Here is a 72,089-nt window from a genome sequence, read left to right on the forward strand (position 1 = left end):
AAAAGTTACAAAAGAGATTTTCTAGATACTCTCTTCTAAAATATATCAGTGTTATTCTCTCTTCACATATACACACTCATATGTACACACGCATATTTATTATTCGGAACCATTCAGAACTAAGTTGCAAGCATATCCCCAAATACTTCAGTGTGCATCTCTGCTGTTGTTTGAATGTGCCTCCCACCCCCCAATTCATATGTTGAAATTTAGTTGCCGTTGTGATGGTATTAAGAGGGTAGGAAATCCAATTAAAATTCATATGTTGATTGGAAGTGGAGTCTAGGTAATTAGGATTAGATAAAGTCATCAGGGCTGGGCCCCCTTGATGGGACTGGTAGCTTTATAAAGACAGGAAGACAGACTTGTGCTGACACGCATGTACTTGCCTCCATGCCATGTGATGCCCCGCACCACTTCTGGACTCTGCAGAGAGTCCCCACCAGCAAGAAGGCCCTCACCACATGTGGTCCCTACACCTTGAAATTCCCAACCTCCAGGACTATGAGAAATACATTTCTTTTCTTTATGAATTACCCAGTCTCTGGCATTCAGTAACAGCAACTGAAAATGGACTGAGACAATCTCCTAAGAACAAGAACACTCTCTTACATAGCCTCAATACACTTGGCCAAAATCAGTACCTTAATGTTTACACAACACACTTCTCTAATCTACAGCCTCCACTCAACTTTTGCTGATTATCCAAATAATATATTTTATAGAAATACAACGAGAAGGCTGGGCTCAGTGGTTCACGCCTGTAATCCCAGCACTTTGGGAGGCTGAGGTGGGGGGATCACCTGAGGCCAGGAGTTCGAGACCAGCCTAGCCAACATGGTGAAACCCCTGTATACTAAAAATACAAAAATTAGCCGGGCATGGTGGTGCATGCCTGTAGTCCCAGCTACTTGGGAAATTGAGGCAGGAGAATCACTGGAACCTTGGAGGTGGAGGTGGCAGTGAGCTAAATTCACACCACTGCACTCCAGCCTGGGTGACAGAGCAAGACTCTGTCTCTCTATAGAGAAAAGAAAGAAAGAAAGAAAGAACAACAACAATGCCATCTTTTCTTTACCCCCTTTCCTTTCTGGTTTGGGATGCAATACACAACCACACACTGCATTCACTTGTTATGTCTCCTGTCTTGGTCCTGAGACTGGGCTCTTCACATATATCTGGCAGGAAAGCCACGGAAGCAGTGCCATGTCCTCGGTGCATCCTATCGGGTGGCACACACTGCCCACTTGACCCAAGCGGTGCTGTTAGCTTCTGTCACTAGGTGAAGATGGTTTTTGCCAGGTTTCTCCTAAAGTTAATAAATATTTTGTCAGTAATTAGTAAGAATTGTACAGGGATACACTGTGAGGCCATATAAATATTCTGACCCTCATTAAACTTTCACTCATTTGTTCCAGCATCCATTGATGATTTTTAGCTGAATCCATGATTACTACGATGGTGACCAAATGGTGATTTTCTAACCTTATTATTTTTTTCTACACCTATTAGATGGATTTCTACTATAAAAGAGAACTTTCCCTTCTCCTCAGCTTATTTACTTATTTATATAAACATAGACTCATGAATTGCTGTTCTATTCAATAGGTTGTAATAAATCAGTAACATTTTTTATTTTGATGCCCAAATTGATACAGGTTTGACCACAGACAATCCCTTCAAGCTGGCTCGGATTTTTGACTTTTAAAAGAGGCCAATTTTTTATTCAAATATGTCTCCACATAGTAGGAGTAAGGTCTTGGGAGAAAATGAAGTGGAAAGTTTCGGCAGCGCGCCTGGTGATGGTGAGCAAAGTGGCCTTTACCATGTCAGCGCTCCCTCAACTGTTCCAGCCTCTCGCAGCTTCTTCCTCCTTCCCTGTCCTAAAATGGAATTAAATGCTGGATCTTGGAGGCACCTTAGAGATTATCAGGTCCCCGATTCCCAAACACTGATTGCCAAGGGCTGTGTGACTGCAACCCCTGGAGAGGTAGTTTCTCAGAATAGGTGCCCCTACCTTCACCCCAAAGATTCGGATTCAAAAGCCCGACCTGGTGGGATGAACCCTTTTTGTGTATATGAAGCCACCCAGATGACTCCCATGCTTAGCCAACACCCACCCTACTCCCATAGACACACACACCCTGCTTTCTTTTGCAGGTGAGAAACCAGTGACTCAGAGAGGGGAATCCGCGTGCTCAGGTCATGCTGTGAATGCCAGAACTGGAAGTTTCTTGCTCCATTAACACTGGTTTTTTGCCTGCATTGTGCTATCTCATTACAGTTCTTTGAAAGCTCTGAAATTTTTGGTTGCTAACAATTGTTCTTACAGCAGTAAGAATGAGGAATTTACTTGTAGGATGGACAATGTTTAAGTCAGGTGTTTGTAAACCAGGGGCTGTCTCTGCTCATTTACTTGATTCTTATGTGCAATGTAGTTGGTTTATTTTATGCTGATCCCCAGAGTTTCATCATTTAAACTGAAAAGAATACTACTACTTTATATGGCCGTTATGAGCATTAACTTTAGAGATACTGTAAGCCTGGCACTTTTGCTAACTAAATATGCATTTACCACCCCCCCACCCCAAATATGCACACACACACACACATATATGCACTCCCCTAATTTCGCTTAAGGAAGCACTTTCTGTTACCATTTATCTCTCTCTTACCTCCTGGCCCCTCACTGACAATAACAGCAGTATGTCCTTTTGCCATTGAGAAAGACAGCTGTAAGATAAACAGACACCACTGCATTGTACATACTGAGACCATTGTCTCAGACCATTGTCAGTACATACTGAGACCAATGGTCCCGCTGAGACCATTCTGCACTGTAGCCACCACCCCATCCCCTGGGCTACAGGAATCTGACTATTAAACAAAACTAACCTTTAAACATGTAAACTGTATCCACCCAATAACAATTCAGCCAAAATTCCTTACAAATCCAGACACGACCCAATATGTTAAAGGCTTTGTGGCACTACAGTGAAGGAAGGGAACATCTTTTCGACATGTTTATAAACACAAATAACAGTGCAGGGTGCTCAAGATCTCAAGTAATCCACTGCTGACTTTTTTCATTAGGTGGTCCTTTGTTGAGCTTCAGCTCCCTTCCAATACCTTCCATTCATTTTCTTCATCAAGGACATCTGCAGTGCACGGCAGCATCAGAGGGCAGGTCTCCCGAGCCGCCAGCAGGATTCCATTTCTCCACTTCCACTGCCATCTGACTGCTGATGCCCAGGCCTCCAGAGGAGGAAGGGCTATCCTAATATTATGAGAACAAATGAAGCTAAGAAGTGGTTTGAGTTGGGAACTGCCAGGCCCTAGAGACAGAGAGAATGGTTAATAAATCTGTATTGTACTGAATTAAATAGAGCATCTTAAGCTACCTACTGGGGATGGAACAATGCAGAGACTCCTGTGTTTTTTAGTAACATTAGCAAAAGAGCTTAGCATCACTGATAATTAAAATCACATCCACGTTTGGCTTCGGAATGCATAAGGCATCACAATAACTCAGCACTGAAGGGGCTTGTGGTTTTAAAATAAATCCACACATTCTTTGCAGTGTGCTCCCTTCAATGCAGCCTCATTCCTCTCCTTTTAAATGTGGGTTATTCTGAGTGACTCACTTATCAGTAGAATGTAGTGAAAATGGTGGAATATGACTTTCAACGATATGTTGTTAAAGACACTGAGCTTCTGTCTTGCTCCCTCTTTTGGATCATGTGCTCTTCAGGGAGCCAGCTGCCATGTCATGCAGACACTCAAGCAGCACTATGGAGAAGCCACAAGGTGAGGGGCTGAGGCCTCTTTCCCACAGCCATGTGAGTGGGCCATTCCGGAAGCAGATCCTCCAGCCCCAGCCAAGCTGACAGACGACTGCAGCCCCAGCCAACATCTAGCCTGGAGCCTCTTGAGAGACCAACCCAGAGACCCCACCCAGCTAAGCCACTCCAGAATCCCTGACCCCAAACATTGTGACATGATAAAAATGTGTTGTTTAAGCTACTAAATTGTGTGGTATTCTGTTAGGTAGCAATAAATAATTAACACAGCGCTCTTAATCTTTTCCATAGCAACCGTGACAAAAGGTAGTGTGGGTTCAGCTTGCACCTCCCATGACAGAGAGCGTGCTTCTTCGCAGGACAGCCCCTTCTGTTGCTTGGCTGGTCTGTTACCAGTGCTGCTCACTGAGCTGGTTTTGGCCTCTCTGTAACTTCCATCCCTGGTTCAAGATGTGCCTCATAAAGCAAAGGTGAAGCTTCTCCTCTTTTATGTGACTGCCCTTCAGACAGCTGCAACTCGTGATTATGCTGGCCTCCTGTGTGCTCTTGTGCTGGCTAAAGAGAGAAGAAGGGGAGGCAGCACCTTTTGAGGGGCACAGGAAAAGAGACATAGTCTGTGTATAGGAAAAAAAAACTGCTTTATGCTCTCTTTGGTACTCTCACAACAGTTTTGGTCACCAAAATATGTGGGGTTTTCCCCCACACCAAGCAATTCTCTAATTCTCTGTTGATTTAATTGTAATTGAATTACAATTTAATTCAATTCTGACAGTAGCCAGAGTTAGTGCAGACCACACAGGTTAAGATCCCAGTCCCACAAGACCGCTTCTCACTTCAGACACCAATCACAAATACTAGGTCCCCAGGTTACCCGCAACTTCTCTCTGACCTGGCTACACGGAAGGTTCTTGCAGCTGCCTCATTGGGTTTAATCATTGCTAGAATGGCTCACAGAACTCAAGGAAACACTCTACTGACTTGGAAGATGTTCTCCCCGCCTTCACTGTAGGGCCACAAAACCTTTACAATTTTGGAGGGATTCTAGATGTGTAAAGCAGCGCGGCTGAATTGTTGCTGGGTGGAAACTCCACTCATTACAAAGTATACGACTCAGGAAGAGTCAAATGGAAGAGATGCAAAGAGAAAGGTGTGGGGAAGGGGTCCGCTTCCGTGCCCTCTCCGGGTGTGGACCCTCCCAGAACCTCCACAAGCTCAACAACCTGGAAGCTCTCTGAACCCAGTCCTTTTGGGGTTTTATGGAGGCTTATTGTTTACATCAATAGCTATTAGTTATTAACTCAACCTTCAGCCCCCTTTCCCCTCCCTGGGGGTTGGTTGCGGAAGCAGTGGGGCAGGGGAGGGAGTAGTGGGACTGGAAGTTCCAACTCTCTAACCACATGGTGAGTTCCCCTGTCAACCAGTCCTCACCCCAAGGCTGTCCAGGAGCCTCCAGCCCTTGGTCATCTCACTCTCACACAGAGCGACACTTACCACTTATCACAAGGGGTTTATGAGCTATGTGCCAGAAAACGGGGAGGGGTGGAAACAGGACAAATATATATTTTTTATTATATCCCAATGTCATAGCCTGGAATTAGGCCACAGTCCTTCAAGCACCAGTCCAAGAGAGGCTGGATTCTGGGAGATTTTGAGAAATGGATAGCAGCACTCCTAAGCCACTAGATAACAATCATAGCAGTAACAGTAATAATTAGTGCTGACGTAGCACTTAAACAGGCTACCAGATCCTCTTCCATGTATTTTGTATGTGCTGTCATTTAATCCCCACAAAAGCTCAGAATTATTGCCCCTTTTCACAGAGGAGGAAACTATAGTGCCAATAGGTTATAACTTGCCCAAGGCCACATAGCCGGTAAGCAACAGAGCAGGATTTAAAGTGAGGCAGCCCAGCTTCAGAATACTCCTCCCTAAAATTCAGTAGTCCCTTCCCTTCTGGATCTAGTTCATCTTAGAGCTGCATTGAAAGCCGTTATAGAAACAAAAATTGCAACCATTTATTGAGCATCTGCTATTTCTCAGTACCTGGGCTGAGTGCTTCGTACACACTAGAAAAATTAAGGTTCACGGTCAATGGAACAAATCATTTAACACTTATTTATCAAGCACAGACATTTTGCTGATCCCACTGGGGACACAGTGGTGACTCAGGCTTGGGTCCTGCCCTTACAAATTTTTCAGTTCCAAAGCAATAAATTATGTACAAAAATAGCTATAGTTTGAGGCATAGAGCAAGAGTTGCCCTTTTGGAGAGGAGTAGATAGAGCAATGTTATGTTCTAAATGATCATGTTCTCCCAAAATTCATGTTAAAATCCTAGCTCCCAAGGTGATGGGATTAAGAGGTTAGATCTTTCAGGGGGTAATTAGGTCATGAGACTGGAGGGCTCCTGAATAGGATTAGTGCCCTTATAAAGAGCCTTATAAAGAGACCCAAGGGAGCCCATTTGCCCAGTTCACCATGTGAGAATGCAGCAAAAAAAAAGAGATGCCATCTATGAACGAGAAAGTGGGTCTCACCAGACTCTAAATTTGCTGGTGCCTTGATCTTTGATGCCCTAGCCTCCAGAACTGTGAAAAATAAATTTCTGCTATTTGTATGCCACTCAGTCTATGGTATTTCGTGACAGCAGCCTAAAAGGACTAAGACAAGCATGACACACGGAGAGAGCTGGGGCTATAGGGGTGTTACCTGAGCAGGCTTTATCTGAACTGGTTCTTGAAGGAGGATATGGTTGGGGAAGGTAGAGGTGGGAGAAGGGCACTCTAGGAAAAGAAACAGGACAGGAGTTAAGATGAGAAGAACGAGGCTTCACTCTAACCAAAGACAGAATGATGGGATAGAAAGATGGAAACACCACACTGGGGTGGTTTTTGTTGAATCCTGTGCCTAACATGTGATTTTAGAGAAACCCATGGTCTTGAGGCTGCTGTGGATTTGTGATTTCAGCAAATCTATCCCAGGCTGGAAAAACAGAGGCCCTGTGAGGCCTTCATCTGGAGCAAATGAAAACTGTCAGACCCTCAGAGCCCCCAGGACACTCATTTATTATGGTGAGAAATATTGATATTAATAAACCCTTCTGCCTGATACAATTTCTTGTCATCACCCTCTTCTCCCACCCCCTGCTGCCACCACCACCAGTTTCCATTTGGAGAATCAAACTGGCCGCAGAGCATCTCACTTCTTGCAGACCTGTTGGATACACATTCATAAATACTCACGGCAATCCTTTTATGTCTAATGAATGGGAGGTGAGGGGTAGAGGTCCTGACTGCCCAGTGGGAGATTTGCAAGCTGTTTTGCTGGGATTTCCTCTCCCCTGTGGGAAAGAGGGAAAGACATGACTCTACCAGCTTCTTGCATGTGATGTGCCTGCATGCACTGGGGGCAAAGTCGTGACTCTGATCCCCAGGTCGGGAGGGTGGGGCATGTTTTTAGGAACTTGTGCTTTCTGAGATCTCAGGGAAGAGGCAAATTCTGATTTTTTGAGGCCTGAAAGTTGTACAATTTGGGGACCTTTTATAAGAAAAAGAATATCAAATTATCAATACAAAGTGAGGCTTACAAAATTTTTTTTAGAGTCGAGGTCTTGCTCTGTCACCCAGAGTGGACTGCAATGGTGTTATCATGGCTTTCTGCAACCTTGAGTTCCTGGACCCAAGCAATCCTCCCGCCTCAGCCTCCCAAGTAGCTGGGACTAGCAGGTGCGCTTCACCATACCTAGCTCAAAGTGAGATTTGAAAGTCACTATTTATTTAGAATGATTAAAGAAATCACAACAAATTTTAAACCTTAAAAATGCTGATAAATACCATGAATATCACAAAATTCAGAAAAATGTTTTATTAACTGCCACCTGATACAATGCCTGAAAAAGGTGTATTACAGCCATATAAGTAAAATATTTAGGGATCCAGTGGTTTTGGACATGCAGCGACATCCCCTGAAAATAAATGACAAGTTATTGCATCTCACCTCTTACCATTAAGAAAGAAGCCCCATGCCTGGGAGGCCTCTTCAGGTTCTAGAGGCAGTACTTAGTGATATTGCTCTGACCCATTTACCAGGTAACATGGAAGGCTGTCAGCTCTGAGTCACAGCAGGTATAAGATGCAATGCCGTATTGCTTGGGCCAAATGATTGAGCAGACCCTATTGATATTAGTTATCTGTGGTGGAAGAATTCACCATGTGAAGCTGGTGGCAAGCTCCAATAAGAGAATCATAATGTAGACCCCAGAGTCCTGGAGCAAGGCCATGCCATCTGCAGAGGAGACCTTAACACTACTTGAAAACAGCTCCCGGCATGCCACTTCCCTAATAGAGACGGAGCATCTGACAAGTGACCATGTGGTCAAACCTACCCAGCACGAGCTAAGTAGTGTCTAACCTTCCAAGCCATAAAGTTGGCAAGCCTAACAGCAATCATGATAACGGAAACAGTACATCTGGGATTAGCTGTGAGCAGGCCGGAGGGTGAATGTAAGCTGTGCTAATAGATGGCCCAGACCCCATGGCTCTATCACTGCTGTATCAATGTCTCTCCCTTAGACAAAACTTGTGGCCACATGAAGTGTGCCTTACAGCCAAGCTGATGGAGGGAAAAAAGGGCTGAGATTGGTTCATGGAAGTATAAGCTTGGTTTGGGGGTGCTAGCCAAAACTGGACTGCTGTGGCACTGTAGTCCCATTCAGGGTGGTCCCAAAAAACAATGGTAAAGAGGAATCCTCTCATTAGACTGAACACACGGTCATTCACTTTGTGTGGGAAGAGAAATGGCCTGAAGCAGGAATATATAACTCAAGGCTATGAAAAATGACTAGGCCGGTTGGCCAGGGGCCTGAAAAGGGAAAGAGTGTAAGACTGAGGACTGGGACAGAGCATGTAGTTGGACCTACGGGAGCAGGCATATGGAGTCAAGACCTTTGCAATGCATGTTAGTGCCCACTAGGGAGCACCTACCGTGGAAGAGGTACTTCACTCTGTGAAGATAGGGTTCCTTCCTTTAGGATGTGGTTAACACCCTAAATCAAAGACTTTTATATTAGTTGGTATCCCCAGTAGGAAGAATACATGGGCCCAGGAACCAAGGAGTAAGGTTGGGAAAGGTCCTGCATACCAGCATTCCCAGGGTCACACTTGGCAATTAATGCTTGTCATTGCTGCAACATTAGGCTCTGTGGGTCCAAAGGGCCTGCTTCCCAGAGGGAAACACTCACACCGGGGGACATGGTAAGTGTCCCATCAGACTTTAAGCCTTAGCGGCTTCCTAGTCACCTTGGGCTTCTTTTGCCAAAAGACAAGAAGGCAAGGCCCCCATGCTAGCCAGGATGATTGAACCTGATTGTCGGGGGAGGTAGGGCTGCTGTTCCACAGTGAAGGCAGGGTGGAATAAGGTTGACACTCTGGTGATCTGTTGGGGGCTTTTCTTGGTGCTCTCCTGCCTACTTTTGATGGTAAATTGGTGAGTGTAGCAGCCATGGCTTGAGAACAGCAAAATGACCAGAAACTTGGGGATGATGGTTTGGGTCATCCTACCAGGTTAGGCACCTTGACTAGCAAAGGCAACAGTAAGAAGAGTATAAAATGAGTGACCTTGAGGCCAACTACGGCCACGCAGGGAATACACCACCCCTCTAGTCTGGCATAAAAGGCTGAGGATCCTTGCCTCAGTTTGGGACAATTCAGAAGGCCTATCTGAGCTCCAGAACATCCTGGTAGAATTGGCTGAGGCCTCTGTTGCTTCTGCATTGCAGCTCAGCTCTTCTCTCTGCTCATTCCGGCTCCCTCACTCCCTTACAGGTGTTGTTCCCAAGAGCAGGCAAACAAACTTCCCATACACAAACACCTGTCACAGAATCTGTTTCCTAGGGAGCCTGACCCCAGGAGTCCAGAATTTTCTCCAAGCTCTTGACATGAGTTAGGGGTGTTTGCCCCTACATGCAATGGTTCAACTACGGTAGACAAGGGAGGATGAGGTAAAGCAGAGCTCCTACTAACCCTGCATGAGCATAGAGGATAAGCAAGACATCAACCTTGGTGGTTTAAGTCACCTGAGATCTGATGGTTGTTTGTTATTACAGTACAGTCTAACTCTCCTGACTGATACAGAAACACAATGATTCTGCCTTTAACAATTTATAGATTCTGGTCTCCGTTCAGAAGTGGCCAATCTTAATGCATAAAGCAAATGTAGGTCTGCACTTACGGCTGACAAACTAGAGTCAAGCTAGAAAGAGTCAAATAGAGTCAAAGAGGCTAAGTGCCATCATTGGGGCCTTTTTTTTAAGAAAAATTTTAAATTTAATTTTTTTTTGAGACAGTCTCACTCTGTTACCCAGACTGGAGTGCAGTGGCACAATCTCAGCTCACTGCAACCTTCACCTCCTGGGTTCAAGTGATTCAACCGCCTCAGCCTCCCAAGTAGCTGGGATTACAGTCATGTGTCACCATGCCCAGATAAAATTGGGGGTTTTCTCGAGCCAGACTGAGAGTTGCAGGATGGAACTCAAAGTTGCTTGGGGTGCTTGTTGGACAAGTCCGGAACATGGAGATGAATTACCAGACAGCAGGTCCTGGTTAGAATCGGTTGGCTAATTTACATGTGTTTTCAGGTCACTGCCAAGACCTTTTTGCAGGCAATCCAGATGGGTCTGGACTTAAGTGAGAAGTGAGTCATCAATGCCTGTATCAATGAGAAAAATAAAGATTAGTAATTCAGTGTTGGGTTCCATGTGTTTTTTTAGTGGGAGGCATGAATCCAAGACAAAGGCCTTGGCACTACACAGTGCATTCTTTGACAACAGCTCTTGTTAAGGACCTTTCCACGGAGTTTTAAGCAGTGGTTGTTGCTGATAAAAGTTGATCAGGCAGGGAGCCTTACATTATGGTCCTGTCTGTGTGGGTGAAATGTCTTGAGTCTGTGAATGATTTCTGACGCCCTTGTTAGTGTCCTGCAATACAACACAATGTTATCTGGCTTAGGAATGTGCTACTGGCCTCAGCTGCCGAGGAAGAAACCAGAGTCTCATCTGCTAATAATTCATGAGAGTTAAGTTTTGGGAATTTGTTTGTTGTCTAATTAGAGCCATGGGCAGTACATCTGACCTCTTCAATCCATTTTCTGCACAAGTCTTGGCCGGTTGATTATTTCTAATCCCGTTTTGATATTTTATTACTTCTGCTGACTACAGACAATGTGGGCATTGACAACACTAGATTCTGTAGGTTTTTACAACTTTAAGAACCAACCTATTGAATACATGTCCCTATGATTGTAGAGTATTTTAAACCTAGTAATGAGATTTTCTGGAGGTCTTTTGCTGGTCACCATTGTGTCAGCCTTGGAACATAGATATGCTTCTACCCATTTTGAAGAGACATATAAATTACTAAAGCGTTTCCATACCAATAGCATTTTCTTTATCTGGATAAATTTAGCTTGAATATTAATTATAAGTAGCCCCCAAGGAACAGAAGAAACTGCTTTCTTTTTCTTTTTCTTGGCAGTTCTCTCCTTGCTCCCTTCTTGGTTGTGAGCCTGATAAGTAGTTCCGCTCTTATTATACTGTTTGTCCAGACTAGAACATTTTGGAACATACCAGTTAAGTCTTGTGTTTCCTAACATCCCCTCTCTTTTCATGTGGATTTTGTCATGGGCTACATAAGCAAGGTGGAGGAGGCAATTAATTCCTTTCATGCCAATCAAGATATGGATGTAAAAGATACTGCCATCTCCAAAGGTTCTGTGCTGAGTCTGAGACCTTATCCAAAATCTTCTCAGCTGAGTTAGGAAGAAGACAAATGCAGTCTGAGAATAACCAAAAACCTTAGCTGTGCTCTTATTCAAAGCAAACATCTTTTTAGGTAACACATCCCCAGAAATCTTAATTCCTCCAGAAATTCCTCCATTGTGATAAACTGCCCATGGACACAATATGGGTCAGACTCTGAAGAACTAAAGTATACTCAGCTCAGGTAAGGGCAGCAAATTTGCTCCCCCAGGAGGCCAAGCACTGGTGCAACCTCCTGTGCAGAACAGATCGCATCCCAGAGATTAGTCCCGTTCTTTTTCTCTCTTACACCAACACTTCCCACAAAGTGTTAGGCACTGTGCTAAGCCTTTCACAACAACCCTGAAGGGAGTATTAGCTCCATGGTACAGATAAGAGAGATCACAGAGGCCAAGAGGCTAAGTGAGTTGCACTGACTGACCCTGGATTTAGGCCCCGGTCCGTCTGCCTCCAAAGCCTTTGCACCTCACCTCTCGGCTATAGCCCTTCCTTACTATGCACAATGGCCCCCTTTCTGCAGTACTAGTATGAGCAGGAGACAGGTTTCCTATCAACCTATGCATCTAGGGATTACAGCAGCAGAAAAAGAAATATTTTATTCATCTAATTGTTTATTCATTCCCCAATCCATCCATTTAACAAATATTTGTTGAATTGTTACTACGTCCAACACTGAGCTAGATGCTGAGGTAGAGAGGTAAACACTGAGGAAATGAGACACTCAAAAAACAAACACACAAATGAATACATAATTACAAACTGTGATAAATTTGGGTAAAGAAAATTGTCTTCCCAGTGCATTGCCATCTGCAGCCGCAATATTGGAAAAGCAATTTCAGTTGTGTAGTTTGTGAATCAGAACTGAAAGAAACTCTGGTGCAGCACTGTTCAAAAGAAATATAATGCAAACGACATATATCAGGGTAAATTTTCTAGAAGCCACATTAGAGCCAGTGAAAACAAGGAAGTGAAATAATATAACTTATTTAACCCAATGTATGAAAATATCATTTTAACAAGTATCTCACTATTAATGAGGCATTTTGGGTTATTTATTCAGATTAGGTCTTCAAAATTCAGTGTGTGTTTTAGGTTTACAGCACATTTCAGTTCCAACTAGCCTCATCTGAAATGCTCAGTAGCCGCATATTGACAGTGATTGCTGTATTGCATAGCACACCTTTACGGATACAGATAGTGCAACTTTTGCCCATAAGTCAGTGGTTTGCAACCTTTGCTGGCATGGAATTATCTCAATGCCAGTATCGTAGATTTTCATCTAATTGATGTGGGGGTAGAAGAAGGGGATTGCCTAGATATCAGTATATTTTATGTCTTCCCAGGTGATTCTAATGTATAATGAGGGCTGAGAACCACTGCTCTAAGCAGTAGCAGTTTTGTACCCAAAGTCTTCAAATTATGCAAGGTAACAAGCCTGAAGCCCCTTTAACCCAGGTAGATAATCTGCGCACCATCTTCTCTCCCCGCTGCAAGCTCAGCTCTTGTCCCAGACTCTAGGCCAACGACCTCAGCCTGGGAAGCTAGGTTGAGGAGCTCCAGGGCAGCCATGTTGCCCCATCATCACTTTGGCTGCCGGTCTCATTCTAACCTTTTTGCTCTGGCTCTGACAAATCTTCTGATTCCACCATTATTTTTTTTTAAATTTTATTAACAAGAATGAGCTTGAATGATTCTGCCTTCGTCATTGGATTGTGCCCTGTGTCTAAGTCTCTCTTGCCTGCCTTCTGAGAAACTGCGCAGTGTCTCTAGCCTTGTCAGTTCTCTCTCTGGTCCTCTGCTGTCCTATCCACTTGCCTTCTCTAAGACCTACTATGGGACTGTACCCTTTCTGTCACCTATTGGGACACTTACCACCACTTACCAGGTCCTTCCGATGCAGCAAACTCACTGTTCCTCCTTTTCCCCTCTTGCCAGGCCCCATTTCTCCAGATACCAGGTCCCACTAGCCTGACTGTTTTCCTCATCCCCCTCCTGACTTCTCTGAGCACCTGCTCCAGCTTCCCTCCATCACTCAATAACCCTGCCCTGTCCAGTCCACATCATAGCATCTTCAGCCCAGGCCCCTTTAGCATCCTGTCATAATGGCTCATTAATCTGTATCTAGGCATTTCAACCTGCCCAGGAAACAGGCAGCTCTGCTTATTTCTATTTTTATCCCTATCTCTTTTACTCTATTTTTTATTTTACTTTCTTTTTTCAGTCTCCTCTCCAGTTGCTTCTTCTCTGGATCTGCCACCCCCAGAGGAGGGAATAGAAAATCTAATAAATAGTGGCGCAAACACGTTTCCCACACCAAACACAAGAGGTGTTTGTCTCTGAGCTAACTCACTGCCTGTGGCTGCTTCAGGGGCATGAATAGGGCTACAAAGCCAGCTGAGAAAATCCCTCCAGGAAATTTGATTTCAAGCTCACAGTTTTCCCTCACAGCCTCTTTCACAGGGGTCACACAAGTTTTTTTTCTCCAAAAGTCCTAAGTATTGCTATCATCAGCCCTGGCAGTTCTGCTATGAAGGTACAGAGCCCTTGGCCGAAAAGTTAATAATTTCCATGCTATTTTGCAAAAGCTTACAGCTGGTGTCCCCAGAGTCAAACTTGTCAGATAAATAAAATTAAGGCTGTGAGGCTGTTAATCTAAAAATCTGCGATGATTCTATTTCCAACAGAGACTTAGGGGAAGATGAAGATAAAGAGAAGAATAATTTCTAAATCAGTTCATCACACACACGAAGGCCAGGACTTAGGAGGCTCTTTTGTGTGAGGGAGGGCAGGAGGGATGACTGTCTCAGCTCTGGTGAATTCCCACTGCTCCAGGCCACAAGGTGCAATTTCTGGAGCAGCTGGCCACTCTGGCTGTGTCCTTGGCCCTCTCCTAGAACTATTGTGCCATAACTTGGCCTGGCCGTTGGACAAATGTGTGGTTTGTCTCTGGATCACTCAATCCTGTCCATTGACTTGAAATGCTAGAACTTAGCAGCAGCAATGGATGGGGTGAGCATTGCAGAACAGTAACATGAGGCCTGTGGAGTCCTGGGGGATGGATGGATGGATGGATGGATGGATGGATGGATGGATGGGGGCTTACTATGCTGACCATGAATAGAATTTGTACTTCCCTCTTATGTATAGTCAGAGATAATATTTTGAAACATCAATTGATATACTTTTTGTCCCTGATAATATATTTTTATTTTTTGGCTTTTCCACCTAGTATCTTCTTCACAGGATTGCCATGAGAATTAAATGAGATAATCTGGGAAAAGCTGTTTAGCTTTGGTATTAATTTACAGTGAGGGATCATTATATGGCAGCTATTGCCATTATCCTCCCCATTTGACGCTAATAAGTTGGTAGAACCTGCATTAGTCCTGCCCCACTAGAAAGCAACTGCTGGCTTGAATTTCTTCAGACCCTCACTCTTCCCTTTTAGAGGGAGAACAGCACCACTGAGGCTTCCCAGCACCAGTGTAGACCAGCCCTTCCCTCCCTCAAGTGATCACACAGTCTGAGCTGGAAGAAAAATAGAGCTGTGTGTATGTCGGGGTTAGGGTTATAGAAGAGGTCTGCTCTTTTGGTTTTGAAAATTGTAACATATGGGAGAATTCCTCTGTGGTTTCTCAAAAAAATCTTATATGAATGGAAGCTCTCACTGTTGGTTTTAGGAGTCCAAGCCCTGTGACTCTGATGGTCCTTCAGACAGGAAAGAAATGCAGACCCAGGTGGGTACAGAAGAAGAGGCGGCAGTTTATCCTCCCTCAGATCCTTTCATGGAATTGAGATAAACAGACCTGCAGTGATTTTCTGCAAATGGAGGGGTATCCCTTGCTCCCACCACCCCTGTACTCACTCCAAAGATCATTGTTTGCCCCAAATGTCAAATATAGTTCAAAAGGAAGCAGATCATAGCTGGAATCTGGCTCTGTTGGACACTAGCTGTGTCTTTTGGGCAAATTAATTGTCCCCTCCAAGTCCCTGAGCTGAGGGAGAAGAAAGGGAAAGGGCCATCTTTGAGAAACGGTGTTATTTGAGTTGAGTAGAAAGACGCTGGGGAAATCAGCCTTTTTGGCTAGAGGCACAGTCAGTAACTCCTCCAGGGGTCTTCTAAGTCCAAAGCCCCCAAAGAGGGCTGAGCTGGGAGCAGACAGAGCCCTCTGTGGCTGTGCAGATGGAGACAGCTTGATGAGAGCCAAGCCTTCTTCTCCCCGTGTGCAATCTGCTGTTGATAGAGACAGCAAAGGCTGGAGCTTGGCAGAAAGGTGACTTGTCAAATAGGCGGCCTCCATGCATGCTTAAGACCTAGATTTTTTTTTTCAAAAAGTACATATACTAACTCCAAGAGGACTGTCCTTGAAAGCAGAACAGCTGCTGCATTTTCTCTGTGAAGATGTCACCTGTAACTCTCACAACTTCTATTTTTCTGGTGCTAGGCAACAATCATAACAAACCATTTTCACCAGTAAAAACTTGCATCTGCAATCACAGTTAATCTGCATGTTTTTAAAAACTGTATTTCAGAAAGGGTCTCCAGTCCTCCAACATAACATCCAAAACACTCGTTCTCTTGTGAGAGATGTAAACATGTAAGTGAGATAGATAAGGCATGCAGCTGGGATGAGATCCATTTATTATGAACACGTGGAGCAGTGGTGGGAGCAGTGAAATGGCAGAGAAGCCACGTGCCCCTTAAAGAATACCTCAAACATGGAAATTCAGCTTTGGGGAGCAACTAAATTAGTAAAAGTAAGATTTTTTTATATCATAAGATTTTTCTCAGGATTCCCTTTGATAAAGGGTTGTTCCGGATCTCTTACAATATAGTATGATTTTTAAAAAGCCCATCTGTTCGCAACGTGCAATGTTTGCAAAAGCACAGTGGTTGGTTTGTCTACAAGAAAGGAGGATCTACTGTTTATGTGAAAATGGCAAAGGCAATGTCCAGATGACTTGCAGAAGCACTTTTCCTGGAATTCTTAAGTCTATTTTCTAAGGGATTGTCCCAGTGAATCATTACTATGACCAGTACAACCGAGACAATTGTCAGCTTGTGAGTAAAGTGATGAGGAAGGAACAGGGGATATTTTGTCACATCAGCAACAAAGATGATGGAGGATGTCAGAGATGGACCAGGACTAGTGAAGCAAGCTTGTGTTAGAGCAAGACGGGGCTTCGACCTGGAGAGGGGTCATGGGCCCGGAACCAGACGGGTAGTTAAGAACCAAGGAATTCATGGAAGCCAAAGGATAAGGCAAAGCTGTGGTTCAGAATTCAGTAAAGAACCAGGGACTCAAATGTCCTGAGACTTCATGCAGGCAGAAAGCTGAGCTATAGGTAAAATGAAGGCTGGAGGGTTCCTCAGCTCCAGCCAAGGAACCTCAGGCCCTGTAGGCATGGAACAGATGAACCACATTTTAGAGGTATGGGATCACTTGCCTGGAAGGCAGAGCCAGAGGTTGGGCTGGAGACAAGGACTCACATGTAGTGGTTTATCTTTGGAAGCGGTGATGCCATAATGTCCAAAGAACAGGAAATTAAATTTTATTCTCTGCTGCCTCCCTGTCTATTTATACTCCCAAGATTTAATCTTTCTGTAATTCTTGTTACCTGAGTAAGGTACATAGCCAACTTGTCAGGTATCCAATAAGAGAGATAAGGTGCTTTTTCCAAAGCCACATCTACTGCGTATTATTGGACTGCAGGGAGTTCCTCCAGGAAGGAAATTAAATCTCGAGGGCCTCAGCATTTGACTTGCCTTTTTCCTTCCTGCTGCTGCAAAGTTGCAGATGTGGTAACTGGTACCCTAGCTTGGAGAAGACCCAGGTGGTCTCCACCAAGGAGGCACAGGAGACGGCAATAGTCTCTTCTGCCTGCCCCATGACCTTGGGATGTTGAAAACACGTAAGGAAATAGGAAGAGAGAGAGTGGCCCAAAGCGCTCCCTGCCTGCATCAAGCATTTTACCCAGAGTTATTCCTGAATACAGGTATCCTGAGCAGAATACCTAATAGGGAAAAGATGATTAAAGATCAAGTTCCTACGAGGAATTGTGCATATTTGGGTTAATGCAAGTGGGAAAGGGGGAGAGAGAAAGGAGAAGAGGCAAAAGGCCCCAGCCAAGGCAAACTACTGCAGATGTTTTGTTTTTCTGTGTCAGGTAGCACTGATTTTTTTTTTTTACTTATAAAATATAATAGGAATAATAAATAGCAATATATGAATAGCAACATAAATGTACAGATTACAAAATAACTTTTAGAGTCATAGTTATATTATATTATTTATTTATATATTTTTTGAGATGGAGTCTGGCTCTATCTCCCAGGCTGGAGTGCAGTGACATGATCTTGGCTCATTGCAACCTCCGCCTCCTGGGTTCAAGATATTCTCCTGCTTCAGCCTCCCGAGTAGCTGGGATTACAGACGTGCGCCATCACGCCCGGCTAGTTTTCGTATTTTTAGTAGAGGCAGGGTTTCACCATGTTGCCCAGGCTGGTCTTGAACTCCTGACCTCAGGTGATCCACCCACCTCAGCCTGCCAAAGTGCTGGGATTACAGGCGTGCACCACCGCGCCTGGCCTAGTGTCATAATTTTGTATAAAACAATAAATAATAATACTTTATTAATATATGACCAATGATTGTTAAGATTTTTCTGGCTTGTTTTTCTGCAAACTCATTTATACTTTTAGCAATTTATTTTCCATTAATATCATTGAAGGCAATGTGAGTTTCTCTTGGCAAATGCAAGACTGGAAGTTGATAATTGATTCTTTTTAATTTTGAGAAGGGTCTGATGATGCAACTGGTACTGAGCTATTAAGAGTTTCTACAGACTATGGCAACAGACAAATTCATCAGATAAATTTCTGGTAAATTACTTTGAAATACATAAATTTTAGTATATCTAGAGCTGGTGATTCTCATGAAACAATTTTTCTAAAAAGATTTCACTCTTCATATAAATCAGTTTCATATAGTCTGAATTTAATTTTAAAGTAATTTTATACAATGGCATTTAAAATTTTCATCTAATACTTTCTGTAACTTGTGAAAGTCCTGCAAGAAACCGAAAGTGGTTTCATGGTTTTATATAATACAGAACACCTGCTTATGCATTCTGTCACCATATCTTCAATTACAAAGGAAATGAGTTATAAAATTGTCCTCGTTATATTAAAAATTGGTTCACCTAACACTTTGTATGAAAATTATGTTCCTTTCCATTGAATGCAATAATCTTTAAATTTAATTTCTCTTCCAAGGCTGTGGATATTTTCTTTGCACTGTTGCAGCAGTTTTCAAAACCAGAGTCTAATCTCATTAAATAACTCCTGGCCGGGTGCAGTGGCTCACACCTGTAATCCCAACACTTTGGGAGGGAGAGGTCAAGAGATTGAGACCAGCCTGGCTAACACGATGAAACCCCGTCTCTACTAAAAGTACAAAAATTATCTGAGTGTGGTGGCACGTGCCTGTAGTCCCAGCTACTCGGGAGGCTGAGGCAGAAGAATTGCTTGAACCCAGGAGGCAGAGGTTGCAGCGAGCCCTTGAACCCAGGAGGCAGAGGTTGCGGTGAGCCGAGATTGTGCCACTGCACTCCAGCCTGGAGATAGAGTGAGACTCGTCTCAACAACAACAACAAAAGAACTCCTTGTGATGCTTTATTGCAATATATATGGTTTTATTAATTTACAGACAAAGTTTACTGTCTGAGCTCTGGCATCAACTGGCTTGGCATTCAGGCCACATTAACATTTGTGCTGATGGTGCAGGGATGGTGCTAGGGTTTGAATATTTGTGTCCCCTTCGAAATGTATGTTAAAATTTAACCCCCAATGCAATGGTATTTAGAGGTGGGGCCTTTAGGAGGTGATTAAGGCATGAGGGCAGATCTCCTGTGAGTGGAATTATCAACATTATAAAAGAGGTTCCAGCGAGCTGTTCGGCCCTTTTGCTCTTCCTCTCTTTCTCCCCATGAGGACACAGTGTTCCTCCCTTTTGTCCTTTTAACCCCCCTGCAATATGTGAGAACAAAGCAAGAAGGCCCTCACTAGACACCAAATGCTAGCCTCTTAATCTTGAACATCCCAGTCTCTGGAACTGTAAGAAATAAATTTCTGTTCTTCATAATTTACCCAGTTTCACCTATTTTGCTGGAACAGCACTACTGAACTAAGACAGAAGGGTTCTGGGGACAGGTAGGCAATGTGGCTGCCACCAGTGGTCCTGCCACCACTCTCGCGCAGAGTCCCCCCTCTCTCTCAGGGCCGTGGCTGTGTGGGCCACCACTGCTGCTCTGCTACTGCTGGACTGTCATCATTTTCCATCTCGGCCTGGGTCCTGCTGCGGGCTGCCAGGCCAACCACTTGGCATGCATGTGCCCCTGCCCACTGTGGCGGGGGACTCAGCCTATCTCATTGCCATCGGGCATCTCCTCTGCTCCCACACACTGTCCTATCTGACTTCATTTACAAAACACAAGAGTCAGATAAAAATGATAAGATAAGCAAATTCACAGCAGCAACGGCAGAGTGTTAAAACAAGCACAGGGCCCCTTGTGAGGGTGGGCCTAAGTGATGGCACAGGCTACATTCCCATGAAGCCACCCCTGCTTGTGGGACAGGGTCAGCCATGTGATGGGGGCCCCATGCTGGACTTAACACGTCTGGGCATGCATAACTGAGTAGTAGGGTAAATCCTCTACATCAATTTTCTGTTTTTCCTATACAAAAAAGCACAAAGAAGTGTGTGCTTCACAAGGGACTGGGTTGGGAGAATAAGAAGTGCCCATTCCTGGACCCCGGCCCAGTCCTGAGGATGGGCATCTGACTGAACCCTTTGCAGAGTGAGGTTGCAAGCAGAAGCTGAAGGAGCCGTTTCTCTCAAGGGCCCTGTGAATGTGGAGAAGCCTACAGGGATGCTTGGGGGCTCAGGTGACTGCATGGCACAGTCTCCTACAGCTCTGAAGAGCAGTAAGCCAGGCACTGGACCACTAAGAACTCCAGAAAGACCCAGTTGGCCTGGTCCCTCAGGGCAGCAGCTCTGGGAGGCACCACCACAGCTTTTCACTGTGGAGATCAGCAGCAGCAGGTACGGCAGCATCCTGATCTCACAGGCCTTCCTGCCTTGCACGGAGGAGCCAGGTAGGAGAGGAGCAAGACCTGTAGAAGCCCGAGTGATAGAAGACTACTCGTGAGCTGGTGTGAGTCATGCTCAACAAAGGGGGAAGAACAGGTAAAATGGGGTTAGAATCATTTCTGGGACTCTGTTTGTAACCAAGGGTCCTAGGGAAGACTGGTTACAGATGTGATCTTGGTGTTGAGCACTTAAAGGCCCAAGTTGGACAGGCTCTATGAAGGTCGGCTGTGTGAGTGAGTAAGTAGCGGGGAGATACCTTTTAACCTCGTGGGAAGAGGAGAAGAGACATTCTGACCGTAAAAGCTGCCCAGCGAAGGCATGGGCTGCTTTGAACCAGTTCCAACGCAGATTCTGGGACTCTGGGTTATGAATCGTGGGGAGAAGATGCAGGAAGAGGGTGGGAGTAAGGAGAGGGAATGTTTTTCAAAGTGCTGCTGGAGGGACTACTTGCATTGGCAACATTTTGACAGGAGGGTGTTGAAACGCAGACTCCTGGTCTCCACAGAAATTCTAATTCGGTGGATCTGAATATGGCCTGGGAATTTGCATCATTGACACACACCCCTGACATTTCTAATGTGCACTAAAGTTTGAGAACCACTCTGTGGTCTTTGCAGCTGTAAGACTTGATGCCTCTATATCTCAGCACTTTTCTTTGACACATGCCCCTAGCATTTCTATGTACATTAAAGTTTGAGAACCAGTATACTAAGATCTTTGCAGCTATAAGACTTGATGCCTCTGCGTCTCAGCACTGTTCTCCCTGCCCTTACAATAACGATGGCAGACAGAATCCCCGAGTCTATAACCCACTGAGGTCCCCCAGGCCTCCATATGAGATACTACAAAAATGAGCAGGAGACAGAGTGAGTCTCCTACTAATATTTTTTAGCATAAATTAAATTTTATTTTCACGAAACCCGTCAGCAGTTTTTCAGAATCTGACTTTGCGATCCAAACAACCCAAGCACTAAAAGGCACGGGCACTGAAAAAGACTATCTCCTTGACAGTCTGAGCCTTCTTCTCAACTGGGCTCAACCTTCTGTGTGCTTCTTTCCTGAGTCCCTCCTACCGCTGATGCACCTGTTGGAATAGTCTTGCATACAGTCTTCTTTGCAGGACTGTATTCAAGTCTGAACAAGCATCAGAATAATTTTTTTCTTTAACAGGTATGGTGTCACGACTCAGACAGGATCAGAGTCATCATTGGATCCCCAGGCCTCTCACCCAGGACCCCAGATGCCCACCTTTGAAGCTTTCATCTTCACTCCTGACTGACTGACTGGGGCTCCACTGGTGAGCCTGACTCCCGATCCAATCCAGGGCTCCAGATGACAGTCTGTTGAAGAATGGGCAGCACAGATTATGATCCTTGAGATTCTGAGTATACTCTCGAAGCTGGGTTAGTGTTCTAGGCTTCTCTGCTTGTAAGAACTGGGCTATAATCCCAGGCAAACAAAAGGCTGGGTTGGAATTTCAGGTTTTTCTGTAAGAAAGAGGCTGAGTTAGATTCCCAGGCTTTTCTGTTTTAAGACGTAGAGCTGGGATTAGAGTGCCAGGCTCCATTGCTTGTGAGGTATCATGAGTTATGAACATGGGAGCTTCTCAGTTGGCTGAACCTCACCCCAACCTCCTTCCGAAACCCCTACTGACTATGTGCTCCCCCGTTTAGGCATTAACTCTGTCTGCTTCCCTTCTCATTGATATGATTTTACTAAGGACAGTTTGGGACTTCCCTAAAGTGGCATCTCTAAGACCTCTCTCTTCCTTTTGCTTTCATTCCTCCTTCCATTTTTGATATGTCCTCCTTTAAACTCCCACCTCCTCCATATTTTTGTTCAGCCCTTCCAGACTTTTCCCTTCCCACTCCAGGCTCTCAACTACCTACACTCACTGGAGCCCCATTGGAGACTCTATGGGACTCAAGCGCCTCCAAAAGCAACTACATTATCTTTAAAATGTCCTCCATAATATTGGTAAAAAATATTTTTGCTCTCACATTGGTCAGGTAGCAACTTGTTCCATTCACCAAAAACACAATTTGGATAAAAAAATTAAAGTTCTGTAAAGACGAGAGCCAATCTTTCATATAAACCAGTGAGTTCTGTATTACTGTGTTTACCTGACTCATGGCTACAATTTTGGAATGGAAGCTATAAGGTCTCCATTTGCATCTATCTGTATTTTATATATGAACACATGTATGTTATGTATATGTGATATTTTCCTACCTCCTGATGGCATTACCCAATTAATTTATAAAACCCTATAAAGAAACTCTATTCTGATAGGCTTAGGGACAAATTGCTTATATCAATTAAATATTTATAAAGCTCTCAGAAATATAGGAACTAACCCCCAATTTTTTTTAAGTTCATGTGACTTTGGGAAGTATTTGTTAGATAAAACTGGTTTAAAATTGTTGATTCAATAAAACAGCTGTCTTCTGAGTTATCACATGTATTAAATTCATGTGAGTAGAATAAAAATTTTATAAATGAACTTTTGGACAATAGTTATATTTTATAATAACTGCCTAAAAATGGTTTCCGAAATCTTTTTGGTAACTTGCAACCTTAAAATTATGCTAAGTAATTGATATTCATTAAATATCTAGAGTATTTCTAAGCCAGATAAACCACTGAAAATTTATTGCTAAGAATAGGTTTAATTTTATATATTTTTGGTTTCTTATTTTTATATGGTATAGAGAGGCTAAATATATTTAGGTCTGTTAATAAATATTCTTTTGCCATATTAAAACAATTGTACTATAAGGAAGTACATACCTATAAAAATTGTGAGATGGTATATTCATAAAATTTGCTGATCTGCTATAGAATGTTGGTACATGATGGACAACTCACAATTGTCTATAACCTAGTTTTTTCTGTTACCAAAAAAAGAGGTTACTTATGGGTAAAAATTTTAACCAACATGTGTAAATAAAACTACTAGAACTAATAAAGGTAAAGGGAAATGACTTGCAAGCACAATTTGCAAAATAGGAAGAAAATGTTTATGGGAAAAATAAAAATAACTGTCTTAAAGTGAAATGACTGGCTGTTCCAGAATGAGAAAGAGGAAAACATAGAACAAAATGAAATAGATATAAAAAATTGTAAAGGGAATATTGGGTCAGAGCAATTAGGCAAGACAAACAAACAAAGCGCATCCAAATTGGAAAGAAAGAAGTCAAATTAGCCTTGTTCGCAGGTGACATAACCTTAGACCTAGAAAAACTGAAAGACTCCACTAAAACACCGATAAAGCTAATAAACAAATTCATAAAGTTTCAGGACACAAAATCAACATAAAAACTGAATACAGTGGCTCACATCTGTACTTCCAGCACTTTGAGAGGCCAAGGTGGGTGGATTGCTTGAGCCTAGGAGTTTGATACCAGCCTGGGCAATATAGCAAAACCAAGTCTCTACAAAAATATTTAAAAATTAACCATGTGTGGTGGCATGCACCTATAGTCCTGCCTACTTAAGAGGCTGAGTTTGGGAGAGTTGCTTGAGCCCAGGAGATCGAGACTGCAGTGAGCCATGACTGTGCCACTACACTCTAGCCTGGGTGACAGAACGAGACCGTGTCTCAAAAACAACCAAACAAAAATGCGAATACCAAAATCAGTAGCATTTATATACCCAATAACGAACAATTTGAAAAAGAACTCAAGAAAGCCATCCCATTTACAGTAGTTACAAAAAATATAAAATATCTGGGAATCCATTTAACCAAATAAGTGAAAAATCTATATAAGGAAAACTGTAAAACTCTGATGAAAGAAATGGAAGAAGACACCAAAAAAGAAAGATATTTTATATTCATGGATCAGAAAAATTAATATAGTTAGAATGACAATACTCAAAGTAATTTACAGATTCAATGCAATCCCTATCAAAATACCAATGTTATATACCTACTATGTACCCACAAAAATATTTTAAATTTTTTTTAAAAAAATAAAATAAAACAACATGCTTCACAGAAATAGAAAAAACAATCCTAAAATTTATATGAAACTACAAAATACCTCAAATAGCCAAAGCAGTTCTGAGCAAAAAGAACAAAGCTGGTGGTGTCACAGAACCTGACATCAAAATTTACTACAAAGCCACAGTAACCAAAACAGCATGGTACTGGCATAAAAACAGACACGCAGACCCATGGAACAGAACAGAGAACCCTGATATAAATCCACACATTTAAAATCAAGTCATCTTTGACAAAGGCACCAAGAACATACAATAGGGAAACGACAGTCTTTTCAACAAATGATACGGGGAAAACTGGATAATTATATGCAGAAACATGACCGTAAACTCCTATCTCTCACCACATGAGCAAATCAAAATGAATTAAAGACTTAAATCTAAGACCTGAAACTATGAAACTGCTAGAAGAAAACACAGGGGAAATGCTCCAGGACATTGGTCAGGGCAGAGATTTCCTGTGTAAGACCTCAAAAGCAAAGGGAACTAAAACAAAAATAGGCAACTGCGATTCTATCAAGCTAATAAGCTTCTGCACAACAAAGGAAAACAGTCAACAAAGTGAAAGGAAGATACAAAATGGGAGAAAATATTTGCAAACTATCCATCTGCAAGGGATTAGTAACCAGAATATATAAGGAGCTCAAACAACTCAATAGCGAAAAACAAAATATCTGATTAAAGAATGGGCAAAAGATCTGAACAAACATTTTTTTTTTTTTTTTTTTGGGTGAGACAGAGTTGTGCTCTGTTGCCCAAGCTAGAGTGCAGTGGTGTGATCTTTGCTTTGCAGTGAACAGACATTTTTCAAAAGAAGATATACAAGTAGCCAACAGCTATATGAAAATAAATGCTCAATTCAACATCACTAATCATCAGAGAAACGCTAATAAAAATAACAATGAGATATCATCTCACTCCACTCAAAATGGCTTGTATCAAAAAGACAGGCAATTAACAGATGCCAGTGAGGATATTATGAGGAGATGCTCATAATTCCATGGAAAATGGTAACCCTCATACGTTGTTAGTAGGAATACAAATTCCTAGTATAACCACAATGGAGAACAGTATAAAGGCTCCTAAATAAAACTAAAAATAGAATTACTATATGATCCAGCCATCCCACTATTGAGTATATGACCAAAAACAAGGGAATCATTATGTCCAAGAGATATATGTGTACTCTCATGTTTATGGCAGCACTATTCACAATAGCCAGAATATGTAATCAGTCACAGTGTCCATCAGTGGATGAATGGACAAAGAAAATGTGGTATATATACACAGTGAAATATTATTCAACCATAAAAAAGAATAAGATCCTGTCATTTGCAACACAGATGGAACTATAAGCCATTATGTTAGGTGAAATAAGCCAAGCACAGAAAGATAAATATTTCATGTTCTCATTCATATGTAGGAGCTGAAAACATGTATTTCATGAAGATAGGGAGTAGACCAGTGGTTATCAGAGGCTGGGAAGGGGAGGGGAAAGGAGGAGGTGAAAGGCAAAAAAAATATATATATATATATTTAAAAACATATATAAATGTACTTATTACCACTGAACTATACATTTAAGATGGTAAATATAGCAAGTTATGTATGTATATTTTACCTCAGTAAAAGTAAATTTTAGAAAGAGATATTGGAAAAGAAATCTTATCTTGTGCAATCAAAACTGGGTAAGAGCAAACAGATTTATGAAGTTTTTAAAAAATGGGCTTCAGTAAAAGAGCTAAGCCTTTTTTTTAAAAAAAAAATAATTGTCTTTCTATGTATATTTACTTTTGAATTCTTTTACTATTGCTTTGGTTAAATTGGTAACTAAGTATTGTTTCACAGTGGCCTAGAGTTCTGTTTAGTTAACTATTCAAACCTCTTGATATTTTTGACAATTTGGCCTTCCCAAAATAAAATCCTAAATGGAATCTTGATCTCAAACTGAACTTGAGATTTCTCAGGGGGCCCCTGCAAAATCTCAAAGAATTTGTTCTTTCACTTTCTAAAAACAGAAAAGTTAAAAAATAATTAGGTTTATTTGGTATATTGAATTGCATGAAAAGCATTGTTACATAAAGAGATGCTTAACCTTCCCTGTGTTATATTTGTGTCGGTCAATGTTATCAATATAAATAGTTCAGAAATTGTATGAAGTTCATAGAAATCTGTCATTGTCCTTGCTGTTCATAATATGTACTGGAAAACTGTTATCAATCATAATTCCATCATTTCAATATTTAAAATGTTGCATGCCACAGAGACAACTGAATTTCCTTGTCATTTGCATATTTTTTATTATGAACTCTCATCAGATCTTTAGCCATGGTCATTTTAAGCCTTTTGTCATTCACAGATATTTTTGTTTTACTCTGATTCTTCTCTGAAAGCATTTGCAACCAGCTACAGGCCAGCATGCTTCATTTTCAGCAATAAGGAATTGTCTCAGAGACAATGGAAAGGACTATGTCAAGTACTCTGGGCTACAGGATTCTGATAGCATTGCTCACATAACTTTAAGACCATAGCACTGGACTAAGTAAGAACTTCCAGAACTCTAGTGGAGAAGCTTATGGGTTCATAAAACTGCTAACCTAAGTGCTGTGGACTGATGTTTGTATCATATCCAAAGTTCATACGTTGAAGTCCTCATCCCCAGCACGGCTGTATTTGGAGATGGGGCCTCTAAGAAAGTAATTCAGGTTAAATGAGTCATAGGATGGGGCCCTGATCAAGTAAGATTAGTGTTCTTATAAAAAAGAAACACTAGAGAGTTCATGCTCGTCGCTCTCTCTCTCTCCACATTTACACAAAGAAGAGGTCATGTGAGCACACAGTGAGAAGGTGGCCATCTGCAGCCCAAGGGGAGAACCCTCATCAGATGCCAATCATGTTGGCACCGTGATCTTGGATTTTCAGTCTCCAAACTGTGAGAAGTTTCCCTTGCTTATACTGCCCAGTCTGTGGCATGTTGTCACGGCAGCCTGAGCAGACCAATACAACTAAGATCAAGCAGAACAATTAATTACATGAAACAGAACAAACTGAAGAAGAATAGTTATGGCTTTTGTTTGAAATACTGTTGCTGGATTTAAGGAAGCCCTTTCTCTTTCCTCTGAAGCTGTCTGTAACTCATTAACAGAGTATGCTTTTGTAAACAGAACGAAATATTTACCTTTTATTCCTGCCTAGACTTTCCAGAATTTGGAAAGTCATATTGAGTATTCTTATTTTCATGGTAATATAATTATTTGCAGAGATGCAGTCAGAGTCTGCTCTCCTTGAACAGTTCAGAGGCTCCTCAGAAAACTCAAAAGAGAGCTACTATATGATCCAGCAATCCTACTGCTGGGTATATACCCAAAAGAAAGGAAATCAGTCTATCAAAGAGATATCTGCACCCCCGTGTTTGTTGCAGCACTATTCACAATAGCCAAAATTTAGAAGCAACCTAAGTATCCATTAACAGATGATTGGATAAAGGAACTGTGGTACATATACACAATGGAGTATTATTTATCCATTAAAAAGAATGAGACCCTGTCATTTGCAACAACATAGATGGAACTAGAGCTCATTATCATAAGTGAAATATGCCAGGCACGGAAAGACAAATGTCACATGTTCTTACTTATTTGTGGAATCTGAAAATCAAAACAGGCTGGGCACAGTGGCTCACGCCTGTAATCCCAGCACTTTGGGAGGCTGATGCGGGTAGATCAGTTGAGGTCAGGAGTTCAAGACCAGCCTGACCAACATGGTGAAATCCCGTCTCTACTAAAACACAAAAATTAGCCAGGCATGGTGGTGCGCATCTGTAATCTCAGCTACTTAGGAGGCTGAGGCAGGAGAATCACTTCTACCCAGGAGGCAGAGGTAGCGGTTAGCCAAGATCATACCACTAAACTCCAACCTGAGCAACAGAGTGAGACTCCGTCTCAAAAAATAAATAAATAAATAAATAAATAAATAAATAAATAATAAAAACAATTGAACACATGAAGATAGTACAAGGATGGTTATCAGAGGCTGGGAAGGGTGGCACAAGAATGATGGGGGCAGGTGGGGATGGTTAATGGGTGAAAAAAAAGAATGAATGAATGAATACCTAGTATTTGATAGCACAACAGGGTGACTATAGGCAATAATAATTTGATTGTACACTTAAAAATAACTAAAACAGCATAACTGGATTGTCTGCGACACAAAGGATAAATGCTTGAGAGGATGGATACTCCATTTTATATGATGTGATCATTATGCATTTCATGCCTGTATCAAAACATCTCATGTACCCCCATAAATATAGATATATATACACACAGTATGGACCCATGAAATAAAAATAAAAAGAATATGTTCTCTTTATAAGATGTAATTGGACACATTGGTTATATAACAAAGGCTTTGACTATAATGTTATATTTGAAAATGATACATAGATTCAGATATGACCAGACAGTTTTAAGAAATCAAGGCTGACTATATGGAGCCTACAAAAACCCTCTTAGGAAAACCTGACTTGGGCCGCGCACAGTGGTTCATGCCTATAATCCCAGCACTTTGGGAGGCCAAGGCAGGCAGATAGCCTGAGGTCAGAAGTTTGAGACCACCCTGACCAACATGATGAAACCCTGTCTCTACCAAAAATACAAAATTAATTGGGCGTGGTGGTGCATGGCTGTAATTCCCAGCTACTTGGGAGGCTGAGGCAGGAGAATTGCCTGAACCCGGGAGGTGGAGGTTGCAGTGAGCCGAGATTGTGCCATTGCACTCCAGCCTGGGCAACAAGAGCAAAACTCCATCTAGAAAGAAGAAAGAAAGAGAGAAAGAGAGAAAGAGAGGAAAGAGAGAGTGAGAAAGAAAGAAAGGAGGGAGGAAGGGAGGGAGGGAGGGAGGAAGGGAGGGAGGAGGGAGGGAGACTTGTCTTGGTACCTGGCTTACAGTGTTTGCAGCCATAGAGGTGAACAAGGAAGGCCACTTCCCAGCAGACCCAGGAAATTTTGGGGACCTCAAGAAGAGGAATTAACCCAAATCTATAGGTATTGCCAGTAAAATCTGGTAGGGAGTTCCTGGCTTGGCTGTCTGGTCTTGAGAAGCATTTTAAAAGTCTTATCTGAGATTCGTCATAGAGATGTCCAACAAAGAAAACTTCAAAAGGTCTACGTGATCAGTTACCATTCTTATTGCACTTATCTAAATAATCAGGCCAAATCTAATAAGATTTGACTTATTTCTCAAGCAAGAATAATCTTAGTTTGGTTATCTTTAATCAGAAATGGGACTGATCATAGAGAACGTTTTGCGTTTCAGTGAAAAAATAGCACAACCTTGTGGGTTATCAGATTCTGGTCCTGTTTATTGCCTTGAAGGTTTTGTTATCCACCTGTAACTGGATTCTGCTGTCAGGTATGTTTTACACTCTTTCATCCACATCTTTCACCATCTACACAGAGAAATAACCATGACTGTGACCCTCACGTCTATGCCATCACCAAAGACATTCACACTGCAAACAAGGAAACCCGTCAGCTTGCCAGTGCCGTCCTCGCTCCACCATCTAAAGATGTCTCGAGTCCAACATGTAGCAATCTTGGCTGCCCTCTGGACTCAGAAACTGGGTTTATTGTCTGCTCCAACCACTCATCTTTGTACTGCTTTTTATTTTCATAGAAATTTCCTCTTTAGATATTCTATCCTATCAAATCTCTACACATGCTTCAGATAGTCCTTAATGAATAAAGGCAACAGAACAAGGAACAGACTTACATTGTTCAGAGGAAAGAAAGATGTCCTTTCCTTGCACAAGAGGAAGGATGGACAAAAACTCTCAAAACTCCCTCCTTATTCAGACCTCAGTGAAGTGCCTCTGAGCCCTCTTCTCAACTAGGCCTCAACCTTGGGCCTCAGTTTCTGCAAGAATCATGGTAAAGTGGTTTAGCGACCATCTGGACTCTTTTTTCTGGACCCAACAAGTCAGACTGGAGGGACACCCTTTGCCACTGGCCTCTGGAGATGCCAGGGCAGCAGGTCATTGGAATGAGAGGTAGCCCAGCTCATTAAAACCTGAGTTTCCCTTGAGATTCCATCCCCTGCAGGAGGACCCAGAATAGGGCGGATAAAATCAGATTAACGCAGATCACAGGGCTGTGCCTGCTTTGTGGAATTAAATACTTTCTCCAGATCTGTCGCTCTCATTTGTGGGCTGAGGAGGAATAGCAGTGGGGAGCCCTGGGACTCCTCTTTTCCCAGACTTTGTACTAACGGTTGTATGACCTACAGGCAGGCCCTTTAGGCACAGAGGTTTGGGACATATGATCTCTTAGATTCCTCCAAATCGTTCTTCCTGGGGCTTTGTCTCCCCACTCCTGCCCTCCTCACCAGCCTCATCAAAAGTTTGTACCATTTGTTGTTGCTCAGACTCATTCCCAGTGGCTCTCTCCCCTGCTGCTCCAGCTGGGCTCTTGCATGGTGTGAAACCTTTGTTAAGGTGCAAAGTTTCTGTAGTCAACCAGTTGGCAGGAGGGAGGCAGTTATTACATTTGTTTCCTCCTTCTCCTGCACTTTGCTCAAAAAGCCTCTTCTAATTTTTTTTTTCTTCCCAGTTTTTCAGATTTTACTTAAAATTTGTTTGATTGTGGCCAGGCACGGTGGCTCACGCCTGTAATCCCAGCACTTTGGGAGGCCGAGGCGGGTGGATCACTTGAGGTCAGGAATTTGAGACTAGCCTGGCCAACATGGTGAAACCCCGTCTCTACTAAAAATCCAAAAATTAGTTGGGGCACGGTGGTGGGGGCCTGTAGTCCCAGCTACTTGGGAGGCTGAGGCAGGAGAATCTCTTGAACTTGGGAGGCGGAGGTTGCAGTGGGCCAAGATTGCGCCATTGCACTCCAGCCTGGGTGACAGAGTGAGAGTCCATCTCAAAAAAAAAAAAAAAAAAAAAAAATTGTTGGATTGCTTTTCCCTGGAATGGCTCTGATTGCTTCCCTCTTTGGTGTGTGAGCAGGCACCTTTTCCGCAACATCTCCAAGGTGCCTGGCTCCTTCCCCTCTCTCTCCCCACTCCTTCCTCCCTGCCAGGCTCGACTCACATTCATAACCTCCCTTCCCTCTGTGGCTACCTTGTGAAGCAGGTATGAAGAGCCATATGTCAGCTATGGACATACTGAAGGAGACTCGGAGTGGCACATGCCCAGGGTTCTGTTGCCTATGGTGGGATGTGGGTTATGGTGGGGTCTGTTTCTAAAGCCTGTGCCCTGAAGCCTTGAGGCACCCCCTGTGGAGGAAGCACTAGAAGGCTGGTTCCCTGAAGGCTGGAACCTTTGTCTGATTAATTCAGTGCCCAGTCCCCAGCACCTAGGGAGATGCCTGGCATGTGCTACACACTCAGTAAATATTTGCTGAATGAGTGAGTGATAAGCGAAGGTCAAGGCCAGGGGTTCTCAGTCCAGGATGCACATTAGAATTCGTTGGGGAGCTCTAAAAAACTGTGAATGCCTAGGCCTTTTGCCTGGAGATTCTGATTTAATTGATCTGGGTTGAGACCCAGGAATCAATCGTTTTTTAAAGTTTGCCAGGTGATTCCAATGCACACCCCAGAGCAGTATTTTTCAACCATAGGCATGAACCAATGAGACAAATTGTTACCACCCACCCAGGACCCTCACCTCCCCAGGTCCTTTCCTTCTTACCTACAGCCTTAAGCAGTTCTCTCCCAAGAGTGTCCTGAGGCTGCATGGCAGTGGGGCCCTGGGCCTGGTCCCCCAAACCATTTGTTCTTCCTAAGTCTCTGGGCCTGTGATGGGAGGAGCTGTCCTCCCCTTTCTTCCTATTCTTCACTCCTGTTATCCACAGAAGAGATTTTGAATTGGAAGCTTTCTAAGCCATAGCATAATTTTAACTGGGAAATATGCAGGAACTGGATTACAGCCTTGGTTACTAGTGAAGAAGGCAAATTGGAAGCTTCCTAGACTGTAGCATACTTTTAACTAGGAAATACATAGGAACTGGATTTATAGCCTTGGTTACTAATGAAGAAGGCAAATTCTGAAAGGCATTAAAGTCATTCAATCCCAAGCTATGAAGCAACTGATTAAGAACTGGCTATGTTCTAGGTACTGTATATGCCTAAAAATGTCCAGAGCTTGCCTTGAGGTTTTGTGAGATATTTTAGAAGTTTGTCTGAGGACATTCCAGGGAAATAGTCTGACCTTGATGTCAGAAGACAAATCACACCAGGACTTACAATGAGGCATTGCCCTTCTGTTTAGAGAAGACCAAAGGGTGATTTTTAATTCAAAGATTTTCCCATGCCACAAAAGACAGCACTTTATTACCCACCATGCTGAACCGATTCCTAATTGTCCCCACGTCTGCATCTTGTGTCTGCAATTTTAAAGCCTTTGAGGGTAAGGTTGTTAAAGTCTATCCATGCATAGCTTTTGGTTCAGAGAAACTGAAGATTTACCTTAAAAATAAGTTGGCAAGTTTCTGTAGGTGGCAAGGAGATTTCTAGAAGAAAGGAATCGAGACTCTACTTCCTTTCTTTTGGGAGGTTCAATGTTTCAGAACTCATATAATGGGTTTCAGTTTTAAAAAGCTGATTGACTACAGTTGTTCATTTCTCTGCCCTACCAAAACCTTGCCAAGATGATCGTAAAGAATAAAAATGGGCACAAGGACAAGGAGAACAGGAGGGCAACAGCAGACAAGACATTTAGATGAGTTTTTGGAGGACAAATAGCAAATGAAGAAGTGGTTGCTGACTCAGTGGACAGGAGCAAAGTATAACTTAAGGGTCTGTCATAAAAATATTGGCATGAAGAGGAACCCAGAGAAATCCTGAGAGGCTTGGGATTTGGAGGCTCTGCTGAGAAAAGGGATGAGGCGTTGGTCTGAAAACAAGAGTCACCGGTTGAAGGTCTGCATAGAGTGTGTTGGGATCCTAGGTCCCCTCTTCATCCCACAAAGCCAGGAAGCTGATATTTGAGTTTGTCCCTGTGAAAATGATGGCTCAGGGTTTGAAAACCCTAAAGAAAAGCCAATCAGCTGACAGCTCTATACACACACTGCAGATCTCCCTACAAGACTTTTAGTGCCTCTCTCTTAAAATGAATAGATAGCCAAGGATACAACATACAAAGAAAGCTTCCAACATAGGAGAGACAAAATATCCAGAAAAGAAAAAGGAATATGGGGGAAACAGACAATATAGGGAACATTAGAAATGATATTGTGGCCGGCATGGTGGCTCATGCCTGTAATCTCAGCACTTTGGGAGGCCGAGGTGGGCGGATAACAAGGTCAGGAGTTCAAGACCAGCCTGGCCAATATGGTGAAACGCTGTCTCTACTAAAAATACAAAAAAAATTAGCCGGGTGTGGTGGCATGCGCCTGTAGTCCCAGCTACTAGGGAGGCTGAGGCAGGAGAATCACTTGAACCCGGAAGGCAGAGGTTGAGGTTGCAGTGAGTTGAGATCATGCCACTGTAGTCCAGCCTGGGCAACAGAGTGAGACTCTGTCTCAAGAAAGAAAAAAAGGAAAAAAAAGAAATTATATTGCATCATAAAACAAGAACATGATGCTATGACAAAGAACTTTAAACCAGAAACAGTCTCTGGGGAAAAAATACATCAAAGTGATGTGGTTAAGCCTACAGAAAATTCAGTAGATTGGAATAAGTTAGGGATGATGGAGCATTTGGGGGGAAAATAACACTGCAGAAAAGCATGCAAATGTGAAACATAAATTATAAGCCCTGGAAAAACTAAGGGCCATATAAGAATTAAAGCATAATATAGCCCACCTCTTGATTCAACCATAAAATATATTTGTATAGCCAGAATGAAATATGGATGTCAATTTAACCAAACATTGTGAAATAATTATGTTTGGAAGATGCAAGAGACAAAATGAGAAGGAGCATTAGCATATGAAAACTAAGTCCTCATCTACCATGGTGGGAGGTTAGTAGAAAATGGCTAAAAATGATAGGTTAAACATTAGAAAAAAAAAATAGAAGCAAATACTAGAAGAGCTGGCTAAAAGTTTTGTGGATAGTTGCCCTAGGCAACAGAACTGGAGAATGGGGTGGTGGAAGGCGTGAGTAAAGGCCTTGGGGTTTTCAATATGGGCCCTGTAGCGCCATTTGACTTTCAGGTTATGAACATCTGCTACTTGGACTAAAAATTAATTATTGACAAAAAGTACATTGCTAAGGATTGAGACAGGTTGCTTGAAATCAATGAGTAACAATAAAAGATTCCATAGGCTTCCTATGGCACACAGTAAGAACTCAAAAAGTGTCAACAACTATTATTGTCATATAACAATCAGTGGAGAAGCCAACAGACTTTGCAAGATCATTGCCCGTCCATGACTGGCCTTTGTCTATAACTGGCAGGGATTTCTCGAGTGTCAGCTGCAATATTTAGATCTGGTTGGAGAGCTGGGCGCTGAGGCTGAAAGTCAAGAGAAACCCCGAACTTGGGGAAAATAACTTTGTGGCGAAGAACCTTAGCCAAGTGATCAAGGTTAGTGACCCCAGTGATATCATGTGGCTATCTTCTGAAAGTTTAAAATTATTCCAAATTAAAAAGTAAAAAAAGGTAATAGGGAAAGAAAAGGTAAAAGCTTTAAACAGACAATTGACAGAAATACAAAGTGGCCAATAAATATATAAAAATATGCCCAGCACCCCCAATAATCAGAGAAATGCAGCACTTAAAAATTATGAGGTATCACTTTAGCCCCACCAGAATGGCAAAAAGTTGAAGAGAATGAAAACAGCTATTAGTTATGGGGATATTGGGGTGAGGTTCCCCCAAATAACGTCTTTCTTTATAAGTAGAAATGTGATAGTGCCCCTTTTAGAGATCAACTTTGCTCTTCCTTTTAGAATGAAAAAATCGACATACTCTTCCCTTCATGAGTCCCTCTCCTTGGGATCTATCTGATAGGAGCAAGAGTCCATGGGCGTTTAATGGCCATAGATTCAATATTACTCATGGCACCCTGGTTCCAAGTAGCCACCCAAACCCCCAATTAAAATCCAAACAAAAGGAAAACAAACAAAGAAACGAAAACCAGAAAACCACTGGAGACTAAGCTAATTAAAGGGTTAGATCTGTTTCAGAAGAGTTGAAGAAATTTCTAGAATATATTTCTTCTTATTTCTTCCCTGCTTCCCTGGTTTCTAGACAAGGTGGCTCTACACCAGGTGGTTTTCAGGGGTTACCTGAAATGGGAAGGAGAGTTGGTGCAGATAAAGAGGCACGCAGAAGGGAAGCAGGAAAGTAAGATAGCAAAAGATTGCATGTTTAAAAATATCTCCCAAAATAAAAACAATCTCATTTATGTTAAATATGTGTATGTATAAAACTTATGTATATACGAAATATTGTCAACAAGTGGCTGATGGGATCATCTCGGGGTGGTGGGATTTTAAATGGTTTTAAATTTTAATTAATTAATTATTTCATAAAATTCAGCTCCTGTAGGAAGGTGAACTTTTAAGTTATTTCCTACACTTTTATACTGTGTAAATTATTCCAAAGAGCAAGTGTTAATTATATAAACTGAAACAGCAATAAAGCTGTTTACAGTGAGAGGAAAAAAGAACTTATCAAGGATCACTTATCCATGCACCCACCTGGTGATTTCTTTAAAACAAAATTGTAACCAGCCATGTCCTGGAGCAGACACGGTCCTTTATTTTACTATGTGATAAAGGAGGTAGTGTTTCTTTTGTAAATTCAAGCTCTTGCTCTGAGGAGGGTTCCTTGACATTCTGAGAATTGTTAAATACGCATACATGCCTCGTTGCTAAACCTGAAATCATTTAACAGATTTGGTTATTGTCTGCTCCGTTAATTGTGCTATTCTCCCATTGCAGACCAGTAAGCCAGGGCTGAGGGGATCTAAAGCTCCTCCCAGCATTACACAACTGAGACCTCTCCCAGACACATCCCCTGGGAGCTAGTAGATAGACTGGAATAAAAATTCTCAGCCTTCTCAGTCTCCCAAGCCAATCTTTTCATCTTGCTATGGCGTAAGCTTCCATGCAAAGCCACCCTCTCCCTCCACTGTTCTCTGGAGCAGAGCAGGTCTACAGGGTCAGTTTGCCAGGTTAGGCTCCTCCGTGAATGCCCCTTGATTAGAGAACCACTATTATTCTCCTCCTCATAGTCCATGGAAAATAAATACAGGAAAGTCAGCAAACTCTCAAGATTGATGATGCTGGCTGTTTTCAGGTCCCAGTCATCCCTGCAGCCTGGCCGTGCCTTCTGTAAGCCTGTTGCATCATAAGCTCTCTGCCAGCAAAACTCCTGCAATAGAAAACCATCTGGAGAAGAGCCAGGCAAGGGCCTTGCCATCGGTGTTCTGGGCGCTGGGAGTGATCATGCAGAGACCAGAGCAGCGGCAAAACAGGGACCATTTTCTCCAACCTGCCTATAGCTGCTGCCCTCGGGGCTTGCTCTGATACCCTATTTTTAAAAGCAGGCTCTTAGAATAATAAAACCAGAGAATCCTTGAATACAGAACTATTGACTCTTAGAATCATAAGCTATTAAGAGAAGAACCATGAAATTCTAGAATCTTGGCATTGGAAGTTACCTCCCAGGTCAATGGGTCCTGTCTCCCCACCTAAGCAACATGTATTTCTTCTGAGGAAACTGGGTGCAACGACGACGTGGCCACAACACCTTGTAGATATGGGACGATGTCCAAGGTGGCCACAGTAAGAATCCTTTTATATGTGGTCTCTACCTTGAAACAGTGCATGAGGCAAGAAAATGTCCATGCTTGTCATGACAAAAACTACGACTCCCTGGAAGTCTCTCGTACTCTTGAACTCTCTTAAAACTTTACTCTCCCTTGAAGAAGGTTTCAGGAGAAGGAGGAGGCCCCAGAAACTCTTGACAATGCCCTCAGCACTGCTTCCAAGGAGCTCCAGTCTTACAGACAGACCATCCCTGAGAGAAACAAGAGAAAATGGGAAATTCTGACTTCTCTCTACTTCAGAACTATGGACTATTTTAGTTGGCATTTTTGCCCCCTTCCAACTTTTTTTTGGCTTTGCTATCTAAAACAAATAAATAAAAACAGCTGATGCTGTGAACTGTAAAGAATCTGAGCTAATTTGGTCCTCCCCTTTCTCCCATCCATTGCAGACTTCGGCCATGGCGCGTGAGCATTAGAAAACAACTTGTCGCCCACTCAACTCTCTTTCTCATTCTTAAAGGAAAATATTTATATTATGCCACAGAAAGGGTTTCCATGGCAGTGATGACTGTAACACTGTTGCCTTAGCAACCACTTGAGTCCATCTTGAATGATCTGAATCCCCTTCACAGACAAATAAGGAAAATCTGTCAAAAGTGCCATTCCACTGGTGGGAAGTCCTGGAAGACAGTTTTCTCGTGCCCTCATTCTCCCTCCAGGTCCGTCCCCCAGCCCCCCAGTACATATCCCCTAACACTCACTAGGGAACTTTCCATATTTGCTGCTCTTTAAAGAGCTTGCCCTTGCCCTTCTCCTAGTGATTAGACCCTAATCCACCATGGAGACGCTGCCCGGAGCTCTCCAAAGGGTTAAGGACTGGCGGGCAGAGCCATGCCAAAGACAACAGGAGACAGAATAAATACACAGATCATCCTTTTTATAGAGCCTTGCTCTTGCCCCTGGAGACTGGGTGCACTTTTTTCTCTGTCAGTCCCGAGCAACTCTGAGGGGAGAGTTTTATGGGAAAGACCAGTCTTCCTTGAGGTGCAGCTCTCAGTCACAACAGGTGGGCAGGTTGCCTCTTGAGCCTCAGTTTCCTCATCTGTAGGATAAAGGGGTGGAGTGGAGGGTCCTTCTGGCTCTTACACTCTAGGAATTTGGGGGAATCAAGAATGTATCATCTGGCCGAGCATGGTGGCTCACGCCTGTAATCCCAGCACTTTGGGAGGCCGAGGTGGGTGGATCACTTGAGGTCAGGAATTCCAGACTAGCATGGCCAATGTGGTGAAACCCCATCTCTACTAAAAATACAAAAATTAGCAAGGCGTGGTGGTAGGCACCTGTAATCCCAGCTATGTGGGCGGCTAAGGCAGGAGGATCGCTTGAACCCAGGAGGCAGAGGTTGAGAGGTTGCAGTGAGCTAAGATTGAGCCACCACACTCCAGCCTGTGCGACGGAGCGAGACTCTGTCTCAAAAAGAAAAGAAAAGAATGTATCATCTTCTTTCTCCCAAAGTCATCAGATTTCTTGAAGCATGCCTACAGAGAACTCAGATAGGACATCAGGACAAGTGACATCCTGGAGTGACAGGGAGCACACCAGCATTCACAGGGAGGTGCGTCTTCCCCCATCACACACATGGGCACAGGGGAAAAGTGCCATCCACATCAGCGGCAGCAGCACTAACAGGACCATAGGCACACACTGCAGACCAGGCCACTCCAACTCAACGTCTTCCACTGGAGAAGGTGCAGTGAGCCGAGATCACCCCGCAGGCTGACTCCGTTCAAAAAAAAAAAAAAAAAAAAAAAAAAAAAAAAAAAAAAAAAAAAAAAAAAAAAAATCAATAAATGAGCCCTCTCAGGAAAGCAGCGACTTTTCTCCCGGAGGAAATGTTTTCAGTGCAATTCATATCCATCTCTGGAGTTTTCTTTGCCTCTTTCCTTATTGAAAAACAGCTTGAAAAGCTAGAAATGCTGACCTGTTTTCTTTCATTCGTCTCCCTGCTTCTTACTGAAAGGGAGAAAGCTGTTTCGAGAGAGAAGAGAGCAGTTTAAATCATTTTTATAATTTTACTAGCCAGCAAGAAAATCACTTTACTGGTTTTGTATGGGGACTAGGAGAAACGGAACAAAACATGGGTGGAGGGGCGGGGAGAAAAGAAAAAGGAGAAGCTGATGCCGCTTTAGGAGGAAGCTGAAATACCTCTTCACCAAACCCCTTCTTGGAAAGTGTAATATCTACAAAAGCCACTTCAGACATTTTTAGACTTCTGACCTAACTGAGGCAGGATGGCGTGCAGCAGTTAAGAGAGTGGGCTTTGGAGTCATACCAAAGTGGGAATGCACTTTGCTCCCACATCCCCTCTTGCCTGCTGGTCACAGTTGATTAGAGCAGGCAGGAGTATATCCCTGACCTTAAGACAAACTAATCACGGCCTGACCTGATCTAACCCAAAAGGATTGGCTAGGTCAGCTGGTTTTCTTTCCTTAGGAGCCTGAATAGGAAGTCAAGAAAGAATTCAGCCTGGCGCGGTGGCTCACGCCTGTAATCCCAGCACTTTGGGAGGCTGAGGTGGGTGGATCACTTGAGCTCAGAGGTTCAAGACCAGCCTGGGCAACATGGTGAAACCCTGTCTCTACAAAAAATACAAAAAAATTGGCTAAGCGTGGTGGTGCGTGCCCAAGTCCCAGCTACTTGGGAGGCTGAGGTGAGAGTATTCCTTGAGCATGTGAGGTCGAAGCTGCAGTGAGCCAAGATCGTGCCACTGCACTCCAGCCTGGCTGACAATGTGAAACCCTGTCTAAACAAAACAAAACAAAAATAAAGAGAGGGAATTCCCCAGTCAGTGGAGGACAAGTCAGGTCAATAGTGAAAGAACTGAAAAGGCACAACACTGGTAGTCACAGAATAAGACTCATCTCATCCAGACCATATCGTGTTCTGCATTTTTGTGAATCTGTTACCAATCTTTAGACTTCGGGATATTTTGCATAAAAACCCAGCTCTTTGGCTTCTCTTAAAAAGCCAGAAGCTCTGTAACACAGGGTCAGCATGCCCTGGCTGCAGTCAGCTGGAGCTAGGGCCTGCAGCTGCTCGCTTTTCCTGGGCCATATGTTCTCCCATCCACCAGCCTCCACCCTGCCTTGTTACGCTCACACTTAGCTTACCTGCCTGCCACATGTAGGCACTGGTGCATGCCTGTGTAGGTATTGGTATGTGCAACACCTAAATTAGAGGGAAGGTCCCTAGCAACTGCTTCCTGGAAACTGAAATTGCCTTGAATACAGAGCTGGAATTACTGAGGCAAACTTTAATACAGTTTCTGGTCCCAGATTTCCCAGAGGCTCCCCTTAATCTTATATGTGGAGCCTTACCATAAGTCCTCTCTACCAAGCTAGCTTGAATGGGTCTTTATCCCTTGCAATAGAACAAGCCCCACGTATACAGGGGTAATTATTAAATTACCTCCCCTTCTCTTCCCAGCTCTCTCAGAGGCTGCACTTTGTACAATGGGCTGCTGTCTGAGAAGAATTCTAGGGGAGACTGGTTGACGATTGGGAGATGCAGTCCTAAGGATTAGCTGGGCACCAGGAACCAAGGTCAGGCTCACTTTGCCAAGGGAGATACAGGAATGAGAGCTGACTCACGGGCCAACAGCTTGTGAAAAATACCAACGTAACTCCATAGGTACCTACCCGGGATTCTCTGGAGCCAGGTGTAGGCAAGGCATAGATTGGTCCTCTGGACATAGGAAGCCAAGGGTGGTGTCCAGTAGGACTTTGGGGAAGCTTACCCACGTGAGCAATCAGAACCAACCTCAGCCCTAGCCTTTGGAGGCCTCCAGCTGGACTATAGGAGGAGCCCAAGGCAGCAGGAGTTCTCCAAAGAAATTGAGGGGCTCTGGACAGAGGTTATTCATTAACCAGTGTGAAAGTATATAATATGTGAGGCACTGGTATGGTCCCACCTGTGACTGTGGGGCTTTAACTCAAAGAATAATCATTCTTTAAGTAGTCATGATGGATATTGGGTCTCATGGTTACCAGGTTGCTGTGAGTGCAGCATTGGTGCCTTAATGGGTTAATGCTGGCACAGCCCTGGGAATCTTCCTTTGTTATGTGCACAGGGATCTCTGGAAGCCTGGCCTTGGCAAGGATTTGGGTTCAGAGATGTGTGTGAGCTCCAGGATATTGCAGTTTCTTTTCACTGACTCTCAGGTACTCTGGACGGACACGAGCCACACATCTCAGCCACACAAAGACAGTGAGGTCTTTAGCTTGTCGACTAGATTCATACTGGGGGTACTGTGTGGATCAACACATAAGCAAGATGGAGGAATAGGATTTTCCAGTGCCCATCTATCCACAGAAACATCAATTTGAACAACTCTCCACGCACAGAAATGCCCTCAAAGAGCTAAGGAAACCAAGTGAGAGATTATAGCAAGTGGGTTGTAGCACAGAAGTAAGAGGTGTTTAAGAGGGTAGGAAGGAGAGTTTGACATCACCCAAATCCCCCCTCCTCCAAGTCCAGGCAGCAGAGGGCAGAGAGACACCCTCTATGTCGGGGAGGGAGAGGGAAGTGAACACCTGACTTTGCCTTGGAGCCTAACACTGGGCCTTCTCAGTAAAACTCAGTACCAGGCAGGACTCCACAGCCCAGCCTCCAGGCCAATACCCACGGACTAAGCCTCCAAACCAGCCCTGGTGCCAGGAGGGATCCTGCAGCCCCAGGCTCCAGGCCTGCATGGTAGAAGGTCTCTAGGCCTGTCCCACTGCCAGGCTGACCCCAGTGGCCCCAGACTTTGGGACTACCTACCACCAGGGCAACCACCACAGACTCAATATCCAGGCCCTGGACTCTGGACCATCCCCAGCACTAGGCTGCCTCTCACAGTCTCAGGCTTCAGGCCTGCCCCAGCACCAGGTTGACCCTAGAGTCCTAGTCATCAGGCCATCACCTATAGACCCAGCCTCGAGACTAGCCTTTGTGTTCATAAGTTCTTATCACTTAGCTCTCACAAGTGAGAAAATTTAGTATTTGGTTTTCTGTTCCTATGTTACTTTGCTAAGGATAATAGCCTCCAGCTCCATCCATGTTCCTGCAAAAGATAGGAACTCATTCTTTTTTTATGGCTGCATAGTATTCCATGGTATATATATACCACATTTTCTTTATCCAGTTTGTCATTGATGGGCATTTAGATTGATTCCATGTCTTTGCCATTGTGAATAGTTCTGCAGTGAATATTCACATGCATGTGTCTTTATTGCCGAATGATTTATATTCCTCTGGGTATATACCCAGTAATGGGATTGCTGGGGAAATGGTAGTTCTGCTTTTAGCTCTTTAAGGAATCACCATACTGCTCTCCACAATAGTTGAACTAAATTACACTGTCACCAATAATATATAAATGTTCCCTTTTCTCTACAACCTCACCAGCATCTGTTATATTTTGAATTTTTAATGATACCCATTCTGACAGCTATAAGATGGTATCTCATTGTGGGTTTGATTTGTGTTTCTCTAATGATGAGTTACATTGAGCTTTTTTCATATGATTTTTGGCTACATGTATGTATTCTTTTGAGAAGTGTCTGTTTATGTCCTTTGCCCACTTTTTAGTGGGGCTGGTTGTTTTCCTCTGGTAAATTTGTTTAAGTTCCTTATCGATGCTGGATATTAGACCTTTGTCAGATGCAAATATTCTCTCCCATTCTGTAGGTTGTCTGTTTACTCTCTTGATACTTTCATTTGCTATGCAGAAGCTCTTAAGTTTAATTAGATCCCACTTGTCAATTTTTGCTTTTGTTGTGATTACTTTTGGTGTCTTTATTATGAAATCTTTGCCTGTTCCTATGTTTAGGATATTATTGCCTAGGTTTTTATAGTTTTGGGTTTTACACTTAAGTCTTTAATCCATCTTGAGTTGATTTTTCTGTATGGTATAAGGAAGTGGTCCAGGTTCAATCTTCTGCATATAGCTAGCCAGTTATCTCAGCACCACTTATTGATAGAGAGTCTTTTCCCCATTGTTTGTTTCTGTCAGCTTTGTCAAAGATCAGATAGTCATAGATGTGGGGCCTTATTTCTGGGCTTTCTATTCTGTTCCATGGGTCTGTGTGCCTGTTTTTGTGCCAGTACCATGCTGTTTTGGTTACTGTAGACTTGTAGTATAGTTTGAAGTTGGGTAACATGATGCTTCTAGCTTTGTTCTTTTTGCTTAGGATTGCTTTGGCTATTTGGGCTCCTTTTTTGTTTCAAATGAATTTTAAAATAGATTTTTTTTAGTTATGTGAATAATGTCATTGGTAGTCTGATAGGAATAATACAGAATCTGTAAATCGAATAATGTCATTGGTAGGAATAATATGGAATCTGTAAATTGCTTTGGGCAGTATAGCCATTTTAATGATATTGATTCTTCCTATCCATGAGCAGGGGATGTTTTTCCATTTGTTTGTGTCTTCTCTGATTTCTTTGAGCAGTGTTTTATAATTCTTTATTTATTATTATTATTATTATTTGAGACAGAGTCTTGCTCTGTCACCCAGGTTGGAGTACAGTGGCACAATCTCTGCTCACTGCAATCTCTGGCTCCTGGGTTCAAGCAGTTCTCCTGCCTCAGCCTCCCGAGTAGCTGGGACTACAGGAGTATGGCACCATGCCCGGCTAATTTTTGTATTTTTAGTAGAGATGGGATTTCACCATGTTAGCCAGGCTGGTCTCGAACTCCTGGCCTCAGGCAATCTGCCCGCCTCAGCCTCCCAAAGTGCTGGGATTACAGGCATGAGCCACCACACCTGGCCTGCAATTCTCATTGTAGAAATCTTTCACCTCCCTGGTTATCTGTATTCCCAGATATTTTATTCTTTTTGTGGCAATTGTGAATGGGATTGCCTTTCTGATTTGGCTCTAAGTTTGGCTGTTGTTGATGTATAGGAATGCCAGTGATTTTTGTACATTGATTTTGTATCCTACAACTTTGCCGAAGTTGTTTATCAGCTAAAGGAGCTTTTGGGCCGAGACTCTGGGGGTTTTTAGATATAGAATCACGTCATCTGCAAGCAAAGATAATTTGGCTTCCTCTTTTCTGTTTGGACGTGATTTATTTCTTTCTCTTGCCTAACTGCTCTGGCTAGGACTTCCAATACTATGTTGAATAGAAGTGGTGAGACAGGGAATCCTTGTCTTGTGCTGGTTTTCAAGGGGAATGCTTCCAGCTTTTGGCCTTTAAGTAAAATGTTGGCTGTGAGTCTGTCATAGATGGTTCTTATTATTTTGAGGTATGTTCCTTTAATACCTAGTTTATTGAGAGTTTTTTTTTTTAAAACATGAAGCAGTGTTGAATTTTATCAAAAGACTTTTCTGCGTCTACTGAAATAATCATGTGGTTTTTGTCTTTAGTTCTGTTTATATGATGAATCACATTTATGTTGAACCAACCTTGCATCCTGGGGATGAAGCCTACTTGATCATGATGGATTCGCTTTTTGATGTGCTGCTGAATTCAGTTTGCAAGTATTTTGTTGAGGATTTTTGCATCTATGTTCATCAAGGATATTGGCCTGAGGATTTCTTTTTTTGTCGTGTCTCTGCCGGGTTTTGGTATCAAGATGATGCTGGCCTCATAGAATGAATTCAGGAGGAGTCTCTCCTCCTCTATTTTTTGGAATAGTTTCTGTAGGAATGGTATTAGCTCTTCTTTGTACATCTGGTAGAATTAGCTTGTGATTAGCTTTCTTGGGTTGGTAGCCTATTTATTACCAATTCAATTTTAGAGCTCATCATTGGTCTGTTTACGGAATCAATTTCCTCCTGGCTCAGTTTTGGGAGGGTGTATGTGTCCAGGAATTTATCCATCTCTTCTAGGTTTTCTAGTTTGTGTGCATAGAGGTGTTCATAGTAGTTTCTGATGGTTGTTTGTATTTCTGTGGGGTCAGTAGTAACATTCCCTTTGTCATTTCTAATAGTGTTTATTTCGATCTTTTCTCTTCTTAATTAGCCTAGCTAGTGGCCTGTTTATTTTATGATTTTTTTTTCAAAAAAACAACTCCTGGGTTCAATGATCTTCTGAATGGCTTTTTGTATCTCAATTTCCTTCAGTCCAGCTCTGATTTTTGTTCTTTCTCATCTTCTGCTAGTTTTGGGGTTGATTTGTTCTTGCTTCTCTAATTCTTTCAGTCGTGAAGTTAGGTTGCTAATTTGAGATCTTTCTAACTTTTTGATATGGGCAACTTTTAATGGGCATAGGGATTACCTTTTAAAATGTGGATTCCTGAACACTCCCCTGGAGATACTGAGCTGAAACTGACGTGACTTCCTAGGCCAGTGAAAAGCACTAGGGAGGGGACAGACTACTGGGAGAGTCCCTGAAAGACTTGGAATCTGGAGCTTGATGGGTAAACAAATTGTGTGACTTGGACAAATTCCTTCACTTCCCTCTTGTTGTTATATAAGGAAGTTGGACGGGATAACCCCAGTGAACCCTCCAGTTCTGACATCCCGGGGCTGTGCCATTTGACAAGTTCCATATACTCAGAACCCTTGGTTTGGCCGAGAATACAGATGCAAAGTGTCTGGGGGCATTGGCCACACTTACACCCCCCAGCACAAAGTTCACTGGACAATATTCTCTCCTGCAGAAGAGCATGGAGATAAGTCCCTGGCCCAGTCAGAACACCTCATGTCAACTGGTGCCTTTCCAACACGTATGCCCTTCCCAGAGGCTCTGAGAACAGAGTGCAGTCTAGCGGACTGTCTGAATGGCTTGTGCTCTTCACACTGAAGTGCTGTATTTCTTCTTTCTCCCATTGACATGCCTTATTTCTGAGGATGCTCATTTATACACCTGGGAGAGGATCAGCCTATAGATATAAAATACAGGATTTTTCAAGGCATGAGAAAAGACAGGGTCCTGAGGAAATCAGCTCTGGGCTGGAGAGGTGGAGCATTCCTCTCTTTCCCCTTTGAGCCTCAAGGCACCATGGAGAGGAGAAAGGCTTTGGGGTCAGATTGAATTCCAGTCCTGACTCTGCCACTTACTACTTGGGGTAATCCAAGTAACTTAACTGTTCTGAGTCTCTGTGTTTTCACATCTGAAAAAAATGAAGTGGCAATAATCAAGTTTATCTGCAGGGTTGCAGTGAGAATTAAATCTGATTACATACATAAAGGTGCCTGGCACTTAGAAGGGGTAATCCTCAACCCTCACTTTCCCCCTCCAGCTCTTTCTTGCTGCCATCCTCTGTCTGGGGAAGGGTATCTTTACCTAGTCCCTCCAGCCTTGGGAGTCATCAAGATAGAATGGGGTTTGGGGGAGGACTTCTTCCTTCTTTAGTATTATTGATAGATATTCAAAAGAAACATTTACACCAAAAGCGACTCTGAGGAAACAAAGGGAAATGAACAAAGCAAATATAAATCCATGAAATGAAATGCAGATTACAGCTTCTACAAAAGCCTCTGAGAAACTCCCCACAGTGCTTAGAAACAATGGGGCCAACTGGAGCTGGGAGCCTGTTCCCAGCTGAAAATTGAAGCCCTGTCTCTCCAGTGGAGCCTCCTCTGCCTCTGGACTGTTTTCTCAGCCTAAGGAAGGTAGGAGGTGCGGAGAGTTGGAGGCCCAGAGAGCGCTCCAACTTGTCCGTCAGCTTTGCAGCTCCTCTATGGCTCCTGCCCAATGCACACTCCTCCCTTCAGACATCTCTACCCCACTGAGGTCCCCCACAAAGAATAAAACCACAGCCCTGCCTGTGCAGAGCTGCACAAGGCTGCACAGAGACTGTCACGACTCGGGGCTCAGAGGAGACTTGCTCCTGCTTGGGTGGGTGTTGGACAAATAGCAGGAGTTAAGAGGCTAACACTGCTGTCTTTTCTGCATCTGAGCCACGTCCTACAGCATGGGCTGCTGGGGATGTTAAAGTGTTATCAGAAAGGGGTCCTGATCCAGACCCCAAGAAATAGTTCTTGGATCTTGTACAAGAAAGAATTCGGGGTAAGTCCACAGAGTAAAGTGAAAGCAAGGTTATTAGACAAGTAAAGAAACAAAAGAATGGCTACTCCATAGTCAGTGGCTCTTTTTATGGTTATTTCTTGATCATATGTTAAGTAAGGGGTGGATCATTCCTGAGTTTCCCGGGGAAAAGGGAAAGGAGTTCCCAGAACTGAGGATTCCCCTTCCTTTTAGACCATATAAAGTAATTGCTGGACATTGCCATGGCATTTATAAACTGTCATGGCACTGGTGGCAGTGAATCTTAGTATGCTGATGCATTATAATCAGTGTATAATGAGCAGTGAGGATGATCAGAGGTCACTTTTGTCACTATCTTGGTTTTGGTAGCTTTTGGCTGGCTTCTTTACTGTATCCTGCTTTATCAGCAGGGTGTTTGTGACTGTAGCTTGTGCCAGCCTCCTGTCTCATCTGTGACTAAGAATGCTTACCCTCCTGGGGATGCAGCCCAGCAGGTCTCAGCCTTATTTTACCCAGCTTCTATTCAAGATGAGTTGCTCTGGTTCGAATGCCTTTGACAAAGGGACAGACAACAAGATTAGTGGGACCCAATTTTGGAATCTCACAGCTCACAGCCTACAACCCATACTCAGCCCTGGGAGAAGTAGGGGGCTTAGAAGGAAAGCCCTGAACAGCTGCCATGTCAAGGGAAGGCCAAATCAAACAATAGCCATTGCTTGAGCTTGGGACAACCAGACTGAGCCCTGACCCCTAGCTCCCTAGGACACGAGGAAGAGTGAGACCCTCAGTTTCCAAAAACTTCCAGACCAGACAAGCAGGAGTAACACCACAGTGCAGGCTGCCTTTACTGACACAGTAAAGGTTAATAAACCCTCCTGGGCTGAGGCCTGAGAAGGGTGGCCAGGATCTGCTCAAGATCTGGAAAAATTGCCAGTTAATGATTTAAGAAGCTGAGGGTGCTTAGTGGGGAAAGAAAAGCTTTAAGGACACCTGGGTTTATATACGTGAGGGTTCATCTGTGGAAAAGGAATTTGCCATAATTAGGGGATGCATTTAGGCAGAGGGTAGAAGTCACAGGAAGAATTTCCGTCACTCAGAGTGGTTAGCAATGGAGCAAGCACGGCATTGAGGTCTTTAGAAGGATAACCTATTTGGATTTGAAACAACAATGCCCCAAGCAAGATATGTTGGTGGGCGTTATACCAGTTATGGAGCCAACAAGGGACCCAGTGAGCCCTCCTCGATATTTTGAGCAGGCTAATGATGCGTAGGGATGGTTTACACACATATGTGTGGGTTTTCCAAACAGAACACAAAAACCAACAGCTTAGCGAGTCACCATGCAGATCCCTCTCCCATGAACAGCACCAGCTCTGGGGTTTCAGAGCTTGCCAGAATGGCTGTAGCTCTCAGCTTGTAGGTATCTCTGGTCAATGCCTGATAATCTGATGCTCACCGGACCTGGGAACATGCTACTGGATCACAAGACGTACAATCATGCCCCAGTCAATGGGGATGCAGGCTGACTCGACCAGAAGGAAGGGATGGTGGGTCCTAACACCATGGCAGACCTTCCTTTTTTTTTTTGAGACGGAGTCTCCCTGTGTTACCAGGCTGGAGTGCAGTGGCGCAATCTCGGTTCACTGCAACCTCCACCTCCCAGGTTCAAGCGATTCTTCTGCCTCAGCCTGCCGAGTAGCCGGGACTACAGGCGTGCACCACCACGCGTGGCTAATTTTTGTATTTTTAGTAGCGACAGGGTTTCACCATATTGGCCAGACTAGTCTCCAGCTCCTGACCCCGTGGTCCACCCGCCTCAGCCTCCCAAAGTGCTGGGGTTACACGCGTGAGCCAGCGCACCCGACTACCTTCCTTTTTTGATCTGGGCCCTGGTTCAGTGGGCCCAGCTGCTTGTCCAACCCACCGTCATCCTGTCTGGATTCATATTGTTTATTGTCCCCTGTTGGGAGGCCTAATAATCTGCAAATAGAAGGGAGTCCCACAAAGCGACCACTCTAAATGGCTGCTACTGCCCACTTCCTCATCACTGCTTTCCCTTGTCTCTTGGCTGGGGCTTGCTCTCTTATCCTTCAGAAAATTAGCCCTGAACTCAACCCCCAGAACTGTCGTATATTTTCATAATCCCAAACGAAAACATCTCCTATCAGGTTGGATTTTAGACCAGATATAAGGAGAAAGATGCTGTTTCTACATCAGAAACAACTAATAGCAAGAACTAACCATTTATCATACTCAGAGGTCTACACCCTCATCTCATTCATCCCTTGCAACAATGCTTTTATGGGATACATTCCCCTGGCCCTTTGTATCAAGCTGTTGTAGCAGGATATGAAACTTCCATTTGCTTTGTAAGACACCTCAATTTGTTTGCACTTTCTCTTTGCTTCACTGAACATTATCATCTGGCTTTCCCCAGGATAAGATCAAACATTTTCTGACCCCTCCAGAGAGGAGAGATAAGATGTCTATCCTCTATGAATAGTAACTCTTCGTGCCTTCAAAGGTGAAAGAGTCTGATGTTTTTATTTTATTTCTTAATTACGCATTATTTGAGCTCCCGTTTTTATGGACGGGTTTTGTGTGTGTGTGTGTGTGTGTGTATTTTCACTTTGGCTATCCAGCATTCTTTCCTTAACTGAAAATATTCTAGGGCTGGATGTGGTGGCTCACACCTGTAATCCCAGCACTCTGGGAGGACGAGGTGGGCGGATCACCTGAGGTCAGGAGTTCAAGACCAGCCTGGCCAACATGGTGAAACCCTGTCTCTACTAAAAATACAAAAAAAAAAAAAAAAAAAAAAAAAAAAATTAGCTGGGCATGGTGGCACATGCTTGTAATCCCAGCTACTGGGGGATGCTGAGGCAGGAGAATCACTTGAACCTGGGAGGCGGAGGTTGCAGTGAGCTAAGATTGCACCACTGCACTCCAGCCTGGTCAACAGAAAGACTCCATCTCAAAAAAATATAAATAAATAAATAAATAACATCCTAGTTTCCTTTTAGGAAATCCTCTCCCCCATTGTTTGCAGACTGGTGTATGACAGATTGGTGTGTCTTGCCCCCAAATAACAGAAACAGAAGGGTTACTGTGGGCTCCTTTCACCAGGTTCTTTCTCTCTCATCCCAGTACAGCCATGTGTGCATGTGACCTAAGCCCAACTAATAATATTCTCCCCTGGGACTTTGAATGTTGAGCAGAGTAACACAAAGATGCCAAAAGGGGAGAGGCAACACCCTGTCAAGTACATCCTGTCCTGATTCCTTCCTGTTTCCAAGCTGTCTTCCAGACTTCCCAGCACTTCCATGAACTCTCCGATAACTTTCTAATAAATTTCCTTTTCTTCATAGATCATGTTTTAGGACTTGGCCAAAACCAAGGACAACTTCTTTCCCTGGCATTCTTTGGATTATTTAGAAATAAGCAACTAGATATAAGTGTGAAGCCACCAAGAGATCAAAAAGTCAAAGGACTTTTCTGCTATCTTCCTTTATTCTCCCTCAAGACTTTGCTGCTTAATGATGGGCTAAGAGAAGAACTTCCTCTATCCTCTATGTACAACATTCAAGTAAGTGCTGAGGAATCAGATCAGACAGCTTGCAATCCATCCTCATTATTCCCATGAGTGGTACCTTCATATTGCTTGCAGTAGCCCTCAGTATGCCTCCTGTGCAGCCTTGAGATGAGACAGAGTTTCACTCCACATACCTGTGATCCACAAGCCTGGGTCATGCTGTGAATCCGTGCTCTGCTCTGCTCTCACTCGGCCTTATCTATGAGGATACACTTATGGGGCTGTCCGAACAACAGGAAGACCAGAAAGAGCATGCACCCCAAGGGGTAGTGTAGAAGCTCTTGTGCTCAGGTTCAGTTGCTGAACTGAACCCCCTGGAGAGGCAAGAGCTGAGCTGGTGGGACCGTGGAGTCCCCTGACTCATAGCTAAGTGCATAAGCATGGGTTGAGGGTCACATGACTCACCATGTTCAACAGAAAATGAGGTTTTAGACAACTCAAGACCCATGGGGTGATGTGACTCCCAATAAGCTCAGTCAATCTGGAGAGTCATTTCAATGATGTTTGGAATATTGGGGACAGCTCTGTGCCCCCACCAAGGCACTTCAACACCAGGAGATAGACAGAAATCAGAAACAGAGGAAGAGAAGATTCAGGTGGAGAGGAAGAGTCAAGCGGGCAGCTAGCTGAAGCACTAACACATCTAAGAGGCACTAGAATCTTTCTGCATCATAGGGCAAAACTGAAACTGATGGGTAGAAGTTCTAAGGCAGCAGATTTGTATCAGAATAAGGAAAATCTTTTAAACCAAGCAGCATAGCAGCAACGTGAGCTACTTCTTGGGGGCCGACAGAATAGTGGACAAGAGTCTGGTGTTAGGAGGCAGCAACCATGGTCAAGTCCCAGCCCTGTTGCTTAACAGTCATATGACCTTTCTAAGTTACTGAGTCTTTCTGTTCTCATTTGTAAAGGGAAGGAAATAATAGTGCCCACCTCTGTGGGTATTTGTGAGGGTTAATAGTGCTGCACTATGGCACTGACCAATTGCCATAGAAGTATGGAGAAAGAAGATTTTCCAACTGGAGGCGGTCCTAGAAAGGCTCAATATAGCTTCCTTGAATAGTGCCTGATATATGCATATACCGATTATCAAAGTGCTAGATATTAAGGAAGATTATGCTTGTGAAGTGATCAGCACCTCATTGCTGGAAAAGGTTAAACCATGGCTGCAAGACAAATGTCAGAGATGTTAGAGGCCATTCCCATACTGAGTGGGAGATGGGACCACACCATGGCTCAGAGAACAGAGCATAAGCTTTGGTGGTAGACAGCTCTGGTCACATCATGCAGCTACCACTGGCACACTGAGCAAACCACAAGATCTCTAGGCTTCAGTTTTCATATCCATAAATGAGACTGATATGTCTCACTCCACAACACGGCCACAAGGATGAAATAATTATGTATACAGTTGTGTTATATTATTTGCACTAGTTTTGTATTTTTAAAACCTCAAAATATAATGATAAAAGACACTTACAGAATGATCACCTGTTTGGTCCCTGGCACCTAAAGGGGTAGCGTGTGTATGACGATCATTCTCTGTCCTTTGCCCTGCATGCCCTGCAGGTCCCTGGACACCAGAGCTGGCCCTGGGCTGCCTTCTGGTGGGTCTTTTTGTCCTTTCACAGTGACTGCCCTCTCCTTCCAGGCTGCTTTGTGTGACTCATCGTTCTTTGCAATTAACTGTGATATTCTGCTGGAGGCTTCCATTAGAAATGATGAGAACAGCTACTTTGGCCTAACCAGAGTGTGGTGGGCTTGTTTCACCTCACGATTTATTGCTAAAGAGACAAAAGATGGGCCCCTGGGCAGATCATGGCTGGCCTTAGTCCTTCCCTCTGCACAATTTTGTCCTGTGATCTGGGTCCCCATGGCATATTCAGTCTTGAGGGCCAGGCCTGCACGCTCACACAAGCTCAGTGGCACCTGGCTAGACAGCAGGAGCCAGGAAGCAAGGCTGGTGAGGAGGTTGGCAAGGAGAAAAATACGGTTTCTTCTCTGGGAGTTTGAATCCCATTTAATTCAAGAAGCTTTAATTGAACACCTACTATGTGCCAGGCACACTGGGGGATCAGATGTGAATTAAAGCAATCCTCACTCCCTAGAAGCTTAGAATTTAACAGAGATAAAGGCAAATCTATGACTCATCCTGAGCCTCTAGTATGGCACTGAGTAATTATCACAGAAATATAGAGAAGGCTGAGACTTTGCAAGAAGAGGGGGCGCTAGAAAGGCTTCATACAGCTGCCATTTGTTGAGTACCTACTATGTGCAGTATACTCCCCTTGTTTAATCTACGCAACTCTGTGAGGAATGGGATTATTGTCACCCCTATGTTGCAAATGAAGAAACTGAGGTTCTGAAAGGTTAAATAACTTGCTCAGAAGTTACATAGCCAGTTAAGAGGTACAACGAGGACAAGATTCTGAGTCTGAAACATGTGCTTTTTCAAGAAGGCCAGGCTACCTACTTCTTAGAGGAGGCTGAATTCGTCCCAGGCCTGAAATAAGGCTGACATTTTGTCACACGGCTCTGGGTGGGGAGGGCCTTCCTTTTGGTTCTGCTTCTAGGCAGGTACAAACCGCCTGTTCTGAGACACAGCTAATGTCCTTTCATCTTCTTCCCACAGGGAACCAATAAAGCCTGATAGTAGCTTGGGAGGGGCCACATTCCTCCCAGGAGGGGCTAGTTCCTCTCTCCAGCCCCCGCCTGTGATTTAGCCCTAAATATATAACCTAAATACGTAACTGTCAATTCAGATAGTACCTGCCCACTGGAACCAACAACCTGGATTCATTTCACACCTGCTGGGAGCCATTACTGGTACAAACACATTCTTCACATCACCCAAGGCAAGTTTGTTCTCAGTCATAGCAGTTTAGACTACAGTGCTGGAAGGCAATGGAGTGCTTAGAGACAACCAGGTTCAAGTACCTCTTCTCACAGATCCACACTGAGGTTCAGAGAAGGGAAGGGCTGGCCTGAGGGCTTTAAGGAGAGACATGAAAAAGGACACCGTCTTCTCTGTGCTCCACACCTGTTGGGAGGAGCAGGATGAAGATTCACTGAGCGCATCTGCAGGTATTTGTCCTTAGTGTTGTGCTATCTCATTCATCCTCATCACAGCTCTGATTCAAGGTCCCTGCACCCCCTTTCCAGATGGGAAGCCTGATAAGCTGAGGGGTCCTGGGAGGTGTCCCAGGTCACATGAAACACAGCCAAGGTGGGAGTACACACCTGCTGGCTCCAAAATCCCACCATGGAAGGAAAGGAGGCAGTTGTTCCCTGCTCTTTTTGAGCTTGCAAAATGGGGTTGGGTTGGGTTTGGACCCAGGGGGTCTACAACACAGTTTCTCCAGCTCGGAGGGGCCCAACCCTGGACTTTCCCATGGTGGGCGTTCTGAGCTGCATGAAATAATGCCCAGCCCTGGGCAGGCATGGAGTGACATGCAGAGGCTGTGGAAAGTGTACCTACATTTCTTGCTTTGTTCCTAGATGACTCATGCAGCCCACAGAACAAAATTAATGTCTTGTCCAGCACCAGCAAATTGCATTTCTTTCTTTGAAAAATTACAGTCAGGCTGCAAAGGGCCCTGGTTTATTCTGGGGACGTGGAGCCATCCTGTGGCTGCTTCCACTGGACAGGCTGGAAACAGCAGTCAGGTCCCTCGGAAGGGAGGCCTCCCTGAGCTGTGTAAGCCTTGTGCTGTGCTCTGGCCAGGCCCTCTGCTCCTGCCAGTGACATGACCTTACACCCTTGTCTCCTATGAGCTGATGTTCCACATAAGATCAAGTGCTCTCCAAGCCCCCATACCACTCCCCTCACACGGCCCCTCTCCCTGCAGGTGGCAGACTGACTCATTCTCATGCTTCAGCTCCAGGCATTCCCCTGTGTGAGTCTTCTCTGCCCGCTCCCACACCTCAGGTAGCATTGCCCCTGCTTGCTTCGTGCCCTCACTGTCTCCACATATATACACATCTCTCACAATAATATTAAATACCAGCCAACATTTATGTAGTACTTCTTATGTACCAAGTACTGTTGTCTATCTATGTATCTATCTATCTATGTATCTATCTATCTATCTATCTATCTATCTATCTATCTATCTATCTATCTATCCACACACTCATTTTATCCTCACAATGCTATGAGATAGGTATTATTACTGCCCATTTTACAGATGAGGAAACCAGTCTATAATTGGTTTACTGAGATTTACTGAGCGTATCTACAGGTATTTGTCCTTGTTTATAGGAAACCCATCTGTCACTGGTTTCCCCTTCTGTAAAAGAAGTTAAGTAATTTGCTTAAGCTTACTCAGCTAGTGTGTGGTCAAGCCAGAATCTGAGCTTCTCTCTGGCCCAAATTGCTTATTGTAACCACCACATCATATGGCCACTTCAGCACCACTTCACACCTCATTTTACTTGTTGATGTCTCAGCTTTCCCCTCTATTCTGCGGGCTACTTGAGGAGAAGGCTTCTGTCTTATTCCTCTAGGTATCTCTGCACTTGACTCAGTATCTAGACCGTAGGTAGGTAGGTGGGGTTAATCCATACTTGCTGAACACATGTGTCCATGCCCAACATCCCTGTGCATAGTAGCCACTTCTCATTGTTCACACGCATCTTCACGACTCTTGCTTCTTCCATTGCCATGCCATGTCCCTGGCCCTGTTCTCAGTGCTGAGGATGGAACCCCATTGCTGCTGCTTCCAGCCCTGGCCCTGCCCCTATTTGGGGCTCAGTGCTTCATCCCATGGAGCTCAGGAGGTGCTGTGGGTATTGACAAACTTGTACCCCATTCCTAGTTCAGATTTTTCTTTGCCTTTCGAAGGCACTGGGTGTGTGTTCATACATTCAACTAATCATGTCTGGACACCCACCACACATCAGGCACTGTTCTAGGTGCTGAAAACATAGTGTGGGGACAAGAACAAGGTCCCACCATCGTGGTGTCACATTCTGCTTGGGGAGACAGACAGTAAACCATCAGCAGCTGAGTAGTAATACGGGGCCACGTGGTGGCCAGCACCATGAAAAAGAAAGCCAGGTAATGGCAGAGAGTGAGGGGGTGGTCAGGGAGGGTAGTCTCTGAGGATGTGATATTTCTGCAGAGACCTGATGAAGAGAGTGGGAGAGAGCGGCTGAAATCTGGGGGAAGAGTGTTCCCCGGCAGAGGGAACAGCAAGAGCCAAGGCTCTGCAGTGGCTCATGTGGGGAGAGACTGAGAAACAGTGAAGCCCACTAATGCAGGAGCAGAGTGAGACAGCACAATATGGTAGCAGAGCCTGGAGGTCTTCAGGGGGCATGGAGAGCCTTTGCAATTTTATTCCCAATGTGTTAGAAACACCTCAGAGGGGCTTGTGCAAGGGGCTGGCACAATCTGCGCCATGTTTTAAAAAACTTGAAAACATAAGTGTATGTATGTGCTGTCCCCCTCAGCTATGAGATCAATAGTGGTGTTTTAAGTGATGTTTTCTTAGGACTCCTTTCTGTTGCCATCACTACTTCTCAACACCCACCTCTCTCCAGAGCCCACATTGTTTCTCTCATGGACTCAACTGGCTTCAACTAGAACTTACAGTTTAATAAGAGACACAACCAAGTAAACATTGGAGTGCCAGTGATATGAACTGTGATCGGGGCAGCTTTGGGGACTGTGGAAGCACAGAAAAGGAGCTGCTCAGACACAGAAAGCCAGAGATGGCTTCTGGAGGTCATGACATCTGACATGAGACCTGAAGGGTGAGGTCAGCCAGATGAGAATGTGCTGGGCAGGGGAAGCCAGGCATGTGAACCGAGAAACTGTGACGCTGCTGTCGCGGTGGCCTTGCCTGTGTCCTTGGTTCCCTCACCCCCATGTCCTTCGGTCCCCACCTCGGCAACTCCAGTGCTAGGCAGGCTGAGTAAATCCTCTTCCACTGCTGAACATTGCCATAGAAATTTGCCACCCCTTGTTCCAACACAAACTCACACTCTAATCCCAGTTCGATCTTTGGCCATTCAGTACTCCTTCTTTCCTTGATAATTAACTGCCTGCCACATTCCCAGCAGCACGTAGTCCAGGCTTCTATTTTCCTCCTGCCTACCCCACTCGCTGAGGGTGACCTGACCGCCTATTATGATGTGCCTCCCACTCTTCCTCCCACTCTGATCTCCACCTCAAAGAATGTTTGTCTTCAACCCCATCTCCTTCAAACGATCTCAGAAAGAGATACGATTATGCTTTTTGAGATTAACCCCTTGGAAAAAAAAATTAAGCATTTCTTTTGCCTTGCCTGGATTGCATTGCAGTGTAAGCAAATAGCCCAGGTTGATAAGAGAAAGTTCATTTTCATAGAAGCTTTAAAAAATTTGAATAGAGTGCAGAAGTAGAAAGCCATCTTTACGCAATCCCATTTGGTTTAGGCAAAAATCATACGCAGATGAAACAATCAGATGGTGTATTAATGGAGAACTTTCCATGGAGAGATAAAGCTTCCACCAGCTGATCCTGCTGCTCAGTTTTATCACAGTCGCTAACAATGGCATAAACAATGCTATGGATTTGCCGATGAGATGAACTATACAATGGGTGGCACTTTGCCTGCACATTGGAATTGCCTGGGGAGCTTTAACTATTGATGTCTGGGATCCATTTCTACTGATTATAATTTTAAATGCCTGGGATGTAGCCTGGGCATAGAGATGGTTAAAAACTGCCTTCAGCTGATTCCAATGAGAGGCCAAGGTTGAGACCACTGCCAAATGAAGCACAAGGCTTCAGTGTGAACTGTGCTAGCTCCCGCAAGAGTTGATTCTCATCAAGCCTTTCAAGTTCATCTGTAGCTGAAAATATTCTGGGGCACAGAGAAACAAGTGAAGGGACAATGTGAGGAAGACAAATCCAGAGTGTAGCTCATTCTGTCTAGCAATGGACTCGTTGTATTTTTTCAATAATCCAATGCCTTTAAAAAGGGGAGGAGGGACTGTTACAAATTAAAAGATTCAAAGATATAAGAACCAAATGCAGGATATTGGATCTCGAATGGAACCAATCATTTGTATACAACTGGGGAACCTTGATTATGAACTGGATATTAGATGCTTCCAAGGAGTTAGGGCTGATTTATTAGGTAGGTAATGACATCGTAGTCATGTAAGAAGTGTTTTTGAAATCCATGGTTTTTTAGGTGTAAAGGAGCAAAATAATAGGAGGGCTAGGATTTGCTTTAAAACATTTCAACAACAACAAAATGAAGCAAGTGTGACAAAATTTTAGGAATTACTAAATCTGAAAGATGGGCATATGCGTGTTCTTATTTGAGTTTTTCCTTTTTATAATAAAGTAAAACAAGTGAACCCCTCTGCTTTTCCAGTATGAGATATCATTAGTAGTAGTATTATTACCCCGTTCCCTCGCTTCATGATTGCTGCCGTAATCAGCAGCAGCCATAGCACTAGTCAGGTGAGATCGGAACTGTGCTGGTGCTGTAATTCCCCTGCAATCCCTCAGGGTGGGTGTTGTTATCCTTGTACAGACGAGAAAACTGAAGCTCAGAGGGAATAGGTCACTTTCTCAACATTGCCTGGCTAGCAAGGGGCAATCAGGATTAGAAGTCAGATGTAAGAGCCTCTGATCTTCGTCGCTATGCTCTGTTATTGTCTTCCCTCTTTCTCCCTCGCTCATCTCCTGTCTCTCCCTCTCCACCATCTCCTTCCCCCAGGCTCTTTCCTCCTACAAGGACACTCCCCTCCACCCACCCCTTCGGTGGCACAGTCATTTCTTTCTTCTCTTCCCTCCCCCACACTGCTGGGAACAGTCATCTACACTTACCTGCCTTCTCATCCTCACACCCATTCATTTCTTAGTCTCTCGTAGTCTGACTGCAACTACCCCCAAGATCATAAAGACCTCATCAACACAACCTGGAAAACGCCCTCAGCCTCATCTCAACTCCCTACAGCACACGACTCACTTGTCTGCTCCTTCCTTCTTAGCGTCCTATCTCTGGTTGACCTGTCAAAGACGGGATTCTCCTGTTAATGACCCTGACTCCTTCTTTGTCTCCTATAAAGATAATGAACTGACTTTCCAAATGTACTAACTAGTATGATCATCACTGCCTACTGTTGCATTGAACCACTACTAACCTCGATAGGGAAGGCACCAGGTTCAAGAGGCCAAAGAAGAGACCCAGAGCCAGCAAATGAGACATGGGGTTTTATGAGGGGCTCACATACAGGGGAGAGAGTCCAGTGGCAGTGGGCTGGGCAGGAGAATCACATTACACATGGCCCAGTGGCGGCAGGCTGGACAAAAGATCTGCCTTGCCTACAGTTCAGTGGTGGCGGGCTGGGCAGGAAAACCACAACTGCTTGCAAACATTATGCAGTTTACATGACATTGTCACTTGGCAGCCTCCCCTAACGACCTCCACCTGGCAATCTTCATTTAACCCAAAACTCAGGGCCTCAATCCCCTGTATGGACCATGTTTCATGGGACAGGCCAGGGGCTCAGATGTTTATCATGGGTAAGGAATGAATCTCCGGGTTGGCCACTCCTGGATTCCCTAGCTAGGAACACACATTCAACTGTATCTGCCATTCTGAGGGTATTCTTCAATTATTGCTGTCAGGTGTGTTAACCTTCTATCTACATAAGTATTTCTCAAACCAAGGCCCGAAGATCAGCATCGTCATCACCTGGGGTATATGTGAAAAATGCAACTCCTGGACCCACTCCTAACCTTTTGAATCACTCTCAAAGTCAGGTATGCATTTTTAATAAATTCTCCAGGAGATTCTTCTGTCCCTAGAGTAACAGTGCTTTCCCGGTAGCCCAGCCTTCCCAAGGCCTCCACCTGCCACCAGCAGGCTGATGACTCTGAATGCTGCAGATTCATTACAGCCTTCAGGCTTCTTTCTTGAAACCCAGTCTCCTGTTCTACTCCATCCTCCTCATTCCCCACACATGATCCATTGCTCCACCCTGCTAACTTTGTTTCTGAGCCATTCATTGCATCTACTCTCTCTCATTGTCCCACTGGGCCCAGCTGCCCTGGCCTTGGTGAAATTCTCACCCTCCCTAAGGGTGGGAGTCTAAGGTCTGTTGTCTAAGTTTTCTGTCCCCAGACTCCCCCATCTACCAATTGTCCTGCATATCCCTGCAAGCATACCCTAAAGCCCTGGTCTAATTATATGGATTTCCCAACCCTGCAACATGCAGTGGTCCCCTATGGCCTGTCCAGGAAAATCCACATTCCTCATGGCCCAACCCCCACCTACCTGCACAATCTTATCTTCCCTTTAGATTTAAAATGATCAAGACTAATACTGTTTTTTATTCTCCATACACACCAGCGCTTTGCTCATGAGGTCTCTCTCTCTCTCTCTTTTTTTTTTTTTTTTTTTTGAGATAGAGTCTTGTTTTATTGCCCAAGCTGGAGTGCAGTGGCATGATCTCGGCTCACTGCAACCTCTGCCTCCTAAGTTCAAGCGATTTTCCTGCCTTAGCCTCCCGAGTAGCTGGGATTACAGGCACCTGCAGCCATGCCTGGCTTTTTTTTTTTATTTTTAGTAGAGACAGGGTTTCGTGATTTTGGCCAGGCTGGTATCAAACTCCTGACCTCAAATGATTCGCCCTCCTTGGCCTCCCAAAGTGCTGGGATTATAGGTGTGAGCCACTGTGTCCAGCCGAGTTCTCTTCTGCTAAGTATGTTTTCTCCTCCTATCTTGGATGTGAAAATCTTTTCCATCGGTGGCAGCTAGGCTCCAACGAGCCTCCCCAGAGAACCCTGTTTCCTGGTCATGATGTGATCATGGAATCCCCTCCCATTTGAATCTGGCCCCACCAATAGCCAGTAGTGGAAGTGATATTGCATAACTCCCCAGGGTAGATCATAAAAAGACTCACAGCTTCTCCCTTGGCCTCTCAGAGTGCATGCTCCGAGGGAAGTTAACTACTATGCAAGAAGCTTGACTACCCTGAATTTGTCATGCTGTGAGAAAGCCCAGTTAGCCAAGTGGAGGGGGGCTATGTAGAGAGAGATACTCTGCCAGCCAACACTGCTCCAGCCATCCCAGAGGAAGTGCCGGACATGGCAGTGACAAAGCCATTTTGGATGCCCAGCCCAGCTGAGCTTTTGGATGACTCCAGCCCCAGCTGCAACCTGACTGCAACTCTGTGGGAGACCTCGAATGAGAATCACCAGTTATCCCACAGAACTATGGGAGAGTATAATAAATCACTGTTTTAAGCCACCATGTTTGGGAGTGGTTTGTGACACAAGAGTAGATTTCTGGAATTGCTTGTTTCTAAGTACAGGTCAAATACTCCCTCCACAGTGAAGGGATCCCTGAGCCCTTGGGTGGAATGAATTGCTGTCTTCCCTGTGCCTTCGTGGCTCTTGATGCCTGGCAGAGACTCACTGGGCTGACTCACAACAGTTGGGAAGGGTGACGATTTTTGTCTTGCTCATCTATGTGACTCTGGTGCCAATCACGGTTCGTGGCACAGAGTAGATGCTCAGACAATGTGTGCTAAATTTAATTGATTTTCTTTCCTTTCTCTGGTCTCTCAAGGCAGATAGGCAGCCTCAAGACCCGACAGAGATAATCAAGGAAACCTCAGAGTGCCTAGAATTGACTAGTGAGGCTGAATGTACCAAATCAGTGCTGGCAAAGCTTTCCATAAGAGAGGAAAGAAAAACCTTTGAGCCAATGTTTAAAAAGCTGAACCAAAGAGGGATGGAGGAGGTTGGAAGTGACCGTCACTCTTTGCTCATCAATAGCAGTTCAGTGTTTGCGGACCTGGTGCCTCCTGGCCAGAAGCATACTTCCCAACTCCCTGGACAGCTCCCATAGGTTCTGGGCTGGAGGATTCTAGTCCATCAGGGTGGCCCAGAGACGTCCGCCACAGGCTGGCTTAGATCGATGCTACAAACATTTAGTTTACCAGACAGTGCCAACCCAAGTCTTTTAATTATTGTTGAGCCTCAGCATCAGAAAGCCACCACAAGTGCCTCTTGTGGACCAGAAATAAATCTTCCATGTCATTATCCCCTCTTTTAAAACACACTCCAGGCCTCCCTCTAATCACCTCCATTCCCTTCTCATTAAACAACCCTCGCATCATTCTCAGTCATATTCTGACAAATAATTTTAAGTGTGTTTTACACAATTGCAGCTGTCACACTATACAGATGACAGAAGTCTCTACTTTGTTATAGGACAAGAGTCTAATTAATGTGCCTCTATCTTAAGTGTGACTGTGGCTTGGCTCTTCCTAAGGAGTTGGCCTGTGAGACGAGTCATTCTCCATCCTGGATGCATAATAGGACCCTGCAGAGCTTTGAAAATAATACCTATGCCTGTTCTTAGCCCAGCATGATTAAATCAGAATCCCTGGGCACAGGGTCTAGACATCAATATTTTTTTTAAAACTCCCCAGGTGATTGAAATGTGCGCCAGAGATGAGAACCATTGTTCTGCAGAACATGAATGCTATGATGTCTGTGGTTCCAGGCAAACCCAGTTTCCTGCCCTGTCCTGTTTCTCATCTGGGCTACAAATTAGCTTTTTGTAAAACATGCCTGGCCTTCTAGGACAGGAGGGACACGAGACAGACATGAAGCTGTTGCCAGCCAAGTCTTAACTAAATTCAGGTTCAGTCTTATTACATGGGTTCAATTCTGTTTCTTTAAACATTGATTTGCGGCCCAACAATGGGATATAGTGTTTTGTGACAACTCTGAAAACTGTAGCATGAAAAAATATCAAACTATTAAATGAAATAGCAGAATTTTCTCTCCTCTGTGATTGCAGCTACATAAAAACACACATTTAAAAAGCCTGAAAATGAAAGCACAAAATGATCCTCATTAGGGTATTGGATGATTTTTTTTCTTCTTTCAAAATGTCTTTTGTGTTGATCGTTATACTTTTAAAACAAAACAACAACAACAACAAAAGCAAAATAATGTCTGAATACTTGAATTTATACCGAGAGTGACTTTCACACAGACCAAGAGGAAAACAGGTTACTGTGCAACCTATACAAGCCCCTTCCCCTCTCTGGGCCTCAGTTTCCTGGCCTGCAGGTTGCACCAGAAGAGCTGCAAGGCCTCTTGCAGCCCCACACTCTGATTCCTGGCTCACATGATGCTGCTTTTATGAGACAAGCTATGCAAATGTTATCCAATATGTTTCTCTTGGTGAGGAGTCAGGGCCAAGCAAGCTCTGAGACAAGCTGTCTCACCTCCTCACCTCCCGAGCACAACTCGCCCACAGCTCTGCCCTTGCCTCCACCATCATGCCTTCCTGCATGCCAACTTCCCTCTGAGGTTCCCTTCGCCCACTTACAACCGCAGCTTCTTCCGGACCTCCCCTACACGATGAGCAGTTTGCCAGTTAATATACATCAAGCTGCCACCGTCAAACAGCTCGGAAAGCCCCATCTGTTCTCAGTATCATTCCAGCTAGAAAGACCATTCACCACCCGTGGCCACTGAAGAAGGTCCTCCCCTGAGTGTCAGGCAGGGGGGCTCCTGACTCTGAGCCCCAGGTAGCTTAGCTTGGGGGAGCAAAGGGCAGGAGCACTGTTCACCCAGTTGGACTAAGGGCTCCACACTGTGCCTAATAGGAACCTCCTTCTCACAGGTGGCACCTTTGTGAATCAGAGTCTGTCCTGAGCCACCCTCCCCTGGAGAGATCTGAGCACTGAGAACCACACAGCCTGGGACACCAGCACAGGGTTTGAAAAGCTCCACTCCCAGCCAGACGCAGTGGCTCATGCCTATAATCCTAGCACCTTGGGAGACTGAGGTGGGTGGATCACAAGGTCAGGAGTTCGAGACAGGCTGGCCAGCATGGTGAAACCCTGCCTCTACTAAAAATACAAAAAATAGCCGGGCATGGTAGTGGGCACCTATAATCCCAGCTACTCGGGAGGCTGAGGCAGGAGAATTGTTTGAACCTGGGAGGCAGAGGTTGCAGTGAGCCAAGATCGTGCCATTGCACTCCAGCCTGGGTGGCCGAGCAAGACTCTGTCTCAAAAAAATAAGAAAAACGTCATTCCCATGTGTGTCCTGGTTGCTTGTCTCTTTCAAAGTACCGCATACTAATTGCTACCACCCATTGCCCCTTGTGTGCTGGGAGCTGCTTCAGACTTATTATCCCATTGAATGTTTTCAACAACCTAAATGGTAGGTACTATTATTTATAAACATGTTTTCAGATAAGGAAATTGAAGCTTAGACAAGTCAAATAATTTCCCCCAAACACACAGCTAAGTGGTAGGACAGTGTGAAGTATTGGTTCTGAATTCAACCTGTTTGGATTTGAAGTCCGACTCTGTCACTTACAAAGTGTGTGATTTTGAGTGAATTATTAATCTCTCTGAACATTAGCTTGCTCTTCTATTAAATGAAGGTATTTATTTCTATTTATCAGGACGGAGGTGTAAGGATTAAATGACATAATCCATGTGAAAATGCTTGGTGCAATGTTTGGCACAGAAGGTGAGTTCAATAAATACAAACTATGGTTTTAGCCGGACGCAGATCCCTCTTCCAGGCACTCAAACTTGACTTTGTGTAAGTGTTGACTTCATCTGGATGTGCCTCTTCACATGGGCCTCTGGCATGCTGGGCTCCAGATTTCCCCATTTGTCTTCAAAAGTCCAGGCTTGAAGAAAGGGAATGACCAAACGCATGTACCAAATGCATCTCATTTTAAAGTCCACCAGCCCTGTGGACTTTGACTTCCAGATATATTACCTCCTTTCGTATTATCAGAAACTTGGTTGCCCCATACCAGCTGGGTGAGGTGGAATGTGGGGAGCAAACAGAATATTTGTAAGAGATGAAATGAGATCACCTACCTAGAGACACACCCCAGAGGAGAGTAGGATAGTTCTAGAGTTTTGTGGATCAAACAGGTACTCTTTAATCCCTTCTGACACCTCCTTCTACCCCATGCTACCCAGTCCCTTGCTCCAGTCAAAGAGAGATGGGAAACATTTTTTGCACAGCCAAAACAAAGCCACTCAGGATGTAAATAAAATAGTCTGAACACCCAGCTGATCCCTCTGCTTTTGAGACTGGAATCATCTAGATGGTGGATAAATACTTTCCCTGCTCCAGCACTCAGGGAGAAATAAGGGAGCAATAAGGGAGCAATGGCTGCTGGGAGCGTTCTGAACTCTGTGAACAATATGGAGACTGCTCAGTAGATTATGGAGGGGTAAGGGCTGAAGTGTGTGTGTGCATATGTGTGTGTGTGTGAGAGAGAGAGAGAGAGAAAGAGAGAGAATGTTTGTGTGTGTGACATTAGTGATGTTAATGATTTCAGAATCCAGGCCACTGATAAACCAGTTGAGGTATGGGTGACATGCAGAAGGGCCCGACGTGTACTGCCCATCACATCCTTCTCCAGGGCACTACTTGCTGGGCTCATGTCTTTATCACTCAGCACTGCTGTGCCCACAGTCTGTGGCTTCTTGGAGATTGGTCCTTGTCTGTGTGGGCAGCCCTGGAGGACGGCTGAGGTAACTCTTACCAGTAACTTTGACTCCGGAGTCCCTGGGGCCTGGGCTTCTGGGAAAACAAGGCTGTGTGAGTATGAAACTCAAACTGAAAGGACTTTCTTCTTTTTCGGTTGCATTGCACTCTGAGCAAAACTCACTGGCTTGTGACGAGCAGGTGCTGTGCAAAGGGAGGAATACCTCCTGCTCCTATTCCCTCTTCTGGTGAAAGGCCATGCCCCCTTGCTTGGCGCTCTGGGACAGTTCTTCTGTCAGGAGGCCTCTGCAGCTGGAATGTTCCTCACTCTTTGAGGTCAGGCATCTTTTCTTTTTCTTTTCCTTTGGAAATCTGTAGTCCTCCCTTTGCTGTGACAAATTGCACTGTGTGGCCAGCCAACTCCATTCTGCCTCCTGGAAGGGCTCAATGACCTGGCCTCCATGAGGGTCCGGGGCCAGTGCAGGAGTCCTCGACTTGCAACTCTGCCCTTTTCCATCCAGCCTTTGTCCAGCTCTCCGTTCTGTTCTCCCATTAGGTGTCCCCTCCAGCCCCTTATTCCGTTTCCAGTAGACCATGCTCCTGCTTGAGGACTGAAGAGGAAAGAAAGCCCATATGGGGAGGCAATTAGGGAAAGAGAGAAACAGAGGCACAGTAGAGACAAAAGACGAAGAGAAGGCTGCTGCCTGGGTACTTTTGCTCCTGCAGGGACTGATTCTGGAATTTCCCAAACCCAGCTGTAATCTCATTAGTTAAAGTTAACTTTTTTTTTTTTTTTCCAGACTGAGCCTCGCTCTCTCGCCAGACTGGAGTGCAATGGCGCCATCTCGTCTCACTGCAACCTCCACCCCCTAGGTTCAAGCGATTCTCCTGCCTCAGCCTACTGAGTAGCTGGGACGACAGGCGTGCGCCACCACGCCCAGCTAATGTTTCGTATTTTCAGTAGAGACGAGGTTTCACCATGTTGGCCGGGATGGTCTCAATCTCTTGACCTCGTGATCCGCCATCCTCAGCCTCCCAAAGTGTTGGGATTACAAGCGTGAGCCACCAGGCTCAGCGAGTTAACTAACTTTTAACTTAAGTTAGTTAAATTTGTTTTCTATTTGTCATCCTCCAAAGAGTCCTAATGAATATCTCAGGCTCCTTCACCCACCTTTCTAAGATTCTGTTGTGTGCACCTCCCCATTCTGAATGAAGTCTTCTCCAGGCAGAGTGAGCTGCTAGTGCCTCTCTTCCCACTGTGTTTTGTGCACAGTTCTGCTGTACATTATCCCATGTGTGGCTACGATCTAAGGAGCCATTTGCCCATTTATTTTCCCCATGCCTTTGTGGCAAGGACTGAGTTTCTTTCCTGACTAGGAGCCAGGTATCTTCAGCAGCCTAGCACAGTGCTTGGCATGTCATACAGTGCTTGGCATATCGTAGGTGCTTTATTAGTGTTGGATGAATCCATGAGCCAATGAACCAACAAAAGAAAAACATGTCTGTGCAGCAAAATGCAGACAAGTTGTATAAAGTTGTCAAAAGTGCTTCTGGAAATTTTAATTGTAATTTAAGTTTTAAGCATGCTATTTTGTGCAAGATACATTAGACTAATAGGAATATAGTCCAGATATGCATTAAACAGGGATTTAATCATTGTTGCTGTCTATTGAAAGGACTTTCCCATCTTCTTTCTCCTAGTAACAGACTCCATCCCACTGGACAAAAAGGTGAGCACATTACCCTGTCCTGGCCAATAGGAGTGGTTGCCTGATGTGAAGGGCCAATTCCCCACAAAACGAAAAGATCAGCTTGCTGGGGAACAGAGCAGCACCCTGCCCACTGAAGCAGAGAGAAGCAGAGACGTGAGACAGATGGAGAGTCGGGGGAACCTTGTGCCCTCAAGCCAGTTCCTTCGGCTCCTCTGTCTACCCTAGAGCTGCCCTGTGTCCGCATTGGCTTGGAGAGCCCATGTATTCTCTTTCTTGCTTAAGCCACTTTAAGCTGGGTTTCATAAAGAATCCTAACTAATTCAGCACTAAATCTCCTGCTGGAATCTGGACCTGATTACCAAAGCTGCCCTAAAAAGAGACGGCTTTGTAATGCTAGCCCTTTGTTCCCACCTCTGTCTGATCAAGAGTTATTTGTGGACTTTGCCTTCCTTCTGGCTGCTGCTGATGTCTGTGAGTCCAGTGACCCAAACAAAGAACCTCCGGGCTAGGTTTAAACATGGCCTTTATTAATCTCCTAGATGTGTGAGAAAATGAAAAAAGCAAGGTACAGTGTATAATCAGTAATGATTGATGTGCTGAAATAGGGTAGACATGGCCATAAAACGCATATACAAGCATGTAAGAATGGCAGCACCACTTGAGTGCTTGAATGTAACTCCTGGAGGGCAGACATTCTCAACTTTTCCACTTACTGCTCTATCCCCAATGCCTTGAACAGGCACTCAATAAGTATTTATTGAATGAGTCCATGGAACCGCATGAAAGGAATGTCCTTGAAGAAACACATGAGAAAATAGCATTCCTGGGCACCTGTTAGGGGGCAGGCGGGATGAGGGGTAGAAGAGGGATGAGAAGGAGACTGAGTACCATTCTATATTGTGTGCATTTTTTATTTTATTTTATTTTTTGAGAAGGACTCTCGCTTTGTCACCCAGGCTGGCATGCAGTGGCACTATTTCTGCTCAGTGCAACCTCTGCCTCCTGGGTTCCAGCCATTCTCGTGCCTTAGCCTCCCAAGTAGCTGGGATTATAGGTGTATACCACCACACCCAGCTAATTTTTGTATCTTTGGTAGAGACGGGGTTTCACCATGTTGCCCAGGCTGGTCTTGAACTCCTGACCCCAGGTGATCCACCCGCCTTGGCCTTCTAAAATGCCGGGATTACAGGCGTGAGCCACTGTGCCTGGCCTTGTGTGCATTTTTTATACAGGTATCCTACCTTTAAAAAAGAAAATAAATCCGGGCGCAGTGGCTCCTGACTGTAATCCCAGCACCTTGGGAGGCTGAGGCAGGTGGATCACAAGGTCAGGAGTTCGAGACCAGCCTGACCAACATGGTGAAACCCCGTCTCTACCAAAAATACCAAAATTAGCCAAGCGTGGTGGTGCATGCCTGTAATCCCAGTGACTCAGGAGGCTGAGGGAGGAGAATCACTTGAACCCGGGAGGTGGAGGTTGCAGTGAGCTGAGATCATACCACTGCACTCCAGCTTGGGTGACAGAGAGACTCCATCTCAAAAAAAAAAAAAAAAAAAAAAAAAAAAGAAAAGAAAAGAAAAAGAAGAAAGGAAAAGCAGAACTCCTTGAGTCTAAAAAATGAGTTGGAAAGAATCTGAAATCTGGTCAAGAGTATCTTCCTAGTACCGCACTCTTACGACAGAAGGGGAGGGCTGGACACAGGACTAGTGGTACCTGCTCCCTCACCTTCGAAGGAATGAAGTGAAGCCTTGCTTTTACACAGCATCCCTGCCAAGCTAATCTGCTTCTGGTTGTAAATATGGCAAACCTGGAGTATTTTCTTTACATAAGTAAATAAGGCTCCCACAAACAGCTCAGCTCATTTGCTTTAAACACTGGAGCAACAGGTTTTCCTTTCTGACCATCTCTTGACACCCTGTCAACCTCATGGGATGTCATTTCTGCTTTTTCTGTTTGCTGATTTCACTGACACCTTTGGAAAAAGATAGGCAGGCTTAGAAAAGAAAAGACCCTATGCGTTTCATTTGGGCCAATTCTTTTACAATAAGCATTCTTCTATTTCCAGAAATACTACCAAATGTCCAACTTCAGTGCCGCCTTCAAAATAATGGGTAGCATATGAAAAAGAGAGAAATTGTACTTTTTGCCAGGAATTTTACATAAAATATCTCATTTGTATCCCATAATAACTTCAGGCAGGAGATGGGACCACCTCATTTTATAGAAACTAGGGCTCAGATAAGCAGGTGGGCAGGGATTCCCAGCAGATCTGTCTCTAAAAAGCACACTCCTTCTGCTCTGCCCCGCCACCTCCCTCCATTTGCATGGCACTTGCAGTTTACAAGGCAACTCATCTAAACTATCTGATTTAATCCTCAGAACTCTAAAATCTAGGGATTATTTTAATTCTCATTTTACAGAAGGGGAAAATTGAGGCTCCGAGATAGGAGCACAGAGTCAGCATGACATAAGAGAGAGAGAACTGGTCTGGGTGGGGAAAGACCTGCGTCCTACTCCTGGCTTTGCACTTTGAACTTTGTGGCCAGTCACACATTCTCTCTAGCCGTTTCCTATCTCCAAGGCAGGTTGATGGACCAGATGGTCTCATGTGCCCAGCAGCTCAAACAGTCAACCATCCTAGCGAACCTTTTGGTGTTCCTTGTAACCAGATTAGAACTTTAGTTACAAGAGGGAGCCGATGGAAACTTATGTATATAACCGGCTCCTGTGGGATATTTGCTGAAGTTCACATTTCTAAGTTTCTACAGTTACAATGTCTTAATCATAATGACACTGCTTCTACAGTGCTAGTAAGATTCCTGTCAGAGCCAAATTGCTAATAGCACCCTGGGGATTTTGCAACTCTTGCTATCATCCGCCTTTGGTGATTTTTTAAAAATCACATTTAAGTGTATTAAAATATCAGCTTTTTATTTAAAAAGAGGGAGCTCGATGCCAGTATCTGTACAAATGCAGAAAATGAAACTCTGTCCACCAGAAATAAGCCAGCCACATGGGTACCAACTCTACCGAGCTGATGGAAACATCTGAAGAACCCAGCTCTGCCTGGCTGCCCACGATGTGGGGGGGTTCCCTTTGCTAGTGGGAGTTGCCAGCAGCATTGGCAGGCAAGTACTGAATTAAAGCAGCAGCTGGAACCAGACGTAGGTGGAAGCGCATGACCCCCATCTGTGGCACAAAACTGGAGAGAAAAGCAAAAGAGTCACACATGGTAAGGCAGTGGGGGCTAAATGGGCAGAGCTTGTTTGAATCTGGCTCTGTCACTTGTGACTTGTGATCCTGGGCCATTACTTCATCTCTCTGAGCTTACCGGCTGTGTTAGGCTGTGTTCCACTAAAACCAAAAATAAGGATTTGAGTAGAGGTAAGGTATTTGGGAGGTGACCCCAGGAAGCCCTGGTCAGAGAGTGAGAGACTGAGACAGGAATGAGAAGAAAACCAATGAAAGTTTGCATGGAGCAGGTGACCACTCTGTGGAGCTCAGCTCCACTGTGGATCTCTGTGAGACAGCGTGGAACATGCCTCAGCGTTTTCCACCTGGGGGGTGAAGAAATAGGCATATTGTCTTCCTACTTCCACCCATCATTGGTCAGGAATGATCCCAGGAGCATTAACTTCCCAGCATTTCTGGCCATCCCCATGCATTGGCTGAGAATTGCTGCAAAAATTGAATGGGCTTATGAGTCTTGACAAAAGGAAACCATCAAGAAAGTAAAGAGACAACCCACAGAATGGGAGAATATATTTGCAAACTACCCATCTGACAAGGGATTAATAACCAGAATATATAAGGAACTCAAACAACTCAATAAGAAATAATCTAATAATCTGAATTTAAAGTGGGCAAAAGATCTGCGTTCACATTTCACAAGACTCACCTAGCCTTGAGTCCAGAAACCAGCTTCTGTCAGCACAGTGAAGATGGGTGGGTGCATCCAGCTTGGTAATTTACAATGAGTAATAACTATCATAGGAAACGAGCCCTTATGACTAATAGCAGTCACATTACTTGAAAGCCAAGTCAGAATCAGAGGTTTGCCTGAGAAACATGGAGCAGGATGAGGGATGTTAGAGGATTCAAGTGTCTGACAGCTAGACGCTTGAGTCCACCAGCAGTAGGTGAGGGTCCTGCTTGCTCCTGCCCAAGGGACAGCGACATCTAAAGGCACTAGCCAAGGCTTCCTCTTTCGGGAACAACACCTGGACATACTCACCTACTCATCCAACCTTAGTCCCTGGGACTCAACTTTTCTTATATTCTGTGGCTGGCCATGGGCCTCCGGTTTTTTGACTTGTTTCTGCATATAAGACATTTTTTGCTTCCAATCAGGATACAGTTAAACTGGAAGGATGGGGAGCCTATCTGTCTTGTTAAGATGACTTTGAGGATCTCTGCTATATCCTTGATAAGGATACTTGATACATTTACGTCTTCAAGAGGACTCTTATTTCTTTTAATTCTTGATGTATCAGTACTGGTAACAGTACACAAATAGCCTGACACATAGTAAGTGCATGATAAATGCGCATTTAACAACAAACATCTACCCTGGTGATATGTGGGCAAAAGACACAGTCTTTGACCTCAAGGAGCTCACAATCTAAGGGAGATGAGAAACCACTACTCTGGATACTAAGGACTGAGATGCGGTGAAGTTGGAGTGTCACAGGAGCACCGAAGAGAGGTATGTTGTCAGAGAAGCTCCTGAGAGGACATCTAAGCTGTTAAGAGCGATAGGGAGAAGACTCACAGAAAAAAAAAAAACACAGGGAGGGTTATTCCCAGTGGAAAACAGCATG

General features: G+C 44.2%; 1 long non-coding RNA gene across 1 annotated transcript; it reads right to left on the minus strand.

Moving 5' to 3' along the window:
* Positions 1-1,671: 1,671 nt before the first annotated feature.
* On the minus strand, positions 1,672-37,978 carry LOC126948465 (uncharacterized). Its single transcript, XR_007723463.1, has 8 exons — positions 37,415-37,978; positions 36,420-36,598; positions 22,014-22,252; positions 4,069-4,355; positions 2,896-3,335; positions 2,676-2,733; positions 2,144-2,480; positions 1,672-1,883 (listed from the first exon to the last, which is right to left on the minus strand). It is a non-coding gene; the product is annotated as an uncharacterized LOC126948465 (long non-coding RNA).
* Between the last annotated feature and the right edge of the window lie 34,111 nt (positions 37,979-72,089).

The sequence above is a fragment of the Macaca thibetana genome, chromosome 2 (genome assembly GCF_024542745.1).
Source record: "Macaca thibetana thibetana isolate TM-01 chromosome 2, ASM2454274v1, whole genome shotgun sequence".
NCBI lineage: Eukaryota > Metazoa > Chordata > Mammalia > Primates > Cercopithecidae > Macaca > Macaca thibetana.